This window comes from Pteronotus mesoamericanus, unplaced genomic scaffold, assembly GCF_021234165.1.
Source record: "Pteronotus mesoamericanus isolate MK-2021 breed Mesoamerican mustached bat unplaced genomic scaffold, CSHL_Meso_final scaffold_83, whole genome shotgun sequence".
In the NCBI taxonomy this organism is placed as follows: Eukaryota; Metazoa; Chordata; class Mammalia; order Chiroptera; family Mormoopidae; genus Pteronotus; species Pteronotus mesoamericanus.
In genome coordinates, this window is record NW_026555328.1 from 1,265,168 (window position 1) to 1,337,256 (window position 72,089).

General features: G+C 37.0%; 2 protein-coding genes across 2 annotated transcripts in view; both read right to left on the bottom strand.

The window, feature by feature from the left end:
- Positions 1-33,315: 33,315 nt before the first annotated feature.
- On the bottom strand, positions 33,316-53,077 carry MS4A13 (membrane spanning 4-domains A13). The gene is made up of 6 exons (XM_054563700.1): positions 53,024-53,077; positions 51,036-51,176; positions 47,483-47,539; positions 46,393-46,512; positions 42,203-42,298; positions 33,316-33,375 (listed from the first exon to the last, which is right to left on the bottom strand). The coding sequence occupies exons 1-6, from the start codon at positions 53,075-53,077 to the stop codon at positions 33,316-33,318; spliced, it is 528 nt and encodes a 175-aa protein (XP_054419675.1).
- Positions 53,078-70,809: 17,732 nt separating this feature from the next.
- MS4A1 (membrane spanning 4-domains A1) overlaps positions 70,810-72,089 on the bottom strand; it is a 5,994-nt gene continuing 4,714 nt past the window's right edge. Inside the window, exons 5-6 of the mRNA XM_054563631.1 lie at positions 71,920-72,021; positions 70,810-71,025 (exon numbers count right to left, since the gene is read on the bottom strand). Coding sequence (XP_054419606.1) covers positions 70,810-71,025; positions 71,920-72,021 — 318 coding nt within the window. The remainder of the gene's footprint in view (positions 71,026-71,919; positions 72,022-72,089) is intronic.

The window sequence follows — 72,089 nt, forward strand, 5'->3', positions numbered from 1 at the left end:
AGTTTTTTGTAATTCTCTCTGAGGTCACTGAGCTCATTGAGCTTCCTTAGGACAGTTGTTTTGAACTCAATATCTGATAGTTTATTTGCCTCTATTTAATTTAGTTCTCTTTCTGGTGGTTCCTCTTTTCCCTTTAACTGGGGAGGGCTGTTTCTTTGTCTTCCCATTATTTTTGAGGCTCTTCTTTTCTGCTTTTGCTTCTTAAGTTGATCTGTCTTGATATCCTGACTTTGTGGTGTGAGCTTCTATGGTAGGAGACTGCTATTTTTTCTTTCTGGATCTGCCTCTGATGATGTCAGATGTTGCCCTTGCCTTGCCTTCGGCAGTCTGTTCAACACTTCCAGGAATCTACTGGCTGTGGCTGTCTCCTTCACATGTTAATCTAGTCACTCTGCACTCAGCTGGCCATCTAGACTCCACAGGGTAGGGCAGAGCCCCTCCTGGGGGCAGGGTTATTGGGCCCTCTCATGCTGTTGCTGCTCAGGGGAGTGGTCTGCCTGAGACAGATGGCTGCTGCCATGATGGAGGAATCAGCACTGCAATCCCACCAGCTACTGTCTCCATTCTGTCCCCAAAGCCTCCATCTCCAGTCTCTTCTCAAGCATTTCTAGACTATTATGTGCCCGCTTTAGCCAGGGATCTACTATCTGCAGCTGCCCCTCTGTACTCAGCAGTCAGGGTTTAGCACCACCTGGCCCGGGCAGATTTTCTTCTTGGGTGGGGCTATTGTGTCCTCTCACACTGTTGTTGCTCAGGGGAGTGGTCTGCCTGAGCCAGATGGTTGTTGCTGTATGAGGGAGGAGTCAGCACCGGGATCCTGCCAGATACTCTCTCAGTTCTCTCTGCAAAGCCTCCTTCCTCAGTCTCCCCTTAGGCATCTCTAGTCCACTCTGCCTCTGCCTTTGCCAGAGAACATGGTAAGTGGCTGCAAATAAAAAATGGATGTGTTGGCCCTTTAAAAGACTTTGGGTCTCCAGCCACCTGTCTCTGGCAGAGAGCAACCCTGCTGCTTTTTGCAGCTGGCTGCCATCTGTGTACTTTTTGGGCTCTGGTGCTGTAGGCTGGAGATCCTCGCTTATGGTTTAGACCCTGTTCTTTTCAGGGGAGCCCAACTGGCCATTTCAATATCTTTCTGGTGCTGCCATCCGTGGGTGCCCAGCCCACCTTCGAGAGTCTCTACTGCACTCTTTACCAGTTAGGTTGTGCTAAAGCTGACTCTTCCGTCTGTCCAAGATTATAAGACTCCTCTCTTGTTATTGTTCAGTTATTTGTTTCCAGGTGATTTCTACACAATTTAATTGTAATTCCAGATTGGTCCTGGGAGGAGGTCAGTGTGACTTCCCTTCACTCTTTTTTCATCTTGATTTTCTCCTGAAGGCCTAATTCTCACACTATTTTCTATGTTCTTATAAAGTTTATAGTGGTCCTGTTTTCTTACAAAACCCTGCACTGAAATAAGCCCTTACCACAGGATCCAAAATTTGGCAAGTGGCAAATGTTATTTATTTTTATTTCTGTTATGTCTTCTACTTCCACATATATTGCTAGAGATTCTTCCTAGACTTTTCAAATGGGTGCTTCTTTTGTCTTCCAGCTACTTATCTTATATAGTCTACATATAGCAAGACAAGACTCTGTTCCTCCTTAGCACCCTGGACTTCCTTCTTGAAGTTCTCATTCTAGAAAAGCCTCCCAGAAAATCAAAACATAAAATAAAATCATCAAAAGGAAAACTACCACCAGGACAATGTTATCTCTTATCTCAGGCAAAATCATGATCCTAAGTGAAATTACTGCAGCTGTTTGCAGAAGCCTCTTCACAAAGTGCAGATGCTGAAGCACATGCATCCACTCTCTCTCGTAGTTCTGTGTCTGACTGACAGTCCACTAAAAATGAGAAAGGAGTAGATGAACAACAGTGAATTCCACATGATTCATAGTTAGATCATCAACTGTTTCAAAGATGTTCAGTCCCTATTTGTGTAGGACTCTAAAAGAGAGCTTAGGACATGGAGACCAATTAACTGGATGCAGTACAACAACAGAAAAAACCTTGGTTTTATGGGATATAACTGACTTATTATATTCCCATTTTCTCCATTAGTACATTTAAATTTGTCAGGTGAGGGCTGGTGATGTGTAAGAGAATACCTGGGGGCCATTTTAACTAGGTGATGGATCAAAGGAGACCTCTTGAGACAGTAACATGAATGCTGAGCTCATATGAGTGACCTGGGTCTTGAAGACTGGAAGAGTTTTCCAGAAAAAGAAAATCCAAGCACTTAGAGAGGAGAAAATTCTATTTATGGACCAGTGTGCATGAAATGTAAAAAATGAGTGATCATCAACCCAATATAAGATTGTCCTAGGGTCATTGTCATCCTTTAAAATAGTATGCTGTTTATTTTCTTCATAACCCTTAAAAAAATAGAAATTTTCTTGCTTGTTTACTCATTACATCAACTAAGAAAGTAAGGGTTATGAAAGTAGAGGCATTTTTTTATATTACTTAGACTTAATGTAGGTCTTGTTCGCTGTTTTATTATAATCCCTAGAGCGGTTCTTGTGAATAGTGACTCTCCAATATATTTTTTTACAGAATGAATGAAAATATAATTTAAATAACATAATTGCCATTTGTTAAATAACATAATTCCCATGTGGGAAAAGTCCTTTTAATGGATTCCATGTCTTCTGACTTACTCTTTCAGAGTTCTTCTTCAACTAGGTCCCAGATAAGAGAGACCATAAAAAATACCATTTCATGAAACCCAAATCTAGACCCGTTCAGGTATATTTGATGTGTATATGTAAATTAAATACTTATATGGTAAAGTAATGCAAGAATAGTCAAGATAAAATCGAAGAAGAACAAGATGGCAGACCTCACTATACTAATATTAAAACTTACATAAAACCACAGTAGATAAGACATTGTAATACCAACACAATTATAGAAAAATAGATCAGAAGTAGATTCAAATCTATTTGAAGACTTAATTTGTTGAGATAAAAGCATCTTCCAATATATCATGCTTGTGAAAATTCATATTGTAGACACATGAAATTTGGCCCCTAATTCATATCATAAACAAAAATAAATTCCAGGAACATTGGAAATCTAAATGCAGATGGTAAAAAAACTTAGCTTCTATCATATAAACATATCTTCTCAAACTTGGGGCAGGACAAAATTATTAAATTGAATATAGAAAGTACTATCTATAATGGAAAAAGTTACACTACACTAAAATGAAGAACTAATTTAATCAAAAGACACCCTTAAGGGAGGGAAGAAGCAAGCCACAGAGTAAAACAGATGTTTAGAATGCATACTGACAAAGGGCTTTATCCAAGATATTTAAAGAATTATAGCTAATTAGTACAAAAAAAGAGATGCAACTTAATTAAAAATGTGAAAAGAAATTTGTATAAGTACTTTAAAAAGGATTTCAAAAATAAATAAATGAATGAATGAAAATGTTCTCTACCTCATTAGTCATCAAGGAAGGGAAGGGGACAGTCAAGGAATATATAGCAAGGACTCATGGACAAAACCAAAGGGGAAGAGTTGAGGGAGGGAGGAAGGGAGGGAGGGAGGGAGTGGGCAAGGGAAAGTGGTGGGGGGTAGGCAGAGACAAATGTATTTGAGAAAATGAATTAATTAATTTAAAAAAAGATGATGCAAACTAAAATCACAAATTAAAAACACTAATCAGAATGGCTAAAATTGAGAAAACTGACAATACAAAGTACTGATAAGAATATGGAATAGCAGTAATTCTCATAACCTGGTAATGAGGGTATAAGTTTGTAAAACTACTGGGGAAAGTCTTAGTATTGTATACTAAAGTTGAATATGTCCATAATCTAAGACCTAGCATTTTCATTTTCATATTTATATCTATATCTACACATGTGCAACTAAAGGCATGCACGTAAAAGTACTAGTAGCCAAAACTGGAAGTACTGTAGTACTCCAAACTGGAAGCAACCCAAATGTCCATCTGTTGGGTTAAATGAATAAACTATAGTAGATTAATATAATGGAATATTAATCAGCAATAATAATATATTAATTACAGCTATATCCATAACAAGGATGGATCTCTCAGTCGTAAGTTGAGCAAAGAAACCAAATACAAAATAATTCATACTGTAAAATTCTACTTATAAAGTTTAAAAACATTTAAGAGTTATGTATAATATTAGAAGCCAGGTTAATGGTTAGCATAGGAGGGAAAGGTTGAAAGAGATGTGAGAGGAAATTTCGAGGTGCTAGAAATTTTTTTCAACCTGGGTGTTGCTACACTGATATATTTACTTTGTGATAATTAATTTAGACTTACAACTATTCTTTTTACTTTTGTGCAGGTTTTATTTAACCTTTAAAAATAAAAAAAAACAGGATAACAATAGCACCTAACTCACTAGACAATTCAGATAATTAATATAGAAACTAACATACTAAACTCAATTGATTGTCAGCAATTTTCTTCTGGAATCGTCCTATATTGAGTGACAAAACTTATAATTTTTTTCTCTAATTAAAATTTTGATTCAACATTTTAATAACCATGTGCAACTATTAGTGATTATAATATCTTTCTGTTCATGCTGGAAATAGATACATGGATTATATTGGCAACATAGGGGCCAGAGCTAATATTTCTATGAAGGTCTCATAAAAATAAATGAAAACACAGAAAGTAATATTCTGAAGGGATGAGAAATGAACTCATAATAATGGAAACATTCTTGATTATGAATAACACCCATGTTAGTCCCTCAATCAGAAATATTTTCAAAAGCCCTTTCTCCCCTCTTCCCCACAATCTGTCTGGAACTTAACGAACTATAAAGACTTTTAAAAAAGAATAAAAGAATGTTTATTAGTCTGAAGTGTAAATTTGTTGAGATTAAGTAATACATTATCTATTTTGCTTTTAATTCTCACACCTAGCAAAATGACAACACAAATGAAATGATAAATCAATGTTTCTTGGATAAAACTAAAATATATATTAACAGAAGAAAGAGTAGCCTCCAAAAAATTGTTTGAGTTATACAAAAAAAATCTCAAATAATTTTAAATATGACTTGATCACACCATAAATATAAATATATTTTTACAATGGCAATCTGGTCTTTAACTATCTTTAAGATATTAATACAATTGACTCATCTATTCTCCACTTAGAACTGATATATTTGAATTAAGTCTCTTATTTTCTAGTCTGAAGTGCAGAGGCCCCCCAACTGTCGTGGATCTAATCTACTAAGTGCCCATAAAATGATGGTATTAAAACAGTCTAACCATGGCCCTGTCCTCAGTCAAATACTGCTTTTTATCTAAGGATGTTCGCTAGAAATATAATGCAAGGAATACATGTAATTATAAGCTTTCCAGTACCACATTAAAAAAAGTACAAGAGACCTGGCTGATGTGGCTCAGTGGATTGAGTGCCATCCTGAGACCTGAAACGTTGCCAGTTTGACTCCTAGTCAGGGCACATGCCTGGATTCCAGGCCAGTTCCCCCAACTTGGGGGTGTGTGAGAGGCAACCGATCAATGTATCTCTCACACATCAATGTTTCTCTCCCTCACTTTCTCCCTCCCTTCTCCTCTCTCTAAAAATAAATAAACAAAATTTAAAATAAGAGAAAAGTACAAGAAATATGTGAAATTGATTTTAATGATATACTTTATATAATTCAATAGAGCCAAAATATTATCATTTCAATATAGAATCAATATAAAATTATTTTACATTATTTTTATTCATATTAAGTTTTTGAAATCTGGTATGTATTTCCTACTTACAACATTTCTCAGTGTGGTTTAGCTATATTTTGAATGCTCAATAGTTGGATATGACTAGTGGCTACTGCACTGGACACTGTAGCGCTAGTCCTTGGTCATCTTCTCTTTATTTTCACTTACTTCCTGGGTGATCTCATCCAGTCTCATGGCTTTCAAATATCTCCCTACAGTGCCTCCCAAACTTTTATCTTAAGCCTAATTCTCTTTTGTAACCTCTAGATTCTATATCCAATTGGCTACCTGGCATCTCCAGTTGAATCTTAAATATTTCAAGCTCAACCTGTTCAAAACAAGCTCATTATCTTCCCTGATAATCTACTCACAGTCTTCTCTGTATCCACTGATGACAAGTCATCCCTATTATTAGCTGAAACCAAAACCCTGACATTATCTTTTAACTTCTCTTTCTTACATTCCACACCCAATCTATCAGAATATTGAATTAACTCTACCACAGCATTTCCTAAAATCATGTTACTTATCACCACCTCCACCAACCGTGTTTGATTCTCACTTGGATTTCTCCAGTAGCTTTCTAGAAGGTCTCCTTGGTTCCCTTTATTAACTTTTCAACTCAGCAGCCAAAGCGATCCTTTTAAAACTTAAGTCAGATTATTTAAGTTTGCTCACAAAACAGTATGGTAACTTCAATTTCACTTAAAATAAAAGTCAAAGTTCTTACAATGACTTATGAAGTCCTGTATTATTAAGTCCCCCATTATTTTCTGACCTCTTTTCTTCTACCCTTGCTCTTTCTTACTCTGCTTCAGCAATGCTGGCCATACTTTTCTAGGAATGTTGCAGGCATACCAGACACTGAAGACTGTGTTCTAGTCCTGGCTGGTGTGGCTCAGTGGATTGAGTGCCGGCCTGTGAACCAAAGGATCGCTGGTTTGATTCCCAGTCAGGGCACATGCCTGGGTTGCGGGCTAGGCCACCAGTAGGGGGCGTGTGAGAGGCAACCACACATTGATGTTTCTCTCTCTCCCTCCCTTCCCCTCTGTCTATAAATTAATAAATAAATAAAGTCTTTAAAAAAAAGACTATGTTCTAGCTATGTACTGATCTTAATGTTCTTCCTCCACATTTGGCCAAAACTCTAACTTTTTCCAGTCTTTACTCAGATATTACTGTGGTAGTTTGAATTCCTGGTAACAATTCTTCACTTATAGATAATATTATACTTCCTTGCTCTTGACATAGTCTCATGGTGGTTGGACTATGCTTCTCTGCCCTTCAACTCAGGACTTGGCAATTTTATGTACTTTGGCTGAGATGATAGCAGACATGAGCCAACACAAGGCTTGGAATGTTCTTAGGAGGCCTCTTGTGTTGCAGCCTTTTGTTGTGAGAAGACTATGCTTTCAGTAGTCACTAGTCTAAGGAGGATGTGGAACAAATCTATACCTGACCTGTGGTTTAAAGCCAAGCCTGGCTAGTCCCAGCCTCGGTTAGTTCACTCTCTACCAATTTACAGATGTATGAGTAAGAAATAAATCCTTGAAGAGGCCTACCTCATCCATGAAATTTAAAATGACAACAAATATTACTTTCCCAGAAGGTCCATTCCCCCTTACCCTACTCTACTTTTTCTTTTTTTACTTCTACAGCCTTATCACCTTCTACCTACTACCTACTCTCTGTTAGAATAAAGTTCTGTCAGCGCAGGTGTCTTTGTTTCTTTTGCCAATATATTTCAGGTACCTAGAACAAGCACCTGACACATAGAAGGTACCCAGTAAGTGTTGGTTAAATGAACAAATACCAAACTTTATCATCATCAACATCATCATTAAAAGAGTTTCACTCAGGATTTTGTGGGGACAATGGCACATCGCCCATCATACTTTCAAACACAGTGAAATTTACTTTAGAAACCTCTGTTAAATTCTGCCAAATTAATGCTTTTTTGGACCAATAGAATAAAAATATTTCATTTTTCTTCCCCTGCACAACTTGTATATATTCTACCACTTCCTTAGCCTTTATGCTATCTCATCTGGTTGACTCCACTGGCAAAATAAATGACTTTTGGGTAATAGAATAGTCACCAGCCATTTTCTGTTTTTCCAAAATGCCCTTTAGGCCTCTTCCATTTTTCATCAGAAGCAAAGGTCATGTAAAAAGTGAATTCTTATTATTAAAAAAATCTTATTGATGAGAATCTAGATGTAGATATCAACTGGATATAAGAATGAGTTCCTTGGGGACAGGGACAGTGCATTTTTGGTGTTCTATTCCTGGCACACTGTTTGGCTCAGAAACAGTCATTAAATGTAATGAATAAATTAATGAATAAGAATGGGGGAGTAGATTATTTACTCACAAATACAGATGACCAAATTGGGTATTTTAACACAGCAGCAATAGGAATATACACTCTTCCAAAGGCAGCACCTTGTGAAGAAAACAAGTATTTCCAGAGCCGTCCCAGCCAGGCACAAATCACACCAGTCATTACTTGTATAGCCTGGAAGAAAAGAACACTATTAATTACTTACTACTATTCCAGTTCAACCATTGAAAGAAACACCCATCAAGAAAAAGCCAAGATAGAAAAGAAAGGTGGTGACTCAGCCGAATTTGAGGGTTCTCAACTTTCCGCTCGGATAGGGAGGGGTTGTTATTATTTCAGAGCAGTTTACAGAAACAATGACTATTTACATGTCCAATTAAATTGTGCTGGGAGTTTGTTGTAGATACTCAAGAGGTCATATGACATGAGCTCTGGATCCCTGAAAGAATTGGTCACTCTCAGTACTATGTGGTTAACAACCCTTGCAGGTCAGCTCTTATGTTTTATAGTCCAGAAGACTTAGCATTTCTGATCGTCCCTGCCCTTTTCTCATGCTCTCGAAACTGAAGTTTGGACGGTGATTCCCTTTGTTCTGTCCACCCCCATGCCCATCTGTAACTACAGTTTATTTCAAGAGCCCCAGGCTCTTCATAAGCAAGACTTAAAAGAAAGATGCTTGGAATACTTGGTTTTGTACAGCTTTTCCTAGGGACCATTAGCTGATTTCAGATTGCAGATAATTTCTGCCCACTGAAGCCAGATCACCCAGGATAATTTCTGAGCCAGAAGAGGAGAAAATTCTGAACTTGCTATGTAGAGCCTTTAACATCTCACTGCAGGGTCTTTCAGTTGGTTTTCACATAAGTGTTTCTCAGTCGTGCTTCCTTCTGCCACAGCTGAATCAGCCACCTTCCCTGGTCCCCCAAACCAGGCGTTAAGCCTGAAAAAAACTAAAGGAATGATATTGAAGTTTAGAACCTAGCATCTCTAGCCTTACCTCAGCTCATATTTCCACTTCAACTTGAAGTTTGCATTAGGGTTCTGTTTTGGTATGTGATTATGAGGAGAAACAAGAAGTGGGCAATTGTGTACTTCCCTCACTTAGAGAGTACTCTGACCTCTAGGCAACACAAAACTCTGCACTTAAGGGCACTTCTGATAGGCTATGGCAGAGGGAGGAGGCAAGGGGCATCAGGGGAGTTAACACTTTTCCCATTACTGCAATGGCATGGATTTCAGCTCCTTGTTGGTCTTGGGATACACTGACTTTCTCTGAAGTATGAGTTTAGTGAAGGATGCAGGATTAAAAAAAAAAACTTTTATTTTTAAATAATTACAGATACATAGGTATTTACAAAAATAGTACAGAGAGGTCCTGTGTACCTCAAACCTAGATTCTCCAAATGGTTACATCTTACATAACCTTACTACAATATCAGAATGAGGAAATCAACCATGGTATAATGTATACTTAGAATTCTATGTCATTTTGTCACGTGAGTATATTCGTAAACCCATTATAATAATCAAGACACAGAACTATTCTATCACCACAAAGATAATCCTCATGCTACATCTTTATAGTCACTCTCCCTTCAGCTTCCTTATCTCCTGGCAGTCATTAATTTGTTTTCTATTGCTACACTTTCATTATTTTGAGGCTTCTATATAAATTGTACAAAATTGTAAAAAGTACAAAGTTCAGTATGTACTTTTAGAGCTTGGCTTTTTTGTTTAGCTAATGCCCTTGAGATCCATCAAGTTGTTGCATGTATCGATTCCTTTTCATTTTGGAGTAGTATTCCATGGTATGGATGACCATAGTTTAACTATTCACCTATGGAGGGATATTTTGATAATTTTCAAGTGTTTAAAGATCATTTTAGGGGCTATCACAAAGTTGCTATGAGCTCACATATGTGGGTTGTGCAGACATCAGCTTTCAGTTCTCCAGGATATATCCCGGGAGTAGACTTCCTGGGTTTCATGGTAAGTGTCGGTTTAGTATTTAAAGAAACTGTTAGACTAGTTATCAGAGTCTAATACTGTACCATTTTTATGTTTACATTAGTAATATAAGAGAGATACAGTTTCTTTGTGTCATTGTCAGCAATATTTTTTATTTTAGTTGTTCTAATAGGTGGGTAGTGATTATCTCAGTGTGATCTTAGTTTGCATTTCTCCAAAGGCTAATACTGTTGAATATCTTCACGTATGTTTATTTACTATTTGTATTGTGTCTTCAGTGAAATATCTCTTCATGTCACTTGCCCATGTTAAATTGGATCATTTGTTTTTATTACTGTTGAGCTTTGAGAATTTTAAAAATACATTGTAGATATAAATTCTTTGTCAGATATGTGATTTGCAAGTATTTTCTTCCACTCTGTATCTCATCATTACATATTTTTATTTTTTTTTATTTTTTTATTTTTAATTAATTTATTTACTTTTTAAATACATTTGTCTCTGCCTTCCCCCCACCTCTTTCCCTTGCCCCCTCCCTCCCTCCCTCCCTCAGCTCTTCCCCTTTGGTTTTGTCCATGAGTCCTTGCTATATGTTCCTTGACTTTCCCCTTCCCTTCCCTTTCCCTGCCCCCCGCCTTCCCTCTTGTCTCTGTTGATTTCTTTTCCTTTCAGTGTTGCTGGACATATTTTCCTTGCTTCTTTGCATTGTTGGTTAGGTTCCGCTTACAGGTGAGATCATACGGTATTTGTCTTTCGCCCCCTGGCTTATTTCGCTTAGCATTATGCTCTCCAGTTCCATCCATGCTGTCGCAAAGTTTAGTACTTCTTTTTTTCTTTCTGCTGCGTAGTATTCCATTGTGTATATGTACCATAATTTTTTGATCCAATCATCTACTGATGGGCATTTAGGTTGCTTCCAACACTTGGCTATTGTAAATTGTGCTGCTATGAACATTGGGGTGCATAGGTTCTTTTGTATTGGCGTTTTGGTGTTCTCAGGGTATAGTCCCAGCAGGGGGAATCGCTGGATCAAAAGGCAGTTCCATTTTCAGCTTTCTGAGGAAATTCCACACTGCTTTCCATAGTGGCTGCACCAGTCTGCATTCCCACCAACAGTGGACTAGAGTTCCCTTTTCTCCACAGCCTCGCCAGCACCTGTTGTTTGTGGATCTGTTTATGATGGCCATTCTGACCGGTGTGAGGTGATACCTCATGGTGGTTTTGATCTGCATTTCTCTGATGGCTAGTGATGCTGAGCATCCTTTCAAATGCCTCTGGGCCCTCTGTATCTCATCATTTCATATTTTTAATGGTCTTTCAAAGAAAAATGTTTAAATTTTGATGACCCTAATTTATTAATTTTTTTCCTCTATGAATCCTGCTTTTGGTATCATGTCTAAGAACTCTTCAATGAATCTTAAATGCCAAAGATTTTCTCCTGTACTTTCTTCTGGAAGTGTTATAATTTACATTTTATTTTTAAATCTATGATCTATTTTGAATTAATTTTTTATGAGGTGGCAGAGTTAGGTTGAAGTTCTTTTATTTTTGTTTTGTCTATGGCTATCCCATTGCTCCAGCAATATTTGTTGAGACAACTCTCCCTTCATTGATTTACTTTTATTTTTTATTTTATTTTATTTCTTTTAATTTATTTTTTCAAATACATTTGTCTCTGCCCCCCCCCCCCCAACCACTTTCTCTTGCCCCCTTCTTCCTTCCTTCCTCAGCTCTTCCCCTTTGGTTTTGTCCATGAGTCCTTGCTATATGTTCCTTGACTTTCCCCTTCCCTTCCTTTTCCCTGCCCCCCCTCCCTCCTTTCCTCTTGTCTCTGTTGATTTCTTTTCCTTTCAGTGTTGCTGGTCTTATTTTCCTTGCATCTTTGTATTGTTGGTTAGGTTCCGCTTACAGGTGAGATCATATGGTATTTGTCTTTCGCCCTCTGGCCTTCATTGATTTACGTTTACTTTTATAAAAAAATAAGTCAAATGTACTTGTATAGACCTGTTTCTGGATCCTGTGTTCTGTTTTACCAATCTATGTATCTGTGACTATGCCAATACCACAGTCTTGAGTACTGGAGCTTTATAGAGTCAGGTAGCATTATTCCTCCTACTTTATTCTTTTTTGAAATATTTATCTATTCTAGGTCCTTTGCTTTTCCATATAAATTTTAGAATAATCTTGTGAGAATTGGGGCAATAACTCTGTCTCTTGATTCTATACCTTTATGGCTTTAGGTGTCTCAATAGGGCCCCCTAGTCTTGCATATTGGTCAACAGGTCCTCCTGGCTGAGCATCCCAATGTATTAAAGCCTGCAACAGTACTTTAGTCTATCCAGACAAGGTGGTTTTACTTGGTAGTAAGTAATTTGTTGATTTAGTATTCTATTTTTACTTTTTATTAACATCTCTCTCAAATAAATATATTTCTAGCTATATGACACAGCTCTTGGCAAAATGACTAGATTATGAAGTGGCTCTCCTTCCTTTTAGAAAGCTTGGGGCTACCTTAAAAACTGACCATGAGTGACTCCCTCCTCCCTTTCCATGCCCTAATTCCTGCTTTTATGCTTTAAATTCTCCAATAAAGAGTGAACCCCTGAAACACTAGATACTTTGCCCTTTAGCCCTAACAAAGTCCCAGATCCATGTTCCATCTCCTATTCTACCCACAACCTCACTGTGTGACGCTTCAGCAGGCAACGTATCCTCTAGGACCATGAGTAATAAATCTTGCTCTTAAAAGCTCCTTGATGGTTTCTTGCTGAAGTGTACTTTGAGATCATAATAAGAATCACACAGGCTGGCCCAGCTACAACATGGGCCCTGGTGGTGAAAGGGTAGAGGGGATCTCTGTGGGGCTTGCTATGAGTAAACATGGACCAGGCAAGTGCTTCAGGCATTTCTAACATCACTGTCAGTAGGCTGGGACAAAACAGCAATGTCTTAGTAGAAAATATAAGAAAAAAGTTTCATGATATTGGGTTTGGCAATGAGTTTTTGCTATGAGACTAAAACCACAGACAACAAAAGAAAAAATAGATAAGTTGAACTATGTCAAATTTCAGAACTTCTATGCATCAAAGGACTCAATCAAGAGAGTGAAAAGGTAACCCACAGAATGGTAGAAAGTTTTTCAAATCATATCTGAGAAGGAGTAAACATCCAGAAAATATAATGTCTACTGTTTGACAACAACAAAAAACATACATCCCAACTAAGAAGTGGGCAGAGGACTTGACATTTCTCTAAAGATATACAAATGGCCAAGAAGCACATGAAAAGATGCTGAACATCTCTAATCATTAGAGAAATGCTAATCAAAATCTTAATTAGATTCTACTTTACAATCATTAGGGTGGCTACTATGAAAAAAGCAGAAAACAGACAGTGTTTGAGAGGATGTGGACAAATTTGTAAACTGTTGTAAAATTGCTGTTGCTATGGAAACAAACTGACAGTTGGAACAAAGGTTAAATATGGAACAACCATATGACCTAGCAATTCCATTCCTAGGTATATATATAAAGGAATTAAAAGCAAGGATTTTAACACATATTCATACACTTAAGTTCATAACAACATTATTTTCAATAGCCAAAATGTGGAAGCAACCCAAAGGTCCATAGATGGATGACTGGATTTGGATACATATACAACAGAGTATTATTCAACCTTGAAAAGGAAATTCTGATATATATATATATACACACACACACACACACACACACACACACACAGAATGTGTGTGTATGTATATATGTATGTATATACATACACACACGATGTGTATACATATGGGAGTATATCGTGTATATACACATTATGTGTATATTGTATTGTATATAATGTATATATAGTATATATATGGGTATATATGTATATACACACACACATAATGAGTATATGTGTGTATGTGTGTGTATATATGTGTGTGTATACACACATACACACAAACAATTGAGTACAATTATTTGAGACTCTGCGCTTCCTGGACTTACATGTCTATTTCCTTTAACAAATTAGGGGGGTTTTCTTTCATTATTTTTTCAAGTAGATTTCCAATTTCTTGCTCTTTCTCTTGTCCTTGTGGCATCCTCTATGAGCCTTCTGGCAAATGTTGGAAGGCTTGAAGTTGTCCCAGGCTCCTTACACTATCCTCATTTTGTTGGGGTGAGGGATTCTTTTTTCTTGTTGTCAAGACTGGTTGTTTTTTGCCTCCTGATGTTCCAGATCCTTATTTTGATTCCCAGTTTCATCCACCCAACAGTTGTTTTCCTGTAAATTGTTCTTTATTCCAACTAGTGTATCCTTCATTTATTACTGGATCCTTTTTATGCTGCTGAGGTCCTCACCAAGTTCCTTGAGCATCCCTATAACCAGTGTTATGAACTCTGCATTTGACAGATTGCTTATATTCACTTGTTTAGCTCTTTTTCTGGAGTTATGATCTATTCTTTCATTTGGACCACGTTTCCTTGTCACCTCATTTTGGCAGTCTCCCTGTGTTTGTTTCTATGTATTAGGTAGAGCTGCTATGACTCCCTGTCTTGGTGGTACAGCTTAATGTAGTAGATGTTCTGTAGGTTCCAGTGGCATAGCCTCCACTATCACACAAGCTTACATACTCAAGGTGTGCTCTTTGTGTGGGCTGAGTACACCCTCTTCTTGTAGTTAAGCCTTGATTTCTGTTGGCAGGCCAATGGGAGGGATTTACCAAGGCCAGTCAGCTGCAAGGAATGGCTATGACCCACTGGCCACCAACCTCTTCCCTCTGTGGAGGGTCAGCCATATGGAGGCAGGATGGTGGTGCTGAAATATGGTCTATAGCTAGCAACTGAGTGTGCTGGCTCTGGGGTTTCCTAAGTGGTGCAGGCCAAGGTCAGCCCCCACCTGTGTATGCCCAGGGCCACCCTGCATGAGCTATAACACAGTCTGAGATGACTGCTATTTGTGCTGGGCTTGGAGATTCCCAGGTGGAGCCAAGTTGTGAGCCTAGGCTGGCACTGCTAGAGCCCAGCCTGGGGCCACTTAGCAAGAGGTGCTGGGGCTAGGGATTTACTGAGGCCAGCTGTTGCTTATTTGAGAGGATTAAGTAAATTGTGAAGCATGAGCCAAGACCAAACATTCATATGGAAAAGTCACTTTTAACAGCTTGGGTTGAGGTAAGCTGGGTGGGATGGAGCTTCAGGCGATCTCCAGGGCAAGGCAAACAGTGTTAGTCAGGTTGATGGAGTTTCAGATGTGGCATCCACTTGCCAGTTCTGTGGCTTTCTGGTAGGAGGGTTCAGCAAAGGGACAGTGGCCTCCACTCACCTTTCTATCTGACAAAAAGCTGTACCCCAGGGCCCACCTTGATGCCAGATATTTCAGTTCCTCATTGTATGCCACTGGTGCCTTTCAAGCTGTTATCCCAGTGCTGGAGCTCAGAGGGAATAAATCTGAGTAAGTCCATATATGGGTCTTTAGGGGGAACTTCTTGGGACTCCAGATGTTTCTTCCACCAACTCAGTCCCTGTGGGTTTTTGCAACCAGAGGTTATACTTATCTTCCTGGCACTGGAACCCTGGGATAGGGCACCTGGCATGGGACTCCTCATTCCTGAGATATCCTTCCCAAATTTTTATCCACTACATGTGGATGTGGGACCAGCCTGTTTAGCATCTCCACCACTCCTACCAGTCTGGATAGATGTGGATCTTTAATTCCGTTGTTATCACACTTCCATTCTACTCAGTTTCTGATGGTTCTGAGTGGTGGTGGTTCTATATTTTAGCTGTAATTTTGACGTGGTTGTGTAAGGAGGCAAGCCATGTTTTCCTATGCCAGCACTTTGACCAGAAGTCCCTCTTTTCTTCCTTTCCTCCCTTGCTCCCTCCTTCCTTCCTGCCTCCCCTCCCTTCTTTATTTTTTTGTTTTTTCCTCTCCTTCTCCTCCTTCTTGTCCGTGCTTATTACTGTTTTGTTGTTATAAGCTTCTTGAACACTCAATTTGCATATTTAAAGTGATCCCCCCAAACCCCAAATCAAGTCTCCCCACCAAAATCCAGATTTCCTTGGGTTCCTAAATCCCTAGCTCTTGTGATTCTTTTGTACCTTTCATAGTTTTCTTATATTTGTCCAAAGTTAGCTATAATTAATGGTTGGAATATGGAAAAGTATATCTACTTCATCTTTCCCAGGACTGGAAGTTGGAATGTTTTGCTGAATAAAATGAGACTGAACCCTTAAATAATGATAGATCTCATTAAAGGACAGCAATATGGTCAGTAACAGACCTATTTATTCTCAGGCACACTTTGTTACTTCTCAATACCCAGACCAGACAAGTGGACAAGGAGGTTAGGAATCCATATCTTTAACATCATAACATTGGGAATGAGAGGAGAAAAGTTTGGGTTCCTTGTTTGCTTTATGTAAGGCTCTTAGTACAATTCTGACAGAGGATCATGTGATCTTAAATGAATGAAGTCAATAATAGACTTGAAATTTTGGGAATATTCCTGTACCAAGTTTTAACCCTATTGGTTTGATTCCTAATCTGGCCCCATTGTCCAATATAGATGGATAATGCAAAAGGATAAAACCTATTGGATTTGATGGGAGTTGACTCCCATCAAATGACAATGGCATTTCTGGAGATGATGTCAAGAAGATAATGCTATTACGACCATTGCCCACAAAGCTCTATGGTCTACAACTTCTCCTAAATACGGTTTCCACAATCTGACCATCTCTTTGGTCGTGTCATGATCAGTTTAGCATTAAATAGTTCATAGATGCCAAAAATAACTTCTACCCATTTAGACTCAAGAGTCTATTTTATAGGAGTATGACTAGGTTGTGATGGTTTGAGGTTATTTAAATGTAGTTGATAGATTCATAATTTCTGCTTTATTTAACTTTAGCCTGATATACCATTTACATGTTTAGTCTGCGTGTGAGAAATGCAGATATTACATAGCCATTTCAGGATGCTTTCACTAAGTACTCTTCTCCATTTGGGGAGTTCATAATAGAAGTGGTTAAAGTCTCCTCTTTTTTATATTTAGAAATTGCAGCACCACAGCCATTTATTCACTCAACTAGCATTTAGTTCTTACCCCCAACACTTTTGTTTCCTTTTCTATGCTCAGAAGATTTAATGACATTTTCCCACTAGAATACAATAGAAAAAAAAAAGGGAGATTAAGTGTGTTTCTTTCCTGTAGGAAATATGGAGACAGATTAATATTAATTATTTTCCTGGATAAAATACTTAAAATTGAGGAAGAAATTAAATCTTAGAGCTGTTAACTTTTCACTGCTTTTTAGTCCTTTGAGAGATGTATTTCATCAAACCAACAATATTTTCTTGAAAAAATCCTATATGTTTTCAAATAATTTTGTTCATTTGCCAAACTTAAATTGGACTGTATTACATAGTATGTGGTGTGGGCCCTATCCATTAATCCCGCTAGAAATTACCCATATCCTACCTTCACTGGGTCAGAAAAACTGCACTTTTGCTTGCTATAGTGTATTCTCTTACCCGTTGCTATTTCCTTCCAAATTAAAGTCTGGTGCAGGGGTATCTGACTGGCAGGACCCAAATTACATGCCCACATCAGCTGCACAGGAAGCTGAAAAAATAAAGTGCTATAAATTTTAATTAGAGGAGGTATCAATAGATAAGACAAATGAAACTCACAGGTATCATTAAAATTGTGGATAACCTTTGGGATTTTTGTATAACTCTATCCTAGACTCCATATTTAACATCCATGAGAATTTGCTCTTAAGGTTATCTGATTGGGACAAAGGTGAGCATCTAACTTAAGCTGGGCCCATAATCTACTCTTTCTCAGGTTGTTTGGGCTGGTGTCTTGATAAGAAGATCTAAAACCTTAGAAGCAATGCCACTGCCATGTTCTCCCCTAATGGACAGAGTTGTAGAGGAAGTAAGTTTTGAGAGTGCGGAGAATAGAGAGAACACCTAAGGAAAAGCAGAGGTGAGAAGGAGCAGAACTTCCAGAGTTCCCAATGGTCTTCAATTTTCTAGTTCCAATTTCTTTTGGAAACCTGGCTGATTTCTTGCCCTTACATTATGTAAACATGTCTGTTCATATATTACAGACATGTTTATATGCCTTCATTTTGCTAAAAGTAGTAAGAGATAGACTGTCTTCCTTTTGTAACATCCTGGATGGAACTGGATAATATTATGCTAAGTGAAATAAGCCAGTCAGTGTAAGACGAATACCATGTGATCTCACCTGTAAGTGGACTCTATTCAACAAAATAAACTAACGAACAAAATAAACCACAGGCACGGAAACATGGAGCAGACTGAAAGTGACCAGAAGGGATGGGGAAGGAGGACAATGGTGGAAAAAAGGAGAAGGGACTAAGCAAAGAACATGTATGAATGACCCATGGACATGGACAACAGAGTGGGAATTGACTGTGGGAGAGAGGGCGGGGTCGGATGGGTGGAGGAGGGTAAAAGGGGAAAAATTGAGACAACTGTAATAGAATAAACATGATTTAAAAATAAAATTTTAAAAAAGACCATCTTTTCTCCTCTTCCCCTTCCTCTCCTTCTTCTTCTTCTTCTACTTCTTCTTCTTTTTTTTTTTTGTAAATTGTCTTGTCTCCTAATCATATGGCTTTGGCAAACTACTCTCTGGAATCTACAATGTCTGATCTTTTTTTTTCTTCATCCCCTTGTCTATAGCCATAGCTAAAGTCTGAGAGGTCTTGTCTTCAAATTCTTTAACTTAAAAACTTTTCCTTCCATTTACACAAACCACGGACTCTTATGGTTTGAGCTGCCCCTGAGATGGCTTACTGACACTTGAAAGAGAGAATATGGAAAGACAGAGAGAAAAGAGTCAAACTTCAGTTCAAATCTTCTCCTTAGCAGTTACTAAGTGACTTTGCCCATATCCTTTATTCTTTCAAAGGCTGTATCCTCAGCAACAAAAAACCTGCAGGAGTGTGAGTGCATTGGGGTCAAATAAATGAAACTAGTTCAAAATTTAAACTCAAACAAGAACTAGCGTTGGGAACACCCGGCCCTCAGCATGGAGGGTAGGGACCCTGGATTTCTACATTCATGGGATCATATAGCTGTGGGGGGCACGATCTAGCAGGGGGCGCCCTTACTTCCAGACCTTTCTGCTCCAGGAGTCCAGGCAGCCCTTGTCAGTGGGTGCTGGCTGCTTCCTTGGTGGTGGTGATGATGGTGGTGGCCCTCATCTCTCCTCGCGCTGTTTCAACGCCACGGTTGTGGCCAAGAACACAGCTTCGTGGGGGTGCTGCACGAGGAACCCCGCGCGGACACCTCTGTGCGGGGGGAGGGGGGCGGCTCGAGGCTCTGCCGAGTCTGTAGGCTCCCAGGAAAAGGACAGGGACCGAGGTGTGTGGGAGAGAGCTGACACAGACGAGGGTAGAAATATTTATATCTTTACTGAATAACTTCTGTACCCTCTTTTCTTGGGCTAATGGGAAATTGATGTTTCCACTCTCTAGCTCTAAAATGTCGGATTTTTGAAGACATTCAAAATATCCTGCAAATTTTTGTATACAGCAAATTATAAAATATAGGGACCAAAGATTTCAATGTGCCCTTAACCCTGTACCTGGTGATGACATACCCAATGTCTTTGGTCCCAGGGAATGTATAATACTGAATAAAACATATCTGAGACCGAAAATCATACGTATTTACCTCTATTTTCTTAGGAGGGTGGAGATATAGAAAATGAACTTCAAATTTACGCAGTTTTCTATAGGAGTTTTTTTTAAAAAACAACAACAACGACAACACTCAGTTATAAGTCAAACAAAGGAACAAACAAAAAATGAGAACACTTACCCCAGAATTTTTCAACTTCCCAGGAAAACTGTTTAGGGGACCACTTTCGAGTTTCCAATTATAACAATATATTAGCCCTTCATATGGGTTTATGTCCTGATTTACTAGAAAGAAATAAAATGTTGACTTTAGCAGTAACAGATGATCCAAATGTTGCTTTTTTTTGTCCGGTGAGATTCTGTGTTCACTCCAAAATGCTGAATGTTAACAAAATATTTCCCCACAGACTTAAAATTTATAATACCTATTTATGTTTTTAAATATACAATAATGTGAAATTACAGAAAGTTTATAAAAGAGAAAAAGTACCCATAATGATGATTTTGTGAATTATTATTATCAATATCCTTAGTTAAAACTATGTATGAATAGGGATTACATATCATCTGAGATTTAAATTTAAAAATATATCACAAAGTGTTTAATGTATCAGAACTGAAAATACTTTCAACAGAGCGAACTGTTCGGCATTTTTGTGTAAGTGGTTATAAAACATAATTTTGGTGTGCAATTAGTCTTTTTAGATTCTTCTCTGACCATGTATGTGGAGATACAAATTTAAAAGATTGGCGTCTCATGTACAATGGGGAAAATGTAAAAGAACTTTTTGGGTGGGGAGACTGGTAGGGGCTTGAGAAAGTATGCTTTTTGTAATACTTGTTGGAATGTAGAAGTGATTGCCGAAGATAAGGTGAGAGAATTTGTATAAAAGGCAAGAGACTGAAATGGTGCTACATTCCTTTTGAGATATGGTTATTAGAAGCTCCCTGATGGACTGACCTTGTTCCAAATGAAATGTGCTGTCAGGAAGGGGCATTACAGGGGAGCTCACAGGGTGGGGGAGATCTGGATGGTTGCTGGGCTCAACAGAAACGTATAGGGTTTTTGGAGGCCTCCCCATTGTGCTACGCGGGGAGCTAGCTTTTGATATGCACCAACTGACTCATAGATTAACATTTCCCACCTTCAGTTGAAGAGACTGAAGATAAAATTAACATTAAATGCATATTATTAAAAATTCACAAATATAAATAAATGTAAAAGAAATTGTAATAACTAAGCTATAAAATGATTTGTAGCTTTGTATTTCTTAAGTTATCAAAGCTTAAAACTGCACTAAACCTTTTAGGACATTTGGTATAAGTTGAAATACCTTCTCCTAGTCTGTGGCTTGCCTTTTCCTTTTTAACAAGTGTCCTTTGATGAACAGATATTCCCAAATTTAATGTGGACCACTTTATCAATATTTTTCCAATGGACAGTGTTTTCTGTATCTATTGAAGAAATCTTTACCTGTCCCAAGATCATGAAGATATTCACCTGTGTTAAAAATCTAGAAGTTTATTGTATTATCTTTTATTCTATTCTATTACACTTGTCCCAATTTTCCTCCAATGATCTCCCCTGCCTCGCCCCTGCTCCCACAGTCAATTCCCACCCCATTGTCCATTTAAAAGTTGTCGTAAAAATATACATAACCTAATATTTATCATTTAAACCATTTGTAAGTGTGGACTTCAGCAGTTTTAAGTACATTCACAGTGCTGTGTACCCATCACCATTATCTATAACCAAAATTTTTCATCATCCCCAACATAAACTTTGTACCCATTAAACAATAACTTCCCTCTCCCCTCCTTCTAGCACCTGCTAACCTCTATTCTGCTTCATGTCTTTATGAATTTGATTCCTCTGGGTACTTCTTGTAGGTGGAATTATGCAACATTTGTCCTTCTGTGTCTGGCTTATTTAACAACATATAATGTTCTCCAGGTTCATTCCTGTGGTAGCATCCATCAAAATTTCATTCCTTTGTGAGACTATGTAATATTTCCTTATATGTATATATCACATTTTGATTATCCCTTTATTTGCTTATGGACATTTGGGTTGTTTCCACCTTTTGCCTATTGTGAATAATGTTGCTGTGAATACTAGTATGTAAGCATTTGTTTGAGTCCCTGCTTTCAACTTGGATTATACACCTAGAAGTGGAATTGCTGGAACATATGGTAATGCTTACATTTAACTTTTTAAGGAATGGCTCTACTGTTATCCACAGAAGCTACAACATTTTACATCCTCACCAACAATTTATAAGAGTTCCATTTTCTATGCATCCTCACCAACATATTTGTTATTTTTCATATATATTATGTATAATATATTCACAGTAGCCACACTAAGGGTATGAGGTTTTGATTTGCATTTTTCTAATGATTGGTGATGTTGAGCATATTTCATGTGCTTATTGACCATTTGTACTTCTTTGTAGAAATGTTTATTCAAGTCCTATGCCCACCTTTGAATTTTTCATTGTTGTTATTGTTGAGTTGTAGGAGTTTTATACTTTCTGGATATTAATCCTTGTCATATATATGATTTACAAATATTTTATCCCATTCTGTGAGTTGTCTTTTTGTTTTCTTGACTGTGTCCTTTGATGAACACAGCATCTTTATTTTGATGAAATCCAATTTATCTACTGTTTCTTTTGCTACCTGTGCTTTTAGTGTTATATCCATGAAATTATTGAAAACTCCAGTGTAATGACTATTTCCCCTAATGTTTTCTTCTAAGATTTTTATAGCTTCAGCTCTTAAGATTAGTTGTTTGGTCTCTCTTGAGTTATTTTTGTATATTATGTAAGGTAAAGGTTCAACTTTATTTTTTTGCGTGTGGATATTCAGTGTTCCCAGCACTGTTTGTTGAAAAAAACTGCCATTTCCCAATTGAATGGCCTTGACCCCCTGGTCACAAACCAGCTGACCATTTATTTCTCGTCTTTCTCTTCTATTCCATCAGTCTGCATGTCCATCTTTATGCCAGTACCACACTGTTTTAATTACTGCAGCTTTGCAGTAATTCTCCAAATTAGGAAATGCGAGTCTTCCAATTTTACTTCTTTTTTTCAAGGTGGATTTGATTATTTGGGGCCATATTCCATATGGATTTGAGGATGAATTTCATATTCCATATGAACTTAAAAATCTTTTCCATTTCTGTAAAAAGGGCCATGGGGATTTTGATAGAGGTTGCAGTGAATCTGTAGATTGCTTTGGGACATCTTAATAATGTTAAATCTTCCTGTCCATAGCACAGATGTCTTTATGTTTATTTAGATCTTCTTTAATTTCTTTGGTAATATTTTTTAGTTTTTAGCATTCGAGTCTCTTATCTCCTTTATTAGATTTATTTATAAGTAATTAATTCTTTTTGATGCTAGAGAATTGCTTTTCAAATTTCTTTTTCAAATTTTTCATTGCTGGTATATAGAAATATCATTTATTTTTGCGTGTGTTGATCTTGTACTTTGCAAATTTGCTGAATTCATTTATTAACTTTAGTAGCTTTCCTTTGGTTTCTTTTAAATTTTTCTATTTAGAAGATTATGTTATCTGTGAATAGAGAAACATTACACTTTCTTTCCAATTTGGATGTCATTTCTTTCTTTTTCTTGTCTAATAGCTTGAGGTAGAACTTCCAGTACAGTGTGGAATAGCAGAGGTGGAAGTGGACATCCTTGCCTTCTTCTTAATCTTTGAGGAGAAGTTTTCAATCTTTCACCATTGAGTATGATGTTGTCTGGTTTTTCATAGCTACCCTTTATCATATTAAAGAATTTTTAATATTCTTAGTTTTCTGAAAATTTTCCCACTCAACTTTATTTTGCAATAATTAATAAATATAATTATATACATTTAAAGTATACAATGTGATGATTCAATATACATGCAAATTGTGTATAATTACCAAGATCAGGACAATTAACATATCCATCAACTCTCATAGTTAACTTTGAGTGTGTGTGTGTGTGTGTGTGTGTGTGTGTGGTGAGAATGCTTAAGATTTACTCTCAGCAACTTTCAAATATACAGTACCATTTTTATTAACTATAATCACCATGCTGTACATTAGATCCTCAGATCTTATTTTTATAACTGAAATTGTATACTTTAATCTTCATATTTCCATGTTCTACTTCCCTCCCCCGTTCCTAGTAATCACCATTCCATTCACTGTTTTATGAAATTAACTTTAAAAAATTCCACATATAAGTGAAAACACATAGTATTTGTATTTCTTTGTTTGGCTCATTTTACTTAGCACAGTGCCTTTCAGGTTTATGTATGTTGTCAAAAATAATAGGATTTCTTTTTTTATTGATGAATAATATTCCATTATATATATATATTTTTTATATATATATACCACAATTTTTCATCTATTTACCTGTCAAAGCACATGTAGCTTGTTTCTGTATCTTAGCTATTGTGAATAATACTGCAATGAATATGAGTGTGCAAATATATCTTTGAGGTACTGATTTCATTTCTTTTGGATATATACCCAAGAACGGAATTGCTGGATCATATGGTAGTTCTATTTTAAATTTTTTGAGGAACCACCATATAGTTTTCCACAATGGCTATATCAACTTATATTTCTACCAACCATGTCTTTTTTCTCAACGTCTTAACCAACTTTGTATCTCTTGTCTTTTTTTCTTTTTTTCTTTTTTCTTTTTGTATAATTGTCATTCTAACAGGTATGAGGTGATAAAGTAATTATAGTTTGGATTTGCATTTACTTGATAATTAGCAGTGTTGAGCACCATTTCATATACCTATTGGACATTTGAATGTCTTCTTTGAAAAATGTCTATTCAGGTCTTTTGACCATTTTAAAATCAGCTTATTTGCCTTTTTGCTGTTGAGTTATATGAATTCTTTATATGTTTTGGATATTAACCTCTAACAGATATATAGATTGCAAATATTTCCTCCTATTCTGTAGCTTGACTGTTCATTTTGTTGATGGTTTTCTTTGCTGTACAGAGCTCTTGATGTAGTTCCATTTCTTTATTTTAGCTTTTATTGCCTTACTTAGCTTTTGCAGTCTTATTAAAGAAATCATAGCCCTGACCAGGTAGCTCAGTTGGTTAGAGCATCATCTCGATATGCCAAGGTTGTAGGTTTGATCTCTGGTCAGGGCACATACAAGAATCAAGCAATGGATGTATAAATATGTGGAACAACAAATCAATGTCTCTCCTCCCCCACCTCTCTCTCAAATTAATAAATAAAAAGTTAAAAATAACAAGAAATCATTGAGGAGACCAACATCAAGAATATTTTTTCCTATTTCTTTTTCTAGCTTTGTGGTTTTAGATCTTGAGTCTTTGATCCAGTTTCAAGTTAATTTTGGAGAGAGAGGGGTCCAGTTCAATTTTTTATATGTAAATATACATTTATTCCAACACCATTTATTAAGGAGATTGTCATTTTCTCCTTATATTCTTTTGGTGCCATTTTAAATTAAATTTATTGGTGTGACATTGGTTAATAAAGTTATATATATATATTTCAAGTGTACAGTTTCATAATACATCATTTGTATATTGCCTTGTGTGTTTATCTCCCAAAATCAAATCTCCTCCCATTCTTGGTACCATTTGAAAAATTAGTTGACTGTATATGGGTTATACCTGGGCCCCCTATTCAAATTCACTGGTCTGTATGTCTGTTTTAATGCCAGTAACATATTGTTTTGATGACTGTAGCTTTGTAATATAATTTAAAATCAAGAACTGTGATTTCTACAGCTTTGTCCTTCTTTCTTAAGATTACTTTGACTATTTGGGGTCTTTTGTGGTTCCACAAAAATTTTAGGATAGTTTTTTTCTGTTTCTTAGACAAAAGTGCCATTGGAATCTTGACAGATTGTTTTGAACTGTAGATTGCTTTGGGTGATATGGATATTTTTAACATTACTAATTCTTCCCATCCAAACTCCTGGGGTAGCTTTTCATTATTTGCATCTTTTTCAATTTATTTCATCAATGTGCTAAGTTTTCAGTGCATAGAGTTTTCACCACATTGATTAAATTTATTCCTATGTAGTTTATTGTTTTTGATATTACTATAGATGGATTATTTTATTTTTCTTTCAGGTATTGGTTGCTAATGTATAGAAATGCAGTGATATTTGTATATTGATTTTCTATCCTAAAACTTTACTGAATCCTTTTATTAGTTCTAACAGTTTCTGTGGGGTCTTTTGGGATTTCTTTATATTCTATCATGTCTTGTTCAAGCAGAGGTGATTTTATTACTTCTTTTCTGATTTAGATGTCTTTTATTTCTTTTTCTTATTTAATTGTTCAGAATAAGAATTCTGGCTCTATGTTGAATGTACGTGGCAAGAATGGGCATCCTTTTCTTGTTCCTGAGATTGTTAACATTGAGTATAATGTTAACTGTGGGTTTGTCATACATGACCTTTATTATGTTGAGGTATATTCTTTCCATACCTATTTTTAGTGTTTTTATTATGAAATTATGTTAAATTGTATCAAATGATTTGTCTAAACTTATTGGAATGATCATATGATTTTTATCCTTCATTAAGTTAATGTGGCATATCACATTTACTTATGGGTATGTTGAACCATCCTTGTATCCCAAGGATAATCCCACTTGATCATGGTATATGATTTTTTTTTAATATACTGTTGAATTCAGTTTGCTAATGTTTTGTTGAGTATTTTTGCATCTGTGTCTGTTAGGGATATTAGATTGTAATTTCTCTTCTTGTAGTGTACTTGTATAGTTTTGGTATCAGGGTAATGTTGGTCTTATAAAATGAGTTTGGAAGTGTCCCTTCCTCTCAAATTTTTGGGAGGAGTTTGAGAAGAATTGTTATTAACTCTTCTTTAAATGTTTGTTAGAATTTATCAGGGAAGCCATCTGGTCCTGGGTTTTTATTTATTGGGAGATTTTTTATTACTGACTCAATATTCTTGCTTGTTATTGGTCTCTGCAGATTTTCTTTTTAAAAATTTTTAAAAATCATGGTTATTCTATTACAGTTTTCTCAACTTCCCCCCTTTGCCCTCCTCCACCCCTCCCAGCCTGCCCCCCTCTCCCACAGTCAATTCCCACTCTGTTGTCCATGTCCATGGGTCATTCATACATATTCTTTGTTTAGTCCCTTCTCCCCCTTTCCACCATTGTCCTCTTTCCCCATCCCCTCTGGTCACTTTTAGTCTGCTCCATGTTTCCTTGCCTGTGATTTATTTTCTTCATTAGTTTATTTTGTTGAATAGATTCCACTAATAGGTGAGATCATATGGTATTTGTCTTTCACCGACTGGCTTACTTTACTTAGCATAATATTCTCCAGTTCAATCCATGTTTTCAGAAAAGGTAGGAGGAGTTCCTTCTTTCTTTTGCTCCTTTCAAATTTTCTATTACTTCAAGATTCAGTCTTAGTAATTTATAGTTTTCCAGGATTTTTTCTAAGTTATCTAATTAGTTCAAATAAAATTTTTCACAGTAGGCTCTATGTTTCTTTACTATTTTTTGATATCTTTTGTAATGTCTCCTCTTTCTTTTAAAATTTTCTTAATTTGAGTCATACATTTTTTTCTTATTCCAAAGGATTGTGAATTTTGTTTATCTTTTCAAAAATCCAACTCTCACTGACCTTTTTAAATTGTCTTTCTAGTATCTCTTTTATTGCTCTAATCTTTGCCACATCCTTCCTTCCTTCTACTAACTTTTGGTTTAGTTCATTCTTCTAGCTCTTTGAGGCATAAGGTTAGGTTGTTTGAGATTTTTCTTGTTTCTTAATGTAGGCATTTATTGCTATCAACTTTTCTCTTAGTATTGCTTTTACTGTATTCCATTGCTTTTACTGAAACATATGTATTCCATATGTTTATATTTCTGTTTGCCTCAAGATATTTTTTTATTTCCTTTTTCATTACTTCTTTGAGCTATTGGTTGTTTATAAGTTTGTTATTTATCATTCATATTTTTGGGAAGTTTCTAGCTTTCCTCATGTTATCAATTTGTTGTTTAATACCATTGTTGTTGGGATTGTTTCATTTTTCTTCAATTTTTGAATATTTGTTTTGTGACATACATAATCATGGAAAATATTCGATACACCTTAAGATATTCCATCTGCTGTTGTTGGATGAAATGTTCTGTATATGTTTATTAGAGCCATTCATTTTAAAGTAAAGCTCAAGTCCATTATTTCCTTACTGACTTTCTGTCTGGATAATGTGTCCTTTATTATTATTAATTAATAATGATAATATTGCTGTCTTTTTTGCCTTCAGATCAATTAATCATTTTTTTTTTAGATTTTTTAATTGTGCATCTACAGTTGTTCCCGTTTTCCCCCACCACTCTCCCTAATTGCTTTATTTTGGACCTTCAATGTTACTTTTCAAATGAGTATGCACATGGGATGTGAAAACTTTGTGACCATTTGTATTGTCTATCAGTTATCAAGTCTCTGTACTGTCTTCTTTCTCTTGGCCTATATGCAATCTTAAGTTTCTCCTAAATTCTTGAGAGTATAGACAGTATAAATTAGTTTATACTCTTGTCTACTTTTTCATAGTCTATTAAATAATTTTAATCTCCTGCAATGTGGCCCAAGATATAAATACCAATAATCTATTATTTGCCATTTCCATTACTTATCTCATTTGACACACTTGAATCCCTACCTTGGAACGTACTTCTTTGGCTTTCATGATACTTTAACTCCCTAATTTTCTTTGCTTTCTATGACCATTTCTCAAACTCTGTTGCATCTCCTTTCTTGTCATAAACCTTAAAATTGATTTCGTTAGGGTTCTTCCCTCAGTACTCTTTACTACTCACTCAGTACTTTCACGCTGGATGGTTTCATTCATTCTCATATTTAAAAAAAAATAGGATTGACTATACAGAAGGCTGTACATGTCAAGTATACAACTAGATGAATTAACCAAGGAAAGTGAAAATACACGTATTTAACCTTTACCCAGTTTAAGAAAAAAACATTACCGTCTCTTGAGAAGCTCCCCTCCAGCCCTGGGATACTACAACCTTTATTCTTTCTGTTTCTATCTTTTTATTTTGTATTAATTATAGATTAAGAAAGCTTACACAAATAGTGCAGAGAGGTCCCATGCAGTCTTCACCCAGTATCCTTTATGATTGCATTTTACAGTTATAGTACAGTATCCAAACTAAAAATTTGATGTTAGTACAAAGTGTGTGTATAGTTCTATGTCATTTTATTATATTTGTAGATTTATGTAACTTCCACCAGAATCAAAATGCAGAACTCTTCCATTACCACAAAGATCTCCCTCATGCTACCCCTATGTAGTCACACCCATCCTCCTCCCCCTCACCATCCTTAAATACTAACAATCAGTACTGTTTTTGAAGAACACTTACTACAATTTCATTTCAATGCTGAAAAGTTTTGACTTTGTTTTTCTTAACACATCCCCTGATAATCTTTTTATTGTTCTTCTTTGAAGCTAAAGTGTCTTTTCTCCTTATTTTTTATTGTTGTTCAATTACCGTTGTCCCCATGTTCCCCTCCTTTACTCTCCCCTGTCCTACCCACATCCCATCTCCCACATTCAATCTTCTCCCTTGTTGTCTTTGTCCATGGGTCCTTTATACATGTTTCTTGATGACCCTTCCTCTTTTTTCCTCTGTTACCCTTCTCTCCCCTCCCCTCTGGTCACTGTCAGTTTGTTTTTTATTTCCATGTCTTCGGTTCTATTTTGTTCACTTGTTTGTTTTTTTGATTAGGTTCCACTTATAGGTGAGATCATATGGTGTTTGTCTTTCACTGCCTGGCTTATTTCATTTAGCATAATACTCTCCAGTTCCATCCATGCTGTCGCGAAGGGTAGGAGTTCCTTCTTTCTTTCTACTGTGTACTAGTCATTTGTGTAAACATACAACAGTGTTTTTATCCATTCATATTCTGATGGGCACTTAGGCCATTTCCAGCACTTGGCTATTGTAAATAGCTTTAAAGTCCTAGAGGAGAACATAGGCAGGAAAATCTCAGATATTCCATGCAGCAGTATTTTCACCAATATGTCCATTAAAGCACGGTATATAAAGGAAAGAATAAACAAATGGGACTACATCAAATTCAAAAGCTTCTGCATGGCTAAAGAAAACATCAGCAAAATGAAAAGGAATCTCCTTGTTTATGTTTAAGACTTTGCTCTTATGGCTGGTTTTATGCAGTTTTACTATGATGTACTTACATGTTTATTTCCTTATATTTATATCAAGTTAGGAAAATTCCCAGGTAACATTATTTTAAAATATTACTTAATTGCTTTTTTGTCTCTTCTTCCGAAATCCAAACACGTGGTATTAAAACTTTTCTTTAGCACCATATGTCTCTTACTCTGTCCACCATCTACATTGCATTTCTATCATTTTGTCAATTTTTCAGTGTGATTTTTCTTTCTGCTTTTTCTTCTAGCTCAGATTTTTCTCATCATTTATGCCTAATTGCTGTTACATTCACATAGACCTTAAAATTATCACTGTTATTTCTCATTTCCATTCGACTTTTATAATTTTCACTTTTCTACTAAAATCTTATTTAAGATTTTATAATTATGGTATCTATCATGGGCCTATGTTTTTCTTGGATTTTAATTCTTATTTGACTTTTACTGAATCCCAGACATTATGTATGAAATAGTATAGTGATAACTTGATGCCTGAGATAATGTTACCTTCTTCTTGAAATGATTTATTTTGTTTTGGTAGAATGTTATATTTGGGGAAGCTCCCTTTAATACAATCTGTAACTGAGCTGATTTGGGTCTGAGCATCAGTCTTATGAGAGTAATGGCCCATTTTTGCTTACCTTTGCTAGTAGGATATAGCCCCTCTAGGCATCACAACTGAAAGTCCTGGGTATTTAGAAGTGTCTCATTGTTTGGTGAGCCTGAGCTCCAGCAACTGTCTTCACACTCTGTAAGAATATTAGCAGCTCTTCTCAGCTTTTTAACCTCTCAGCTGTTTGTGGTTCAGAAAATGCTTCTGAGGGAAAAGCTATGTGAAAGGGCTGAATCATCTCTTGGTTTCAACTCGTTCTTGGCTGCTTAAATCCAATCTCCCCTAAATGCTAGATCTCCAACACCTTCAAACAGATGGTGTTTTAAAAATTTGGCTTGCTTTTGTTTTGTTCTTTGTAGTAGACTTGGGCTGCAAGAGCCAAATTCTTAATTGCTGGAAATGGAAATCCTCTCATATTTTTAATTAAAGTCACAATCAATCTCCCTATACATAGCTAAACTTTCTCCAACCCCTAGATGTGTATTTTCAACTGCCTAACAGACGTCTCTACATTAATGTCTCATAGTTACCACAAATTTCACTTATCCAAAACAGAATTTATTATTTCATTGAATCCTGCTGCATCTTCTACATTTTGTATCAATGCAAGTGTCACCCAAACTAGAAACTGAGGAGTTATTTTAGGTTTTTCCCTTATACCTTATGTTTAATAAATCAACACTAAAACTTAGACTTTTTTACTTCTTAGTCTGAATCGTTGTAATAGCTATCCATGACTCTCTTCCACACTCTAGTTTTACTAAATTCACCCTGTCTAATGCATTTCTCCTTGTTCAAAATTTTTCTCAAATGTAAATCCAAACATATTGTTTCCCTACTTAAAAACTCTTCCATCAGTTAACCACTGTCTACAAGATATAGTTCAATAATTTAGTTATCAATATTTGATGATTTGACTTCTTTATCATTTGGCCTCCACCTACCTCTCCAACTTTCACTCTTGACTTACTCCTGTCATTGTTTTAATTATATATATTCATTTTGCCTAATGAGTTATACTATGATTTTCTCACCTTTATGTCTTCGCTGAGTTAATTGTTCTATTTGTAACATCCTCCCACATTTCATTCCACCAGGTAAACAGTGATTAATCCCCAGCTCAGAGGCTGTATCCTTCATAAAGCTGTATTCCTCCTTTTTCCTAACAGAAAGATAATTTTCTTTTCTGTGCTACTTCAAGTTTTTCATTCTTCTTTTAATACAGGTATTGCACTGCATAGTCTTGATTTGTTCCTAGGTTGTTTCTTCCCCTAAAATAAAAACTTTCTGCACTGAGGTACCTTATAAAGTTTTCATACTCCATAATTTAATATAGTCACCGGTGCACAATAGACAATCAACGTAGAGAAATGATAGACATGAGCTAAGAACTGAAATTCTGAGAAGCATGAAATCTTAATTTATAGTATTAAGATAACAAGTGATGAAGCATCTTGAGAGACAAGGCAGAAAACAAACAAACGAAAAACAGCAGCATATTTAAAAGAGAACTGCATGTACTCACTCTCATGATTAACATTGCCGAGCAAGACTTTCTGTAGTTCTTTCTGTTCCATAGAAACAGTTAAAAAAGAGGGTGAATCTGAATTCAGAACTTATGCTTGGGAAATTCTCATTGCGGAAAATCAGCCTGTTTTCTTTGAAAAGCAATTAAACAGATGATCCAAATGACAATAAAAAAATAAGAAGCAAGGGGGAATGAAAGGGAAGGAGGACAGCAGAGATTTGCAGGTGTAGCTCAGGAGCTCCAAACCAGGGAGCTGCTTAAATGTTCATGATATTCAAAAAAAGCCACCCAGAGAACTAGCAGATGCAGACATGCCAGTTATTATTCACATTACAGGGGACAGCACCATTGGTGGTAGGTTGGTGCAAGACAGATGGCACCTCCTCCAGTCTGAGGCTTGTTATTAGGGATCCCAGACAAAGGCAGCACAGGTTCAAGGTTGTACAAACTTACCTGGGGCCCGGAGCTACATTGCTTCAGTGCGTATGTGCAAAAGAAAAAAGTCAAGAGCCACTCACAGGACAAGAAGCGCTCCCAAAAGGAGATAAAAAGGGAGTTACAATCCATTCCCAAAACAATACATATTCCCCTGGCCAGCCCTCTCACAGGTGGTGGGAGAGCCATATATTGACCCCACAGCAGGGCAGGAAGAAACTTTAATAAGTCAGACAAGAACAATGAAGGGATTATGAATTGGATGTCTTTTGATTCATCCTTTATTCAGGTAGAAGCTAGTTTAGGTAGAAGAACCAAAAGTGAAATGTATTCTTTACAAGTAGGGGCATAAATTATTTAAAGTTTTCCTGAGAATCATACAGTATCATGCTGTGAAGTCTTCATAGCCTGACCTCCAGAGAAAATCACAGACCTTGTTTGTGGTGTCTTAGAAAAACTCCATTAGGGAGAGTTGAAAGCTCTTCAGAGTACCTAGAAAAAAAATTCTTCCCTGTAAGAATATCCGATTTAAATAGAAAAAATATTTCCACTTGGGGCGTACAAAATATGTGCAAAGAAATTTCTTGAACACTAAGAAGAAAAAAAAATCCAACTTATATTTCCTTTTGCACAAAATCTGTGGGTTTTGAAGTAACTTTATTATACAGAGATATTTTTAGGGCCAACATCAGGTCTGGGCACCAGGAAAAATCTCACATTTCCAAGGTTTTTAAGAAATCCTCCCAGCTTCCTCTCTAACAGTTGCACGATCATCTTCATTACCACGATTCTGAAAAAAAAAAAATCACTTCTTTTAAATCATATTTCTTAAAATCATACATGTAATAAATACTTAGCTTTTAAAAGATACAAGCAATCCTAATGTTTATAGAATAAAATGTTAAAGTGCCATTTGTCCTTATTCTGTCCAAGCTCTACCACAACCACTCTCTTAATTCCTGTAGGCTACTGGTAACTTTTGGTTTACTTCTAGACTTTTATAATAAAAAATATTCATGGTCTTCCTTAATGTGAACAGTTGCCAGTATCCCAGAAGTCACCTTGTCATGATATTTCACAATTATTACCTATTCCTACCCTTCAAAAATAACTGTCATTTTGACTTTTAGGTAAAGAAGACTTTTTCTTTCTAGAATTGCCAGCTAGCGTGTATCCTTCCCTAAAAATTATAGTTTAGTTTTGCCTGGTTTCAAACTTCATGTGACTAGAATCATAAACTATGCATTCTTTTGTGTCTGACTTCTTATACTCAGCATCATATATATGAGATTTATCTGTGCTGTTAAATATAGGTGTAGTTCATTGTAATTACTATGTGGAATTTTATTAGCATAATATACCTCAATATATTCACCATACATCCATTTACATTGTTTACACTTTGGGGCTACTATAAAGTATATATATAAAATGCATATACAAATTTCCTAGAATATCTTGGTAATATGTGTATATGTGCACACATTTCTATTGGATGTATACTAAGGACTGAAATAACTGGTAAGGTATGTACATCTTAACTTTTAGTAAGTAATGCGCAAAGGGTTTTCAAAATTGTTGCAATAATTTATATTCCAACTGGGAATGTGGGAGACATTTCTTTACCTAGTCATTACCATCACTTAGAACTATATTGTGAAACTTAGTCATTCTGTTAAGTACTTAATATTTTATTGTAGTTTTATTTTAATATTATTATTGAAATGATTAGATTTGTGTCTAATAATGTCTATTTGTTTTCTATATGTCTCATATAATTTATGTTCTTCCTTTCCCTGTTTTTTTAAATTAAATACTTTCTGTGTATCATCTTAAATTCTTTGTTGATTTTTACAATTTTTTTTTTAGTTTTCTTAGTCATTGGTCGAGGGCTTACAGTATGCATCTTAATTTGTCATAATCTGCTACATATGAATGCTAATTAATTCTATTAAAATATAGAAACTTTGTTCTCATGTAGCTCTATTCCTTCCCATTTCTTTTGTGTTATTATTTTCATGTATAGTATACCTACATATGCTAGACACACAAAATATTGTCACAGTTATTACTTTTGTAATCTTAACTCTTTTAAAATTTCATTGAGAAAAAGGAGAAAAAAATACATCTCTAATACAGGGGTTGGAAAACTATGTCATCTGGACCAAATTTGGGCCACCACCTGTTTGGTAAAGTTTTATTGGAACAAAAGCATATCCGTTCATTTATGCATGGTCTATGGCTGCTTTTGTACTACAAGAGCTGAATAGTTGCAATAGATAGAATTAAGGTGGATAATAACATGACCCTAAAATAAAGAGATTATTTAAGATTACCTGGGTGGTCCCAGTGCGATTTATGCAATAGTCATTAAAATCAGTTAAGAAAACACACACACAAAAAATACTTATACTGTTTTTTATAGCCATCTACATAATTACCTTTACTGATGCTCTTTATTTCTTCATGTATATTTTTGTTCCATCTGGTATTGCTTTCTTTCAGTTTAAAGAACTTTTTTTAAAAAAGTTTCTTGAAAAGCAGTTCTGCTAGCCACACAGTCTCTGTCTTTTTTCATCGATGTATATCTTTTTTTCACCTTCATTTCTGAAGGATAGTTTTAATAGATAGAATTTAATATGCCATTCCACTACCTTCAGGCCTCCATTGTGTCTGATGAAAAATCAGCTGTTAATCTTAGTGTGGTTACATTGTACATGAAGAATTATTTTTCTCTTGCTTTAACAATTTTCTCTCTCTCTCTCTTTTTTTTTTTATCAGTTTGGCTCTGAAGTATCTAGGAGTGAATCTCTTTGTGTTTATTTTAATTGGAGATTATTGAGCTTCTTAATGTATAGAATAATATTTTTCATTAAGATTATGGGAAATTTTGCCATTTTTCTCTTCCCTCCTTTTCGGGGATCTCATTATGCATATGTAGGTACACTGGATGGTGTCCCAAAGATCTGTGAGATTTTAAAATTTTTCTTGTTCTTTTCTCCCTTGTTCTTCAGCCTGGAAAATTTATCTTGTCCTATCATGTTTGCTAATTTTATCTTCTGTCAGCTCGAATCTATTCTTGAGCCCCTCTAATAAATTTTTCACTTCAGCAAATCTATTTTTTAACTTCAGCATTTCCATTTGGTTCTTTTTAATAATTTATGTCTCTTTTATTTATATTTTACTTTAAGAATGAAACAGGTCCATTGAGATATAATTGATATACAAAGAACTGCACATATTTAATGTGTATGATTTGATAAATTCAGACACATGCAAACACTGTGATACCATCACCACAATCAAGGTAATAGACATTGATATTCTTATTTAATGAGTAATTATCATCTGTTAATTCTTTAAACATATTTTCCTTTAGTTCTTTGAAGTCTTTCTTTGTGAAGTTCAATATTTGTCTTCCTTCCCCCCTGCAAAGATGGTATTTTTTCAAGTGTATGGGTCATTATTTCCCATCCCTTGCATGTCATATTTCATTGTTGTTTAAAAGTAGATACGTTAGATAATATATTGTAACAACTTTGGATTCTGATTGCTTCATCTTCCCCCAGGAGTTGTTGCTACTGCTGTCTTTTGTGATTTGCCTACACTAACATTGTGGAGTCTGTCCCCTGCAGTGGGGCCCACCTTTTGTCAATGAATAAGTATAGCTTAAGAAATATATTCAAAGTTTAAATCATCTGTAAAACTGGCCCAGTTTTTATTCTGTTTTTGCAAGGCCTCTTATTCAGCCAGGTGTAATTAGCTCACTAGGACCCTCTCCAGTCTCCTTACTGCATGCATAGCCCTCTGTACATCTATAATCTTCCAGACCATGGTGATTAAGTAGGATATCACCAAGGCCCACTTTGGTTCTCTTGTTCTCAAAATCTCCCTTTAAGTTTCTAACTGGTTGCCAGTCAACTTCTTGGCCTAACAAGTATTATGATCTCAATTAGGCTAGGTGTTATATTGGCTTCTTCCAGATTTTTTTGCCACTGTAATCTCTACTGTTATAATAACACACCTGGTCATGGAAATTCCTGTGCTCTGCCACAAATAAAATCAGCCCTTTCCACGAGTGAGACTGCTGGTCTTCACAATCTGACTCACCCAGGTAAACTTCTGCAAAATGGAGCCTTGGGGGAAGGGTGGTTGGGAAAATTCAGAGCAGCACCAAGTTAAAATGTCACAGATACTCACTGTTCTTACTGAGGTTCAGCAAATTTTCTTAAATATTTCTCATTTGTTGTATTCTTTGATAAATGCCCGGAATAGTTAAAAATTGTTTATTGACAATCTTGTCAGTTTTATTATTTCTTTTTAGGGACACTTGCCATATCCTCACTCAGCAATTCTGGAAGCCCCACACAATCCCTATTCTTAGAAGACTGTTTTTCCATGTAGTCTTGTAGTTACTTCTGCACTTCAGTTAGTCTTTGCTTAGAATGCTTTCCCCTTACCATCCTGTGTAAAATATCTTTGCTTTATCTCTTTACTATGTTTTATTTTACTTCATAACACTTTTCCATTTCCTAAAATTACTGTGCATGTGTATGTGTGTGTTTATTGTCTTTCCCCACACTGGAATACAAACTCCCTGAGGATAGGAATGCTGTCTTGTTAATCACTGTATCCTTAGTGCCTGTTACAATGCCTAATATATATAGTAGGCTATCCATAAATATTTGTGAAAGAATAGATATATAGTCTTTTTAAGATATGAGAAAATAAATCATTCACATAAACTCTTGTGGTACTGTGAATTATTACAGCAATTTAGGATGTTATTAAACTTGCAATTACAGTTGACACTTAAACAAAACAGGTTTGAACTGGAGATTCTTTTCAATTAATATATTGGAAAAATTTTAGAGATTCGAGATAATTTGAAAAAACTCACAGATGAACTGTGTAGAGTAGAAACATTGAAAAATTAAGAAAAAGTTAAGTATGTTATTAATGCATAAAACATATGTAGATAATAGTCTATTTTATCATTTACTCCCATAAACTATACACAAGTTATTACAAAACATTTAAGTGTATCATGACTTATGCCTACACTGACTATATGCTAAGCCATTCACAGTTGAAAGAAATGTAAACAAACAAAAAGATGCCATATTAAATCCTAACTGTATAAAATTAACTGTAATACCTACTGCACAATTGTAATAATTTTGTAGCCATCTCCTGGTGTCATCGTGGTGAGCTCAAGTGTTGCCAAGTATCTGCTTGAATGTCATGTGATGCTAATCATCTCCATGTGACCTTTTCTCTCCAGTATATTGAGTATTGCAGTAAAAAGTGATCTCACAGTTGTCACATATTTTTCATTGTATTTAGTGTGATACTGTAAACTATGAATAACATCATGGGACCCATACAATGTTAATGATGTTGGAAGTAGTCCCAAGAAGCAAATTCATGACATTCCAAGAAAAAGTTGAATTGCTTGATATGTACCATACATTCATAGATTGAGGTCTGCAGCTGCGGTTGCCCACCATTTCAAGATAAACAAGTCCAAACATAAAAATAAAAGGAAATTTGTGACACTGCCACTGCAGCTATGACAGTAGGCATGAAAACCTTGAATTTTTTGTGAAATAACTTTTTACCTCATATTGAAAGTGCAGCTTTTGTGTGGGTGCTGTATCGCTTTAAGAAATGCATACGTATAGACTCTACTGTGACTCAAGAAAAAAACAAAGTCATCATATGACAACTTAAAGAAAAAGTAGGTAAAGGAGCTACAGCTAGAGAATTTAATACCAGCAAAGGAAGATTTGATAGTTTTAGAAAGAGGTTTGGCTTACAGAAAAAATGAGATAACAGGAGAAGCAGCTTCTCCTGACCAAGGGGAAGATGAATTCCAAGAAGCCATTAAGAAAGTCATGAAAAGAAAGCATACCTGCCTGAACAGGTTTTTAATGCAGATGAAAGTGTCCTACCTGAGTCACATTAGAGTCTATAGGTCCAGGGCTTTTGTGTGCCAGGAGTTTTTTTTTATTACTGCTTCAATTTCACCAGCTGTTCTCAATCTGTTCAGGCTTTCTGCTTCTTCTTCATTCAGTGTTGGATGGTTATATTTTCTAGAAATTTGTCCATTTAATTGAGGCTTTCAAATTTCTTGGCATGTAATTGTTCATAGTAGTTTATTACAATATTTTGTATTTCTGTGGTATCGTTGTTATTTCTCCTCTTTCATCTCTGATATTATTTATTTGGGTCCTCTCCCTTTTCTTCTTGATGAGTCTGCTTAAAGGATTGTCAATTTTGTTTACCTTTTCAAAGAACCAGCTCCTGGATTTGTTGATCATTTGAATTGTTCTTTTAGTCCCTATGTCATTCAGTTCTGCTCTGATCTTGATTATTTCCTTTCTTCTACTCACTCTGGGCTTTGTTTGTTGGTATTTCACCAGTTCTTGAAGATGTAGGGTTGGGTCGTTTATTTGAAATGTTTCTATCTTTCTTAGGTAGACCTGTATCTTATGAATTTCTCTCTCAGGACTGTCTTCTCTGTTTCCCATAGGTTTTGGACTGTTGTGTGTTCATTTTCACTTGTTTCCAGAAACTTCTTGATTTCTTCTTTGATCTCATTATTGACCCATTCATTGCTTAATAGCATGCTTTTCAGTCTCCATGAGTTTGAATGTTTTTGAATTTTTTCCTTGAGGTTGGTTTTTAGTTTCAAGCCCTGTGGTCTAAGAAAATTAATTTATTTTTTCAAATACATTTGTCTCCTCCTACCCCTTACAACTTTCCCCTCCCCCCCAACCCTATGTCTTTTGATTGTAGCATTTAATCCAATTATATATAAAGTTATTATTGATAGGTGCTTATTCTTTTTTTCCCCTTGTATCTGTGATCATTTCTTTCTCACTCTTTTTCTTCATCTTCTTAAAGCAGTCCCTTTTGCATATCTTGCAGTGCTGGTCTCATGGACGTGTATTCTTTTAGCCTTCTTTTGTCTTGGAAACTCCTTATTTCACATTCTATTTTAATTGAGAGCCTTGCTGGGTAGAGCAGTCTTGGTTGCAGGCCTTTGCTTTTCACAACTGGGAGTATTTCTTGCCATTTCCTTCTGGCTTGTAACGTTTCTGTTGAGAAGTCAGCTGCTAGCCATACCAGGGCTCCCATATATGTTACTATCTCTTTCTCCCTTGTTTCATTTAGGATTCTCTGTTTGTCTTTGATATTTGCCATTTTAATGATGATGTGTCTTAGAGTGGGCCTCACTGGGTTCCTCTTGAATGGAACCCTCTGTGCTTCCTGGACTTGTGTGACTTTTCCAATTAGGGAACTCTTCCATCATTTTTTTTTTAAACAGGTTCTCTGTCCCTTCCTCTTCTTCTTCTCCTTCTGGCATCCCTATTATACAGATATTATTAGTTTTCAGGTTGTCCTGCATTTCCCTAAAAGCCTCTTCATTCCTTTTGAGTCTTTTTTCATTTTCTTGCTCTTTCTGGGAACTTTTTTCTACCTTGTCCTTCAGCTCACTGATTCAATCCTCTGCTTCATTGAGACTGCTTTTGATTCCTTCTACTGTGTTCTTTAATTCAGAAATTGTATTCTTCATTTCCTCTTGTCTCTTATTGATAGTTTCTATGTCCTTTTTCATGGTGATATAGTTTGCAGTAAGTTCCTTGTAGTTTCCCTGTAGTTTTTGGTTATTCTCTTTGAGCTCACTGAGCTTCATTAGAATGATTGTTTTGAACTCAGTATCTGATAGTTTACTTGCCTCTATTTCATGTAGTTCTCTTTCTGTGGATTCCTCCTTTCCTTTTGACTGGGGGGTGTTTCTTTGTCTTCCCATTATTTGTGAGACTCTCCTTTTTTGCTTCTGCTTCTTAAATAGACCTGTCTTGACTTCCTGACTTTGTGGTGTGAACTTCTATGGTAGGAAACTGCTGTTTTGTTTTCTTTTCTTTCTGGATGTGCCTCTGATGAAGTCAGCTATTGACCTTGTCTGACCTTAGGCAGCCTGTTCAAGACTTCCAGGAATCTACTGTCTGTGGCTGTCTCCTTCAGCTCTTAATCTAGTCACTCTGCACTCAGTGCAGTATACATCTCAATATATATTAGATATATATATTAGATATATATAGGCTCTCTATATATCTATATTAAGCCTAGAGTGACCAATCTAGGCTTAGGCACTACAGGGTGGGGCAGTGTCCCTCCTGGGGACAGGGTTATTTGGGTCCTCTTATGCTGCTGCCACTCAGGTGAGCGGTCTGCCTGAGCAAGATGGCTACTGCCATATGGGGGAGGAGTCAGCACCGGGATCCTACCAGTTACTCTCTCAGTTCTTTCCCTAAAGCTTCCTTCCCCAGTCTCTCCTCTGGTGCCTCCAGCCCATTCTGTCCCCGCCTTTGCCAGAGCCCAGGCTGCAAACAAAAATTCATGTGTTTGGCCCTTTGAACAGATCTTTGCATCTCCAGCTGCCCATCTCTGGCAGAGAGCAACCCTGCCAGTTTCTGCAGCAGGCTGTTATCTTTGTACTTTTGTGCCCTGGTGCTGTAGGCTGGAGATCCCTACTTATGGTTTAGACCTCACTCTTCTCAGGGGGATCCAACCAGTCATTTAAATATCCCTCTAGCGCTGCCACCCATAGGCACTCAGCCCACCTTCTTGAGTCTCTTCTGCTCTCCTTACCAGTTAGGTTGTGCTAAAGCCGATTCCGCTGTCTGTCTGAGGTTATGAGGCTTCTCTCTCGTTACTGTTCAGTTGTTTGTTCCAGGTGATTTCTCTACAATTTAGTTATAATTCCAGATTGGTTCTGAGAGAAGGTCACTGTGACTTCCATTCACTCCTCCACCATCTTGAAGTCCGATTTTCTTAATAATATTTTTTCTCTAGCTTACTTTAGTATAATAATACAGTATATAATACATATAACATATAAAATATCTGTTAATTGATTGTTTGTGTATCAGTAAAACTTCTGGTCCACAGTAGGCTCTTAGAAGGGAGTCAAGTTACAGGCAGGTTTTCAACTCATGGTGGGGGGTCAGATCCCTTAATCCCTGAGTTGTTCAAGGTCAATTGTACACTTATAGAAATCAACTACCTACAGAAATACTGGTCTTACATACAAAGTCATATATATTGAGATGTATACTGCATCATGGTTTATAAAAAGCTAAATATGTAGCAATAAAGGAATGTTAAAATAAAATCTAAGGAAAAGGATGATGATATTAAAAGACATTGTTTTGATATGTTTTATAATGAAAAGATTTTTATGACAATTGAGAAAAATGCATGTGACTAAACAGTATGTGTATGATAACACAATTAGTAACAAAGAAAACTCTGCATGTATGTGTGTATCTGTGTTTTTTTGTGCAGATTTGCATGTGTGGGTATTACAAAGATTACATTAAGAAAACAATAACTTTTTACTTTAATTTTTTACTGTTTTATTTGTTTCAAGTATTCCTTTTGTAATTTTATAAACAATAAGGTAAAGAAAAAATTAAAAAGGAAATATCACATATTCCATTTTTAGTAGTTCTAAACATATTGTATCAGTGCACTTCATCTCCTCATAGAATGTGTCTACTAAAATCAACATCTCTTGATATGCCACATAATAGATAAACACTTACCAAATCAACACAGCCAAAGATGGAGTATGTCAATACAAGAACTAATTCCAAGTGGTAAGAGAATAGCAAAATCCGGGAAACTTCCCTCCCAAGTCTCTGAAACCAGAAAATAAGGAGAAATCTTGCATTATTATTTTAGTAAGAGCAACTATGTTCAGGGAAGGAGCTCCTAGTACGAGAGGAAAATAGGAAGAATAAATAAGTCTCTTTCACTATTTGCTTTTCCCAGGAATTTCTACTCCTTTGCCTTCTACTCCACTTTTCCTAGCTTTCATTCCCCTGATTCATTGTCTGCAGCTCCCAATCTTGATCTTCATTGCTCCCCATTCTGTCTCACTTCTTACAATTTTTCATTTTCATTATTCTCTTCACTACAGAGTCCCTAGAACAGCTCGCTATCCAAACTCTTCAGTCAGGAAGATTTGATTTTCCTGTCTCCAATGATAAGATGGCTACCAAGAGATTTTATCAAACAATCCTCAGGTATTACAACAGCTATTATTAATTATAAACTTTCTTAAATTTACACATGTGGTAATAATAAAAATCACAAAAAAAATTCCTGTAATATCCTAGGGGAAGACAAGTCATTTAAGAATTCAAAGAATGACATTTCCCTGGGAAGCACAAGGTGACTGTGATTGCTGGGACAGATAAAGAAGACCCCTTCTGTTGCCATCTGAAAGATACTTTCAACTATTGATATATATCAGGGTAAATGATAATGGTACTAATCCCAAAAATAAATGTAGTTTTTGTACTGGCTATGGAAAGACAAATATTATATTCAGACCTAAAAAGAATAATATCATAACTCTTTGGTTCCTTCTTTTGTCTTTTCTATTGGATTTATTTAATACATTTTATATGGAATAAACTATCAAGTGGTAGGAATTAGAGGGAAAGAATGAAATGACAAAATATTCCTGTTTTCTCAAGGTTTATATCCAAGTAGGAAAGACAAAAAGATAGTATTAGGTAACATAGGATAAAGTTAAATATACCAAAATGGATAGAGACTTGCTCAATAACTATAGGGGACAGGAGATCTACCCTAAGTCATTCATATCTAGGAGGGCTTCATAAGGGGTAGGACCTTTGAAATGAGTAGGAGTGAGAAAAGGGAAGTGGGAAAGCAACAATCTAGGCAGCTTTAATTTACTTGTTTCTTTGTAACCTTTCTTGTTCCAGAAAGAATTTAATAGCATAAATTAGAAGTGTGACAAAATGATTAAGAAATGGAGGCATAAAGAAGGACCAACAATAAAGCTAAAATATATCACATGATCTGTGGTTTGATAATGTTAGCAAAAAACTGAATGCAAGAATGAATATGACATGTTTGAGAAAATGATAAAATAAGTTTAACTCAAGTAATAGTGTTCACTTATGTATAATAAGGCAAGATAAAGTAAAGACTGTAGAGGATTTGAAATGGCCAGGTGAAGAATTCTCATTTAATTTTGTTGGCAGAAACATGATCATAATATTTTTTAGCTCAAAAGTACTTGTGACTAAAGCACTTAGCACTTGTGACTTCTTAGCAGACAAGATTATTAAAAGTCATTCTGCTCATATTCCTTCATTTATATATTAGTGTTATTCTCAAACTCTCTCCCTGAAAGTGGCATGACATTTGCCAAAGAAGTTCAAATAGGAAAACAATAGAGAGAGTGACTGAGTTTTGGACACATAATTTAAGCTTCTAAATCCAGCTTAAGTCAGTAAATAACCCTTTTTTACTTACGTCACTTTGGGTTGTATTCCTGTCACAAGCAAGAGAGTCTTAATTAATAAAAATTTAAGTAAGAAATAAACAATAGTTGCTAATTGGGAAGACAGTGGAAAGAGAAGGGTCAGAGGTTACAGAAAAATTTGAGCCTAGGAGATTGAAATAAGGGAGTTTTGCAGCATAGTACTTTTGAGGAGGTAAATATTTTCCATTTTATATCTGTTGAGTTTGAGATGATGATGCTAGAAACATATCCAAGTAGAAAAGTCAAGCTGGCCATTAGAACAAGAATACTAGAGTTTGGGAGACAGACAAAGCAGTTAGCTAATAGATTGTGTTCATATTTTCTCCATTTACACATAAAGAAACTAAGGAACAAGGAACTTAAGAAACTTGTCCAAGGGGGTCACCTACAGTGAGTACTGAAGATGGTGTTTGAATAAAGGCAATCTGGTTCTAGATTTATACTATTATTTTTCTCTATGAGGAGTATATTTTGAGGCATACACTATTGGGGTTAGCTGAACCTACCTGCGAACACTGATAGTTTGATGAGTTTGTGGATTTAGTCAAGCCACTTGTTTGTTAGAAAGACTGGCATATAGAAAATCTTTTACAATGCTGGCTGCTTTAGTAAATGTAGGTATATAATTCTATAATGACTCTAAAGTAAAAGATGTAAGCCTAACATACAAGTTTATTTTGTGTAACTAATCACAGCAAATAAACCTAAAATGTGTGTTCTGAAACTAATCATTAATACTTAGTTCAAGTCAGGTAAATACAGTCTGCAGGGCTTTGTAATAATATTTGCAAGAGGTAGGTCTTGGCAGTTATGCCACCTTATCTCAAACTGATGATTACAAGCTTATGAATAAAAATGGTAAACTAAAATAACTTGAAATAACTCTATACTTAATTCCCCTCCCTATCTTTGGCCCCAAAATTAGAATTAAAGATTTGTATATTGAATTTCCAGGACAAGGGGGGAATTTTCTTACAATTTATAGGGAAAATCTGATGCATGCTTATTTAAATCAACACGTCATTCATCACATACAATCTATTTTGGGATATTATTGTATCCTCTCTCATCTCCATGCTTGGATTCCTTCCACTGATGCTCCTATGGAGTGGTATATGGAGGGAGCAGGAAGTATATCCCTCATCTGCAATGACTCTTCTACTCATTAGAATTATATTTTTTTCTTTTGTATTTTTTAAATTTTATTTATTTATTTTTTCAAATACATTTGCCTCTGCCTTCCCCCCACCACTTTCCTTTACCCCCTCCCTCCCTCAACTCTTCCTCAACAATGTATCCTCAACATTAGTGAATGTCCATGAGTCCTTGCTCTATGTTCCTTCACTTTCCCCTTCCCTTCCTTTTCCCCCGCTCCCGCTTCCTCCTTCCCTCTTGTCTCTGTTGGTTTCTTTTCCTTTCAGAGTCGCTGGTCTTATTTTCCTTGCATCTTTGTATTGTTGGTTAGGTTCCACTTATATAGGTGAGATCATATGGTATTTGTCTTTTGCCCCCTGGCTTATTTCGCTTAGCATAATGCTCTCTAGTTCCATCCATGCTGTCGTGAAGTTTAGTACTTCTTTTTTTCTTTCTGCTGCGTAGTATTCCATTGTGTAAATGTACCATAATTTTTTGATCCATTCATCTACTGATGGGCATTTAGGTTGCTTCCAACACTTGGCTATTGCCAATTGTGCTGCTATGAACATTGGGGTGCATAGGTTCTTTTGAATTGGCATTTTGGGATCCTTAGAATTATATTTGAATTAAAACTTTCAAATCGTTATTTGTTTTGCTCTGTTGTTCAGTAATAAAGATGAACTCCACTCCAATCTGTTATGATTTTACATGGAAGATTTTATAAGTATTGCGGCACTAATAACCTGTGATTCTAAATTTAAAGCCAACATAATTGGGAAAAAATCTATTATGATATCAGTAAAGATATTCACATTTACACAGCCTTTAAGGACTTAAAGCAAAATTCATGTGAGATATAAAATTAAGTTGTGCATGAAATGCTATATATTAAACCAGAAATTACTAGGCACCTACAATTCCAACTATATGCATCAATAGCAGAATTCTTTTGTCGATTATGGGGATGGTTTTAAGGCCTAAAATTATACTTTAATTTCTTTAAAACAAGCATCAGTGATCCCATGCCAAGTGCAGGTACATTTACCACCCAAGGCCTTCAAATTATTTACTTGCTTTATTTTAATTGGATATGTCAAGAACTCAAATATTCTAGAAATATTTACAAAAAATCATATTAAAATTATTTTTGAGTTAGAATTTTCAACCAAGAGCTTACTATTGAATCAGAGAGTTTTGTGAGGGCCAATAAAATCCTTATTTTACCTCCTAAGCCTTCTAAACCTCTGAAAATAATTATTTTGAAATTGAGATGTTCCTATAGAATTGGTGACTTACCGCTTGTCCATAATTTCTATATGACACAGAACCAAACCTAGACAACTCAAATATAGTCAACGCTATTCCAACAAGTGTAATCATTATGCAGGAGATGGCCAGGACCAAAGCACATGTAACCTAAAAAGAAGATATAGGGTAAATTTATTATAATCAGAATATTATAATCAAAATTATAACTTTGGTTAGACAGTGTGCTAAAAAAATTGTCTAGTTAAAACTTTGATCTAGTTTCTGAGGCTTTAGAAGTGTTGGTATGCTTGTCATTAGAATAAAATATTTTTCTGGTTTATATAGACCCAGTTAATTTGGAGAAAGCACTAAAATATCCTCACACCAATAAGCATAAATCTTTCATTTGGGCTTAAAAAATGTATTTTACAATCTTCTGAGTCAGTTGGAAGAAACTTTATAAGATGAACAAAAGGAGTTCTGCTGCAAAAAGAAAAATAGAAGAAAAAGATGGAAAAGGACTACTTGTAGAAATAAGCCAAATAGGAATCAATGATTTTTAATGCTAGGTTTTAATTCTTTAAGAAAAATCCATCAGTACCTTTGGATATCTTTACAATTATATACAACCTTTTTATCTGTACAATTATGAGATAAGATGAATTAATTTATGAGGTACTGTTTAAGATTTTCTCTTCCCAATAACTTTCCACTGATACTATAGACAGATCTTTATTCTGGACATATCCTCCATTTTATTACAAGATACAATCCTGTTTCCAAACTGGATAGTTAGGAAAATGGTGTTTTATAGCAGTATTATGTTTGTATATAAAGGTATTAGGTCCTATTACATTTTTCAAATAGTAAAAGTTTACACAGTCTTAAAAGGAAGTAGAATACCAAACCAAAAAAACCTCTACATATAAATTTAAAAAATCTTTACATAGCGTGATTCTAACTAATATAGTGTGTTTCTCTACATTTAATTACGTGCTTTTGGATTTTCACTTAATTCTTCATTTATTTTATAGGTAGGATAGGTTCCTTTATTGTTTAGATACTCACTGTCTTTTCATAAAACCTATTTAGCTTTGTGACAAACGATTTCTAGGATATCCTGAACATTTCAACTTACCAGTTGTGGAGTTGGATGCCTTGCTATTTTAATTAAGAAGACTCCTGAAATGATAAACTGGATATAAAAACATTTATTTATAAATATTCATTAATAATGCTCATCAACTTAAATTGTACTTTTAACAACTGCTTCTAAGTCAATTATTTTTATAATACTAAGAGTAGCAAAATATAAAAAAGAGTTTTAGTTGAAGGTATCAAGACATATAGTAATGGACTGAAAGGCAATAGTAGGGTCACTAATAACAGAAATATATAAGGGACAGTGCGCAGAATTCAGGTTGTTATATATAACAAAGATAACTTTGTCCTGAATAAGTGGTCCTGAATAAGGGACCAAATCTGCGCATGCTTTCTGAACTCATCCAATTACTACTTCTAATGCCGTCCTTCCTTGTGAAATGGTGCCACTCATTATAATTGCTGTATACATATCCAGATGTGAAAAAGGTGGCCCATGAGTCTATTTCAAATTGTGTTTGTACAAAATATATCTCTATGATACTAGATACTATGATACTAGGAAGGTAATGGCTGCTATTCATATTTTTGTCCTTGTTTTCAAAAACAGTTCCATTATTTCACAACAGGCTACTTTGTCTGTTTCCTTGAAGTATAAAGTGATGCCACATTTTCTGAAGGTGGGAAGACCAAATATTCTTTTTGTCTTATTTGTTTTGTTTTAATTTGTGGAAAAATAGGATTCATACTATACACCATACATAGAAAGGCCAACTCTGAAGCTTACAAACCCCTCAAGGATAACTTAAATCTACACACTCAGCACTTCATTCTGTAACAAAAGTTGAGATTTCCAAGGACATACATAGTGAGGGTAAGGGCTAATTCAGAGTAGAAACTGAAAATATCTTTTGAATTTTAAACTGAAGTGCTCTCTAATTTAAATTACCAAACGATGTGCTTTGCAAAATACCTTTCAAAGTTTATGACCTAAGAAGTTTTGCATTGGATTAAATTGCATAGAATTTTTAGATAATTTATTCCAGGAACTGAATATGCTATTTTTAATATATGAATGATTAAACGCTGAGGGATATGAATCCTTTGTCTGGATTTCACTACTTTTTTCCTATTGTTTTCCAGTGCAGTACTCTGACACCTGTGAGTGTGGAAAGGCAACGCATCCTTTAGAGGCCACTGCTTTGGATAACGCCCTGTCAGGTAGTGGCCATCTTATCTCCAACAGCCCTTCCAGGGGTGTCTGACCTGTGGCCCATGGGCCGCGTATGGCTCAGGGCGGCTATGAATCTGGCCCAACACAAAATCATAAATTTACTGAAAACCTTTTTATTGCTCATCAGTTCTCGTTAGTGTTTGTGTATTTAATGTGTGGCCCAAGACAACTCTTCTTCTTCCAGTGGGGCCCAAAGATGCCAAAAGGTCGGACACCCCTGTGGCAAGGTTTAGACCATTGGTTGTAAGCATGGAGTAAGTGGTCTCCTTGCCTCTTATTGCTATTTCCAACCATTCTCTGTCCTCTAGCTTTGAATCAAATGTCATCAATTCTATCACCCACCATCCCTCCTCATTAAAGTCATGTGTTGACTCCTTGGTCACTCTCTTCTTTGTAGGTAATTTTAATCTTGCCTTTAACTCTAACATATCGTAATCCTTGCTATTTTTAACATATACATATATAATCCTTCTAATACTCTGGGCTTGTGGTTCCTTGAATTTATGTCCCTCAGTCCTTTAACTCCATCCTATTTCAGTCACTCATTCTCCTATGCATTCTCTTGTCCTTGTTTCTACCAATAAGTGATCTTACAAATCTCAGTTTCAAGTATCCCACTCTGACCACCAACTTCTATCATTTTAGCTCATGCCCTGTAGTTCTGCAGCTCTAACGATCCTTTCACCCCATCTAGATCTATAATTTGAGCCCTTCACTCACCTCCCTGTTACATTCCCTCTGTCACTCTCTTAAATTCCAAGGTCAACCTCTGCAAACATTCACTTATATACACTCTCAACTCCTCTGTACCTTTCTTGTTTAATCAGAGCTGCATACTTAGACCAAAATCCTGATTAAATGCAGTTCCTCTTACTGCATGCCTGTACCCATGCAACCAGTCATGGCCTGAGAAAGAAATACAACCTTCTTGGCCGATCTTATCATAAGCTTAAGTGAGCCCCTTACTGCTGCATGGAAGTCAAACCAATTTTCCACAATACATACACTCTCTCACTTTTCCTGCATGACTAATTCATGTCCTCTCCTCCCTTCTCTACCAACCAATCCACTCTCCCATTTGCACTCTCAGCTCATGGCCTTGCTTTCTAATTCACCAAGATATTTGAGGCCATTGGAAGAAAAGTTCCACAAACCTCCTAACAACCCATCTACATACTTACCAAAATTTTTCTCCTCTCTCTCTCTTCCTCTACCTTTTCCTCCTGTTACCTACCTTGACACTATTTACATTAAAGATGGATAATTCTTTGTTGTGGGAACTGTCCTAAGCATTGTAGGAAATTTATTGACATCCATGGTCTCTGCCTACTAGATGCACATCCCCAGCTGTGAAAACCAAAATTGTCTCCAGACATTACCATATGTCCTCCGAGGGGCAAAATCAAGTCTAGTTGAGAACCACTGCTAAAGATGAGCTGCCTGTGCTCTGAGCTATTCATGTATTAAAATTCATCATCTCTTGCCTACACAAGTACATAATTCTAATGATTCTTCTCTCCCATCATTTATCTCATATCATCAATTTTCTCTTCTGATTCAGTTTCCTCAATAAAAGACATAATACTTACAACTTACTGAAACAAATAAGCAAACCCTCTCTTGACCCAAAACTTCCCCAGCTACCACCTCATTTCACTATACCACATTACACCAAAGTCCTTAAAGGAGTTGTCTCTGTTTATTGTCAATAATTCCTTTTTCCCACTATTATTTAAATCAACTCCAGGGAAGCTTGTGCCCCACTATTCCACTGAAACTACTTACGAAGTTTACTATGGGCCTTCATATTGCTAAGTCCAATGATTAGCCCTTGTCTTATCTGATAACATAATAGAATTTAATATAGTTTATCTTTCCTTATTGTTTTTTTGTTTACTTGGTTTCTAGGATGCCAGGCTCTCCAGATTTTTCTACTGCATTATGACTATGCAAAATCCACAGAAGAATGCAGATAATGGCAAATTTAGACAATGTATGAGTATAGACTTACTCTGTGAGGAAGCTAATGTAATGACCTTAAATATGAAAATTAACCATGCTGATGGATATCACAGTTGAAATTCTTTGTTTTTCATGTATCTAAGGACACTCTAACCTATGGTTGTCATTGTGTATTGACTCCTGTATCCACATCTCTTGTAACACCACTGGAAAATTAATAGTGCTCAAAAAATATTTGTTGAAAAACAGAATTTGATTTTGAATGAATCATCATCCTGGGGTGTCGTTAAATAATTCTTCTGTAACCTCTGTTTAGAAACTGCTCCCTATCTTCGATTAGAGACATGCATATTCTTTATTGAATGATTAAATCATATAAATGTATTCTACTCACAAAAATTCCCCATAAAGCAGATCCTGTTTTGTAAGTTATAGGTTCATATGTCCCAAAGACTCCTTTAATCTGCCCCATATACAAAACCCGTAGGAAATACCACATGAAAATATGAAAGGTGCCAATCAAAATCTGGATAGCCTGTGAGAAGAGAATGCTATTAGTACTGAAATCATGTAATTTATAACACAGTTCCAATAACTGTTAACTATAAGAAACATTTAACACTTTTATAAAAGATGAAAGTAAAATAGTAATACACTTGACCATGTATTTCTTGGATTGGTTCACACAAGAAGAAGATCCTCACCAAGAAGTACTGAGGCTTACCAAATAGGAACCCCCATACTTGGAGAACCTAATTGTTGTTCCTTAATAATTTTGGCCAATTCTTTCATAAGAAAGACAACCTGCCTCTATTACTGGCTATTCTCCTTTTCTACCAAGTAATAACATGTGACAAAATGTGATTACTAATCTATTTGGAGTCAGGTAGTGATTCACCAATGAATCACTTTTTGGATCTTATAAAGGTTGATCTCTTTTCTTTCAAGAAATACTTGATATGGATCTTTTGCACAAGCATGCTGGGATTAGGTACACAGAGATACAAAGAATACACAAAGTAGACTTGCTTATACAAGGTCTTCCTATTGAATGGGGATGAGTTAGGGTTAGGGTTAGAGAATTATTACTCAACTTTAATTTGTAAGAATATAATTATAATCTCAGTAAATATACCCCAGTAAGTTTATTTCTGAATGTATATATAAACTGATATTTCATTTTCTGAATCACATTTTAAATTACCCTTTAAAAATTTCAGAGAGATTTTCATTTTCATATAAACTTTAATAAAAAAGCTATATGTTTTAACTTTAATAGTTTTAGTTCTATGTAAAGCAATTTGTTTATGAAACATGTAAATGCAATTGGCTGATATTAAAAATATATTTTAGAGAAGTGGGGTTTTTTAGTATAGAAAGACCACTGTTGGGGGTAATAATCAAGCATTTCTATAGATTTAGAATGTAAGATTTCTTCTGCACCAAATTTGGAAGAATGGTACTATTCTTTGGAGTTTCTTTGGATTTGATGGGGAGAAAATCCTCTACTAAATCACAAAATTCTCCAGGGCCTGGACTTTCGTTGCCTTGCTGTTGTCATCAGCCTCTGATGTGGTGCCCAGTGCAGAGCAGACACCCATGAAACTCCTCATATGGAAGCGCCTCAGTATCAAGAACATAGATTCTACAAGACTTTACAATTATTAAAAGGAGTGACTGGGCTTGAAAAATAGTGTCTCCTTTTATATGATTGGTAATTGTTCTATATGAAACTATGAAATATCCATTTGGCCAAAGGGTTATGATATGTATGTGAGTCTGAGAAGATTCAGAGCTTCTCTTCCTATGTCTAAGGGGCCTGTGACTCCAAAGAGGTTAAAAACCCCTGCTGAATGGCCAGGTGGAAGACTTAAACAATTGGTCTACACAGTAGCCAAATTCAAAAAAAGTTCACATTCAGTGGGAAAGTTTTTCCCCCTTCATATGTGAAAGAGCATGATCTCCACAGTTCCTTGGTATTTTTGTATGAGAGCTAGAAAAACTCTCTGTGTACAGATTAAGAAACAGATTAATAATCATTGTACTGCATAGACATCAATACAGTACTTAAAAGAGATCAGCAATAGATCTCTTTTACAGTTAAAAAAAACCCCACTGTTTTTTAAATTCCTACTTTGGATTTTGTCTATTGCTCTGTGTATGTGAGTTTGGTCAGTGTGCTTATACCTAACAGGTACTAGTTTATGAAGGGGCATGAGAGCATTCAAAATTTGTAGAAGAAAGTCAACATTTAAAAAAAAAAAACACACAACAAGTTTTACCCAGTTGACGTAACCAAATCTTATCCTTTCCAGACCCAAGAATATTCCTAATTAAATTGAAGTAGTACATGACCCTGAATTTAGTTCAAGTTGTACTTACCCCAAACACAAGTGTATCTGCTGTAGAGATTCTTGGACATTCACATTGAGCCATACTACTCGCATTTCCTCTAGATGATTATATTTCTAATCTTTGGTGATATCTTTATTAGCAAACTTCTACAAAACAATACAAAACACATATACACACTTTGCTCAAAAGAAAATACTTAAGCTTGATTCTTTCCTTATTATTTCACAACCACCTCCCCAAACTCAGAGGTAGTCACTCTCTCCTTCCCATGCCTTCACTTTTGGAAGTATCAGCTTGCATCCACCTGTTCTGAGTAACCATCTCCAGAAGTGAAAAGCCTATGGCTAAAAAATATTGGTATATTACAGATATTTTCTGAGTAGTAAACAGCATCTCCGGACGGTAAGGTAGAAGGAATACTAGGGAACAGTGTTAGAAAATTCTCAATAAAGCTTTTAACAATTGATTTGCAATTCATAATCAATTCAGTGCAATTCCTAATGCTGTTTGCATTTTCAAAATCAAGGTCTTGTGCTTAGTTCATCATGGGCTTGTGTTTTTTTTCCTTACACATGCCTGCTACCTTGTTCCTCTGTCTAGGCGCAAGAACTTTTTCTTCCATCATTCTACACTGTTAAAGGCTTCTACTGTTCCCCCCCAACCCCCATGCCTGCATTTCTCCTTGGTGTTTAGATCATCTTCTTATTTACTTTAAGATAAAAACCTGGATAAGAATCGCATCCCCTTAAGGGATTTTATCCTCTTGTGGGTCAGGAATTAAACTGTTCTACATCTTCTAACTTATACTTACTTACTTAGGCCAATAATATGAGTGATGCCACTTAGCCAGGTAATCATCTGATGGATGATCTTAAAACTTGAGATCATTCATTTTTTCAGAAAGCAGGGAGAATGGATTAAAGGGCTTTTAATCCCCTGCACCCTTAAAATGACTTGATTTTTGATGAGTCTTCAGTTTCTAAAACTGATTTTCTGAATGTCTAAAGTAAAGAGACAGAAAAAAACCAGGTAAGGCTACAAGGACTAGTTATAGAAAATAGAAAAAACAGTATGTTAATCATTGATGTATAAATAGCAAGCTTTCTATATTCAAACACTGCCTCTGAGAAATACTGAAGGAAGAGTATAGGCCTATGGGCAACCAAGATTAAACATACTGTCATGCTTACGTAAAAAGAGATAGAAGTGCAGAATTTATAAAGAGAGAGAAATGAGGAAGAGCCATATCTTTATTGCTATTATTTTACTTTTCAGATAATAGTTAAATAATAAAAATAAGAAGTCCTCCTGTGTATATACAAAAATTCTTTTCACGTTCATAGTTGGTGGTGAAAGCAGCAGGGGTGACTTGGAGAGCAGAGTATTTAGCTTTTCTACGATCTGTATCAGGCTCCTGCCAGCACGGCCCAAAATGAGATGCTTATTAAAAGACTAATGAAAATAAGTGTGGGTGTGTGTGTGTGCGCGCGCGCGCGCACGCACATTGAAAATCCTCAGCTTCATCACGGAAAGGAAGACACTAAGAAATGTTACAATATATTCCTGGAGTAAGGGATGGTTAGAATTTTAAAAACAACAACAAAAAACGACCTTCTACAGGCAGTTACTGCACAACTCGGTTAAATATCCCGTTTTTGCAAAATAAATAAATAAATAATGGAATGAGTCACTTATCCTTTGGTATTTTCTGCTGATTCCATTACTAATACAAAAAGTAGCTGCCCGACAAGCCCAGAGCCATTACTGCCAATTCCCTAAACTTGCCTTGCAAATTCTGGAATAGCCCCAGAGAGCTCATATCTAGAAACCACTTCATCTCTAGCATCTTAAGTAGCGATGCAACCAGCCCCTCACTGTCTTCCAATTCTTTAGCGGGGCACACAGAGCCCTTTGTTAACTGCTCCCTGCACACCTTCTCAGCCTCATCCCGGCCACTCCATTGGTTTCAGCCCTAACATGTTCAGAAACATGAGGAAGCCTTTGGGAGGCTTCCTCGCCTGGTCCCCTAACGTGCTGAACGTGCATGCCTCGGATCACCGTGCAATCTTTTGATTCTCAGCACTGGCTCCCAAGTCAGTGTGAGCTCCCAGAAGTCAAGGAACTCATTTCTGGACGTTCACGGCCAGTCCTGCGCTGCGACTGAGAGACTCAGATTGGGTGAGCCCAGCCTCTGGGTGGGCGCATCCTGTCTCCATGCCCCCTTATGGCTGGTAACACTTCAAGAAAGCCCATAAGCAAAAGGACATCATTACCCCTAATTTCACTTGCTTGAGGTCTCAAGGATTGATCAAGTGTCGCCTTTAAGGTCCAGGCCCAGGCTTAGGGGTGTCTCCGCGCAGGCTTGGCTGAAGAGGCAGATCTCAGCTGGTGGCGCCCTCAGAGTTGCGTCCCCAGGTCCTGCCCAGAGGTCATTACTTAGGTAACAAGGCGCCCAGGACCCGGCTGGCCCTCAGGCTCCTCCCTTAGGCCGCTGAGGCCTCCAACGGTGGTCCTTGTGCGCCTTCGTGCACACTCCAGGTGGGCGGGGCAGAAGCGCTTGCGCAGACTCGCTAGGGCCCGATAGGCCACGTGGTCTGATCCATGCCAACTGCCACTGAGGGTATCTTCAGAAGTGGTTTCTTTGAACTTCATGTCTGATAGTGTCCCTTCTCGTGCATTTCTTATATATACATGTGCTACAATGCAACCAGCGGCACTGATGAGAAGCCAGCCCTTCACTTTTTCTGACCACAAATTTTGGCCACAAATGCACTTTAGAAGATGTAAATGACAAGGCAAGTAGCTGAGTCAGAGTCACTTTTTTTTTTTTTTTTTAAACAAAGGCAGCCAAATAAGGAAATTAATGAAGGGACTGTTTAGCAAGACACCAGAATGACTGTTTCATCCACCCGCTGAGGTGAGTTTACCTTTCAGGTTATACACAGTTTAAAGTGTTCCGTTTGATGTGGACAGTGGTTCAAACAATGTTTATGAAGAGATGTGTAAAGAAGCAGAAAGAGCAGCTAAAAGACGTGCAAGAATCAGATCTGGGGTGGCTGAGGAAGCGGAAGAAACAGAAAAACTCAAGCAGACAGCATTTTTAATTCCCTCCTTATCTAGTTTAATTCCGCAGTCCATCATTTTAGTAATACTTTAATAGTAGCCTAAGCTTTTTATCTTTCTGCTATTTTGTCATCCCCTTTAGCAAAACCCATAACTGTAGATGAAATCACATAGGTGCTTTATCTCGAGACACAGCTGAGCAGCCAAAGCGAGCTGAAGCAGTTTGTATATAAATTTGTGATCACCCCCTCAGCTGCGCCCTCAGTATACCATGGCAGCCCTCGCCATCCGTTTATTCCCTATTTCCATAATTTTTCCAACATTGCCCTCTCTGCTGAGTATTCTGACTCCACCCATCCCCCCTCCTTGGACATGATCTCACTTCTACTCTGACAGGGAGGGCACCAACCACCATATGGGAGCCTCTTATGATGCTTATTACCATCACTGCACACCTGTTGGTATCTGCAACAATGACATCTTCCTTTCTGTTTCGTAGATAAACCACCCTTCCTCATGACTTTGGTCATGCCCTTCATATACACATTCAATTTTTTTTGAAACTTCCACCGCTATTCATCCCTTATCTCTAATATACTCAACATGGATACTCAACTCTTACCTGGATCTTCCCCATTGGCTTTTAAACATGCCCACATATCTCCATTTCAGAAACAAAGAAGCCAAAACCCCAGTAAAACCCCCGTGATATATCATCCTCGTCCTGCTGTTACCCCAATTGCAAATGAATTTAATGTACATGAAAATACTCTGTAAATAGCTAAGCTCTGTAGATATCCAAAAGGCAAGATGTTTGATGATATTAATGCACAAAACAGTATGACCTCCAACAAGGCAATTGGGCATTCAGTTTCTGAACAGAAAGGGAATGAACAAGGGAACTCTAGTGAGTTGGGCATTCTGATGATTTGAAACCATCATCAAAGAAATTGTGTGAGTCTGCTTTGCAGTGTTTTGTCAGAACTATTGCTCTATGATGATATCAAACCCAAAACAAATTTTAAAAATATACCAGAAAAGGCTTCTGTTCCTAGTAATATTTTATTGAGGAAAGGGTAACATTAACAGGAACTTTTTAAACTTTAAGGTTGTTAGGGTTATTTTCAGTCCTCTGGTCCTTCACCCATGCCAATGAGCGGTAGTGGTGTGTAGGAAGCAACAGTGGCAGGGAGACCCACACAGTTATCATTAGTGGCAAACCAAGGACAAATCTCAAACATAGTATTTACTTTTTTATTTTTATTTTTAGGATAAGAAAATAAGTCTTATTTACAAATGTATATGCTGATAGCCAACAATAAATAACCTAGGCAAGATAAAGACAAGGAACATACTGTATCTTGTAACATCGAAGCAGCCTATTTGGGTTCCTTTCCAGTTGGACAAAAGGTGGGAGAGGCTGCAGTAGAGTCAAGCACTGACATCTAGATAAACAACTGGAAAAGGCCCTACTCCCCCGTTCTAAATGTTCATAGTGACTCAGGAGCAATTTGCTTTTAGACAGACTCAGATTCTTTAGGGTGCTTTTTAGACTTTGGTGCTTGTGACTGTGTTGACTTTTATCAATTATCTGTTATAAGTGGAGAATTTTTCACCTTCCCTTGCACCAGCTGTACAATGAATTTAGAGGGCCAAGGAGCCAATGATTTCTTTCCTGTGGGACAGTCTTAAACAGCCACTTCTTTGTGCTTCCATGCCAGTTACTTTGTAACAGAAAGTACTTGGAGGGCTCACTGTGGAGGGAGAGATGTACCTTGGATTCACATGTTGCTCCGTGGTTGCCAGAAGGGTGCCAGCTGAAGTCTGAATGGATTCCAGAGGGTCATTCCTCATACTTTCATAACATGAAAGTATTTCATAACAGCTGCACATCATCCTCATGTAAGTAGTTCAGGTTTATCTTCTCAATGATTAATGGTATGAAATTGACTGCAGCTGCCCGTAAGAAGGGCTGAGAACTCTGCAGGAACTCAAAGCTCTGGAACAGTAAACCCCACAAGAACTGCTTTTTGCATGTGTTCACCAGGTACCTCCATGTTTCTTCCAACACATGCATGTGATCGCTGAGGTGGGTATCCTGAAACATGTGTGTGAGTGATGGTCAGCCTGTCACTTTGGTCCATTCAGTCAGGGCCCTTCCACAGACCTTGACTACATCATTATTGTTGTCCTGTAAGCTGAGCAACAGCGGGACTAAAAAGCTACAGACCACTTTTTGGAGGGCAGATCCAGGCTTGAATTTTTTAACTTGACGTAGCGTGTGCCCTAGGGCAGAGGTTGCTGAGATCCTCACCTCGCCAGTCTCTTATCCTGGGTGCAGTGACAGGTTACTGATTCCACAGAGCCTAATTTCCTTCATGATGAGGTCAGGCTCCTTCATCCACTTGGTTAGATTGTCCATTAAGTCTTTCCCCAGAGTCTCAGCCACTGGTTGTTGCCAGAGGAACTCTGCATAGAAGCTCCTGGCCAGGGTCTTCTGATGATTAGCCAGGCTATAGAGCAGGTTCCTGACAAGGTTCAGAATGTGCTGCAGAATGCCTAGTTCACAGTTCTTCACAATGCCACTTGTCAGTTCCTTGATCCCTAAGCAGTAAAATTTGGGGCAGTGTAGAAGTCTCCAGCACTTATGCTGACCTGCATAGACCAACACTCATGCAGCTGTCAACAGCAACCTCACCACCTCCAGGGCATAACCAGGGTCAAAGACCTCACTCTTGTTGCCTGGGCTCCCATTCTTCCTGTAGATAAACCCCAAGATAGTTTATTGCCCAGTCACCCAGTAGAGATGACACAGCACAACCAGCAAGAGCCGTGGGAAGAGTTTATGAATGGAGTCCTGGCACAGGAACACAGATAGCTCCTCATACAAGGCACACACTGCCGCCACATGCCAGAGGGCTATTTCCGCAGTTTCCCCTGTGCAGTGCTTTTCCAGAATGCTTATGAGCTGCCACAGGGTGTGCATCAAAGTCTCTTGCCAGGTACCAATCATCTTCCACAGCGCCAGAATGGCTCTGTCCCCAGGGAGGCGCTTGTTGAGCAGCAGGGGCACCACAGTGTGGATGTGGTTACCCGCCAGCAAGCACATGGCCCAAAGGGTTTCCTCCTTTGTACTGGGCTCCAGGGGCAATTTGATCTGATCCAGGATGGGCTCCACAATCTCCTCAACCTTCCCCATGTATGTGTCTCGCTCTTTGATGACAACGCTCATCAATTGGGCTGGAGCCAGAGACAGCTTGGGCCTTCTGTTAGTCAGTTCCTCCTCAGTTGTCAGTACCAGGTAGGTGAGCTGAGTCTGGGTGAACAACTGTGCGAATGCCTTGCCAATCTCAAAGGGGTTTTTGTGGAACAATTTGTCACTACATGATTCACTCTTGCTCTCTTCTTGCCCCAAGCTCTGTTTTTGCTTTTTCATCTGCTCGTTCCTTGAGAGGATACAGTAGAGGTTGTAGGCAGCCTTGGATGACAGAGAACAGATGTGGTGCACTGGGTGCTGGCAGCGCATGGCCAGCAGCTTTACCCTGCAAACCAGCTGGCTGAACTCAATCTCCATCTCAAAGTTATCCATCACTGGGGCAAATCCAAGAACACAGGCAGCACACCACATGGCCCATTCCCACTCATTGTCTTTCTGTGAATTAAGCCATGGGTCCAAAAGCTTTAGTATATTATGGGCCCCAAAATATTACTGATTCAAAGATGAACTGATACTTAATCTACAGTCATCAATCTGACGATGATGCATCTTAATTTTGGACTTCTATCCTTTACTACAGTGAGGGAATATGTGGAGCCACTCAGTTGTGGTACTTCATTACGGCAGCCCTAGGAAACAAATATGTTGACTTCCAGGGGCTTCTTCCCACTGACCTCCAAGTAGTTCTGGATCTGTGGGCATCTCAACAGTAAGTGCCTCCATTAGCCTTTGGAGAGATCCCATGGTCTCATTAAATAGATTCACATTTGCCTGGGCCTCCTCAGGACTAGATGCCTCCTTCTGCAAAATTTCTATGGGAGGCAGGTAGAGCTACTCTTGAAGCACATTGCGAGTAGCTCTACTCATTATTCTATCTCTAAGAGAGGCCTGAACATTCTGAAGTTAGCGATGATGTTCATTGCCTTCTGCCTAATGGGGCTGGAGACAGAGTTCAATGGCTTCTCCCTGATCAGCTCCACCATGAAGTTTATAAATGAGAGTTTTGGGGGGACACTGAATTCAAAGACCATATGCTGCTGGCTGTTCAGGATATTTGTCGTGATGGTCAGGGCATCCAGGTAATCCACCTTCAGGTTCTTGTCCTTTTCCACAATGCAGCTGTGGTAGTGTTGCAGGACCAAGACCAGGATGTCATCCAAATGCATGAAGGTGGCTCTCTTGCTCTGGAAAATAATTTTGCTGTAGACTAAGTAGATGAACTAAGTACATCATAGACCATTGCCCATTCCCTTCACTGATGTTTTTTCATCAGTTGGAGGACGGGCAATGAATCCTTGTCAGTGAGCATACTACTATACACTTTGAGTTGTTCCAGGACTATCTTCAGATGCTTCATGGATACGATGCTGAGTGCCACAGCAATGCCCTTCTCATCTCCATCACCCCTGAAGTAATCGTTTTCTTCAAGACATTCTGATGAGCTACTCCACCCAGTTGTTATCATCAATGGTCACTACTGACTGACTTAAAAACTGGAACAGCCTGTCCTGCCATGCCTTCTGAGTCAGTCATCATGGCTCCATGTTTGCCAAACAGGCTCCAAGCTAGAGGCCTAGAGAGTCACATACTGTGCTCTAGGAAGGGGGCGGGCAAGGGATAGGTTATTTAGGCTATTTAGGTTATTTAGTCATATAAATTGGGTCAGAATGAAGACAGGAAGAGGAGAGCCAAAAGGGATAGGGTTCCTAGAATGTCTGTGGACATAAACTCTAAACCTTAATCACTGGTAGTCAAAGGGTGGTAGTATATGCCATGTTGGGTTAGAATTGGTTAAGAAATAAAATTATGTGCCATTTGTGGGACACTATATAACTTTACATTAATTTCTTTTATTTCATTCTTTCAAAAATCCTGTAATAAATTTCATTGCCTTCTTATATGTGGGGAAACTGAATCCTAGCATGGTGAGCAATATGATGGAGATCACACGGAAGTGGCAGAAGGTCTCTGTGCAGGTGCATCTGAATTCAAACCGTGCACTGAAGCGGGGTGCCTGCAGGGAGCTGGGTCAGATGTGGTCATGATAAGCCAACCAGCCAGAGTCAAACAAAGCCTTGGAAATTCTGTGTGGTATCTGAGCTTGAGTAGCGGCCTCTGGTGGCAAGTGTGGTCCAGAGAAGCAATTGTGACATGAAGGTGACAGATTTTACCACCAGATGTCCTTCATGCTTAACCTTTGCCTTTTTTTCTTTAATTTCATGCATGTTTGGGACAATTACATTTTTATTCTCTCTCTCTGAAATAGCAAGGAGTTACCCTGGAAACTTGGAGAAGCAAGAAAATGTGTCCCTCTGCTTCTCCCCGAAGCTGTGCAACCCTAGACAGTGACAAATGGTTGGGAATCTTACAACAGTACTTTTACAGTATGTCTATTTGGGTTGAATTATAGATTTCATAGGAAATGGTGTAACTTTTAATGGAGACAGAGATTTTCTCTTCTTAGTCTTTAAGAGGCAGTCAGAGAAAGGATGAGCAATTTGTGCTTAGGCTGAAGTTTGAATGCCAGCTCCCACTTATTAGTTGTGTGACCTTGGGAAGTGGCATTTCTTTAAACTCCATTTCTTCATCTGTAAAGTGGAATCACATCAACCTCCATTGGGTTGAGGTGAGGAATAACTTCCATGCTTAATGCCTGTCGCATTAATGCCTATACACATTGTGTATAATTAACGAAACGTAGTTTCTCTCCCTCCAATTTGCACCAGTGTATTTCTTGTATTAATGTAAATCAGTTCCCTCTTGTTTTCGTCCTCTAACATGTGGGCACATTCTACACTGAGATGCCTTATGAAGAGGGGGTCTCAGTTGCAGACGAGCATTACTCTTTCTTGCCATTGCTGTCTCCTCCTCCTTAGTCCTTGTTCCTGCCCTGCTGGTTGAAACATACACTTCAGAGAATCATCACCTGGAGTGCTCTGCACCTAGGTGTAAGCAAGGTAGGGTCATTTGCCTCTGGATGTCTCATCTATCCTTGGCATTACCTCCTTTTGCTAAAAGAATGACCTTTTTGTTTTCATCTAACCTCTGAATGCCTGTAAAATCTCTTGGAGGCCACCTCATTCTCTGCTTGTTGAATAGCCAAAAAAAGCAATTCTCATTTCTCCTATTATGGAAAGTAGCTTAGCCTGGCAAACTTATATCCTATATGCAGTGTCTTTCTCTTAGAGAGGGAGGGAGGGAAGGAAGGAAGGAGGGAAGGAAGGAAGGAAAGTAGGAAGGAAGGAAGGAAGGAAGGAAGGAAAGAAGGAAGGAAGGGAGGGAGGGAGGGAGGGAGGGAGGGGGGGGAGGGAGGGAGGGGAGGGAAAAAAAGGCACACAGCTTTATTCCACACTGGGTCTTGTGGTTTGCTATGTCTTATGTTTCCAATGTGTTTTGAATGCTTGATATTACTAATTTCATAAAAATAAAAACAAAGGTAAAATGCATTTTAGTGGATAGAAAATAGGAACAAAAATTAAAATAAGATATTAATTTATTAGAATGCTATTTCATTTCACAATAGCAATAGGAAATTATCAAAATTACATATAATTTTCTGCTTAATGAATTAAGGAGGATGTGTAAGAGAGAGTGGTAATCTATTAAAATTACTATAAATTTAGTGGCCAAGGTACGCTTATGTTTTGTCGAGCCTGAGCATCTTAACTACAAACTATATAGGAAACAATTAACACAGAGAAAAAATTAGAAATCCCTTTGATCTGATATTTCACTGACAATGCATACTTGTCCAATAAACAGATAAAAGAAAAATAAAACTGAATGCTCATATTTTAATAGGCAAAACATATACATAGAGGTAGGTAGGTAGGTAGGTAGATATACAGTCAGAGTCAGCTTTAGTGTTTACCCACAGGGTAAATGGGTAAAATAATTTTGGCATTTCTAGCAATGGACTATTATGCAACCATTAAAATAAGATAAAATATGCACAAAACCCTATAAATGTTATGTAGAGAAAAGAACGTGCTTATCAATTAATAGAAATACAAGTAACATAAACAGAACTGATTTTCACCATCATTATTCAATAAATATTGGTTGAGGACCTACTATGTGTCACACTCTTTTAGGTGAAGGAGCTTCAATGATATACAAGAAATAATAGACAAGTCCCAGCACTCAGGAACTTGTATTCTAGGAGAGGAAAGCAAACAAACATTAGCAACATCAGATTGTCCCAAGTGACTGCGAGGCAGAGAGAGAAAACGAAGAGGGAGGGCGTGTCTAGCGAGCGAGGTGAAGCGGGACCATCAGGAAAGGCCTGTGTTATGTGGTTGGTTTTTCTTGTCATGTTTTCCAAATTTTGAAATATTGTCTTTACAATCGAAAAGTATATCTCAGAAGCTATTTAAAATAATAACTAGTTGCCTAAATAACTTTTCTTAACTATTTGGATTTCATAGAAAGAATTTAGATAGCAATTCTCAAACTGATGCACATTAGAATCACTATGAGAGGGTATTTTTTAATTTTTAAAAGATTTTTTATTTATGTTTTTGTAGAGAGGGAGGAAAACATTGACCGGCTGCTGTTGCCTCTTGCATGCTCCTCATTAGGGACCTGGCCCACAACCCAGCCATGTGCCCTGCCTGAGAATTGAACCTGCAACCCTTTGATTCACAGGCCGGCGCTCGATCAACTGGCCCACACCAGCCAGGGCAGAGTTTTCTTTTTTTTTAATCCTTTGCCAGGCTGACCCCAGGACAATTGGGCTGCCACTCAGGCATCAGAAGTCCTAACTGCCCAAGCCCCCGCCAGGTGATTCCAGGATACAGCTATAGCCGAAAGACAGCGGTTTAAAAAATGTCATACATCCTAGCTCCTTTTAATGCTAAAATGCCTGCACAAAACTAATTCAGCTTAAATCTATTCCAATTGTTTCCCGTTCAATGATACCCTTTCCAAATTTGTGTATCTCAGAAATTTCCTACTGATAAAATTTGGGGGGGGGGGGTTTAGGAAAGAGAAAGTGTTTAAAAGAAGCTGTTGCCATTCCATATTGGTAAACAAAAGATCTGCAAATGATACATCCTGGATGCAGTTCAGCACATCATTATGCAGCACGTGATTCATGTTAACCTGAAGAAAATGGAAGCATTATATAAGAAGTTTTAATAAAGGTTTTTACCATCTTGTGACTTGCATTGTTCCTGTCATAAACTTAGACTCACTGCAGCTGCTTCCTGCAAAACGCAAAAGCGTAACTTTTACAAGTTTCATTTCCCGTGAAGATAAAAGCTCAGAAGGTTGTGACTAGGTCTCTGGGCAGCTCTTTCACTGCAGAAGCTGATGGAAAATGGTGTCAAAGTTATTGACGCTGAGAGGTTTTCCCCATTTTAGGACCAGCCCTTTCTCTCTTGCTTGATCTCATCTGGTCCGTAGAATAATATTGCTCTTCTTATTGATGCTGCAGCCCACAAATTTATTTCTGTTGTATTGGCTGTAGTGATTGTTCTTGTCAAAGCTGGAAAAATACTGGTTTGATGATAAAGAACATTGTAAAAGTCACACACAGTTGTCAGGAAGTTGTTAGAATGTCAATAAGTTGGAAGCGATACAACAACAGCCCTTAAGAGAAGGAAAGTGGCCAAACTTTGCAACATCCTCTTGACTTGTGACAGGAGACCAATGCATCAGAATGACGTAAATTTCACAAAGGCAGACATTTTTGTCTTTGTTGTTTGCTGCTTATACAGGGTGGGGCAAAAGTAAGTTCACAGTTGTTCATATGAAAAATAATACAATAATTAATAAATAATAATATAAGAATAAACTGTGTTTCGTGTACTCACGACTGTAGATCTACTTTCCCCACCTTGTATACTCCTCACTTGCAACAGTGCCAAGCCATGGAAGGTGCTCAATAAATATTTGGATTTCTTAAATGAATGTAGCCTTGTGCCTGTCTGCGCCTGCTCGTTTCATACCATCAACCGTGACGGATAATTCCTTGCCTGTTCCTTATTCAAACCGCTGAATCATCTCTCTCCTTCCTTTTATGACCAAATCATCTAATTGTGACTTTTTTGTATCTGGTTTCTTTTACTTAACAGGATGTTTTCAAGGTTCATCCATGTTGTGACATTTACCAGTTCTTCATTCCTTTTGATGGTTGAATACTCTTTCATCATATGGATAGATGTCTTTTTCTATTCATCAATTGATACACTGTGGGGTTGTTTCCACTTTTGACTATTATGGATAGCTCTGCTTTGAACATTTGTATAAAAGAGTCTGTGTGATCGCATGTTTTCAATCCTCTTAAGTATATATACCTACTAGTGGGCTACTGGGTCTTATAGTAATTTATGGTTAGATGATTGAGGAACTGTCAATTTTTCACAGCAGCTACATCAACATACAGTACCAGTAGCTGTTTATGAGGATGCCAGTTTCTCCAAATCCTCACCAACAATCATAATTTTATCTTTTGTTTCATTTTTTTACATTTATTAATAATTTGGTGTTTAACTCTTTAAAAATATATATTTTATTGATTATGCTATTACTGTTATTCCAATTCTTCCCCATTTGCCACCCCCCCCAACCTGGTACTCCCCTTCCCTCCAGCAATCTTCTCACTTTATTTCATGTCTGTGGGTTGTGCATATAAGTTCTTTGGATTCTCCATTTCCTATACTATTCTTAACATCCCCATGTCTGTTTTGTACCTACCAATTATGTTTCTTAATCCCTGTACCTTTTCCCCCATTCTCCCACTTCCCCCTCACAGCTGATAACTCTCCAGATGATCTCCATATCTATGATTCTATTTCTGTTCTAATTGTTTGCTTAGTTGGTTTTTTTTTAGATTCAGTTTTTGATAGTTGTGAATTTGTTGCCATTTTAATATTCATAGTTTTGATGTTCTTGTTCTTACATAAGTTCCTTTAACATTTCATATAATAATGGCTTTGTTATGGTGAACTCCTTTAGCTTTACCTTGTCGGTGAAGCACTTTATCTGTCTTTCCATTCAAAATGATAGCTTTGCTGGATAGGATAATCTAGGTTTTAGATCCCTGCTTTTCATGACTTTGAAAACTTCTTGCCAGTCCCTTCTTGCCTGCAAAGTTTCTTCTGAGAAATCAGCTGACAGTCAATGGGAACTCCTTTGTAGGTAACTCTCTGCTTTTCTCTTGATGTTTTTAGATTCTCTCTTTATCTTTAACCTTTGGCATTTTAATTATGATGTATCTTGGTGTGTTCCTCTTTAGGTCCATCATGTTTTGGACTCTGTGCTTCCTGGACTTGTATGTCTATTTCCTTCATAGCAAGAAAGAAAAATTAGGGAAATTTTCTTTCATTATTTTTTCAAATAAATTTTCAATTTCTTGCTCTTCCTCTTCTCCTTCTGGCATCCTTATGATTTGGATGTTGGTACCTTTGGAGATGTCCCTGGGGGTCCTTATACTATCCTCGTTTTTTTGAATTTTTGTTTCTTTTTTCTGTTCAGGTTGAGTGCTTATTTCTTCCTTATGTTCCAAATCATTGATTTGAATCCTGACTTCCTCCCCTCCACTGATGGTTCCCTGTAGATTTTTCTTTATTTCACTAACTGTAACCTTCATTTCTTCCTTTATGTTGCCATACTCAGTGAGTTCTTTGAGCATTCTGATCACCAGTGTTTTGAACTCTGCATCTGATAGGTTGGTTATCTCCATTTTGTTTAGTCCTTTTTCTGGGGTTTTGTTCTGTTCTTTCATTTGGGCCAAAGATATTTCTTTGTCTCCATAATTTGGCAGCCTCCCTGTGTTTGTTTCTGTATATTAGGGAGAGCTGTTTTGACTCCCTGTCTTAGTAACATGGCCTTTTGTAAAAAAGGCACTTGTAAATTGTGTATGGTAGAGCCTTAGAACAAGGATGGGGCAACTTGCTTCACTGCTTTGTGGCTCTGTGTGGGGGGACGGCTTGGTTGGGGGGACAATGCTGCTGCCTGGGTTCCGTAGGTTTCCCCCGGCACTCACTCCATTCCTAGTCATTTTACCTACTTCCTATACATAACTGGCATCCTTCCAGATGTTGCCCTGGTGCTGAGTCCTATAGTGTGTGGGTTTGTGTATGTTCTAAATCCATGTGGGCCCTTTAAGCTGAGTCTCCTGAAAATATAGCAGTTTCTTCTGCCACCCCAATCCCCACTGGTTTTTACAGCCAAAAGTTTGGGGATTTATATTCCCAGTGCTGGAACCCTGGGCGGTAGAGTCTGGCCTGGGGCTGAGATCACATGCTCCCAATGTATCCCTCCCGATTTTTATCCACCATATGTTTATCCACCATATCGATTCCACTGCCACTGCTGCCTTTCTGCTCTACTCTGCATCTCTGCACCTCTGTCTGTGTCCATGACTCTACCCTTCCTACCCGTCTGGATGAATATGACCTCTTTAAATCCTTGGTTGTCAGACTTCCATAAAGCTTTATTTTCTGATGGTTCTGGGTTTTTGATGGTTACTTGTTTTGAGGCCAAGTTGTAATTTGTTCTACTGTTGCAAAAGGAGGTGAAGCGTGTCTACCTATGCCTCCCTCTTGACCGGGAGTTCCATTACTTTCTTTTTCATTACAGCCATCCCCATGAATGTGAAGTGGTACTCATCGTGGTTTTTATTTACATTTCCCTAGTGACTAATGACATTGAGCATCTTTTCATGTGCCCATTGACCATTTGTCTATGTGGAGAAATATATATTCAGATTTTTTGCCAATTTTTAAAATTGGCTTATTTGTCTTTTTATTGTTGATTTGTAAGCCTTCTTTATACATTCTGGATACTAGACCCTTATTAGTTATATAATTTGCAAATATTTTCTCCCCTTCTATGGGTTATATCTTTGCTTTCATTACAGTGTCATTTGAAGCAAAATAGTTTTTGATTTTGATGATATTTAATTTTTTTCTTTGTTTCCTTAAGCTTTAGGTGTCATCCCTAAAACACAATTGTCTAATCCAAGGTCTCGAAGTTTACACCTATATTTTCTTCTAAGAGTTTTGTAGTGTTAGCTCTTGTGTTTAGGGCTCTGACAGACTTTGACTAGACTTGAAGTGTGAAGCCACATTTTGAATAATGAGAAGAGGAAATATGTATGTTTCTCAAGGTTTCTGCAGCTCCAAAAGTGATTTGCAAAAAAAACAGAAAACAAAACCGAAAAACAAAATTTGGAAATACCCGAAGTACCCAATTATAAAGGAATAATAAATTCCATATTGACTGAATGAGGTGCTAAGCTGCAACTAAAATAATACTTATGAAAATTATGTACAAATAAGGAAAAATACTTATGAAAAATGTTTAGTATTAAAAGCAAATTCTATTATACAGTGATTACAGATGGGTAAAATTGTTAATTACTGTGAATAAGAGCAATCAACCCTCCCGGTTTGCCCTGGACTATCTGGGTCTTAGCACCAAAGGTTCTGCATCCCAGGAAACCTCTCAGTCCTGGACAGAGTGGGGTGGTCAGTCTCCCTGCTGTGAACAAACTGCAAGGGATGATTGGAAGAAGGTCATAGCAAGGATTTTTATTCTCTTTTAACAATAGACATTAACAGTGTCTCAGATTATAAGGAATTATCTGAGATTAGATAAAACCAATGAGACCTTAAAAATGAATAAAATAAAATTCTTCTCTTTCCTCTTGTTCAAAGCAGCAGTGCCTGCCATATATTTGAGTCATGCTTTGGAATGCTGAGAGTGAGGAATGCATTGTTAATGACCTGTTCCATGAAATTTTTCTTGGGAAAATGTGTGCTTAAGAATATAATGACATGAATGGTCAATACCCTGACACCTCACAGTTCATACCCAAATTGGGGTTGTGTGAATATGAATCTAAGAGCCTCAAATGGTCTGACGTTACAAGAACAAAGGAGACTGGAGAAACACCATGTTGGAATTGTGTTGCAACTAAGAACACAAATATCATTTTATTTATTTAAGTCTAATTCCAAGGACTTTACATAAACAGAAGAATGTTCTACCTTCCTTTTTTCTAATTAGAGGAAATAGCTTTCATGAGTGACCCCTAACAAAATGGAAATATCACAAAGAATGGAAATTATATTTTCTACATACCTATCAAAATCTGACTGCACTCAACATGTAGCAAATGCTCAAATGTAGTTGATAGATTCTAGTGACATCTTCCAAGGTTAACATTCCCTCTTCATAGACTACTAGCATCTCTGAATATGAACAACCATCGAGAAGTAGGGTAGCGATTGCCTGAGGTTTGGCATTGTAACTATTTATATTATTTTCAAGCATGATCTTTCTCAGAATGTCTGTAGCACTTAGTGTCTGCATTATGTGATCTGACAACTAATTTTATATTTATGGTGTAAGTAGTTTTTCAAAGATTATGAATGTCTAAGTCTTTTTATCTGCAAATAGGAAAGATTTCTGATTGTTTTGTATCTCTCTCAAAAAAATTTTTGGTGCTGCTCAGAGAGTAAGTGCTTGATAAAACCTGTTGACTTAGCTCTAATAGTTTATGTGGGGATTGGACAGGCAATTTGATTATTTCAAATATTGCAGGATTTGAATAAGAAGATCTAGGTATGAAAAAAAGGCTCTCAAAATTGCTACCTGTAATCATTGAGAAATTACTTTTACTCATTTACAAATTACTTAGCCTCTCTGAATCATTTGTAAAATAGGGATTTTTTTCCTTAATCATGGACAATCAAATGCAATTATTTGATAAAATACTTTGTTGACTGAAAAATATTCTACAAATGCAAGTGTTGATTATCATTTGAGATGTGGGTACTCATGGTATTTTTTTTTCATTCTTTCTTCTATTGCCTAAAGGTAGACAATGCAACTAAGGGCCTAGAGCAGGAGATAGGGAGAGTGAAGACAGATAGAGATGTGGCCATGTATAAGCTGTGCTGTTTATACAAAAAAAAGGATTGGGTGTTGGCCAACTTAGAGCCTCCCTGATGGGGAGGGGGAGTTGGGGTGGGGCCTCTAAGAATGTGCCACAGTGTCAACCCCATAGAAAGATAGATGAAATAGGCTCCTTATTGCCGCTCATTATTATTATCTTCACTTTCCTTAGAACAGTGATGCAAAGGGAACTCCACCATAAATGTAGATGTGGAAGGAATGAGAGAGAGTTTAGGGATGGCATGGAGCAGTTATTTTTCTTTTTCATAAGGTGTAGAATCTCCCTACTGAGAAGGGAAGAAATGAAAAAAACAAAAACAAAAACAAACCCCTACTGCTGCTACTACAGCTTAGCCAAGGCAAAGGCTGGTGAGAAATCACAATCAGCCTTTTTTTTAAATATAAGAGAACTGCCCCAAACAAGAAACACTACGTCACAATCTGCTGCAAGAGCTATACTCTCCGAATGAGAGAAACAGAGATGGAGCTGTGGTAACTCTATGCAAAGACCAGAGAGAGATGTGGAGGATGCATGCAGAATGCCTCAAGAAATGAGGGGAACTATGTCTCTGGAAAGCTATGAACCCCAATGCTTAGCAAAGGGATACAGAAAACAAAAAACAGCTTAAGAGGCATTATCATTTTCTATTGGTGAGGATTCCTGATCTTGAGGAGGTTCTGGAAAGTTTGTTTCTGTTTCTTCTTCTTCTTCTTGCACTGGAATAATTTCAATGTCTTCTTCATTCTTTGACTGGACAGCTATTTCAGTCAACTCTACCATTTCTTCTTTCCTTTCAACTGCTTGTTCTTTTTTGTCTTCTGCCGACAGGAGAACTACATCCTAGAATACACAAAATTAAACAAATTTTTCTTGATCTTTACCATTGACACATTTCTCAACAATCTCTACAAATATTTATCAAATACCTCCTTTTTTATGTTATTTATTTTATTTCCTATGTGCTTCCAAGTGCCATTTTCTAAGTGCTCACATTCTTATCAAATCATTTATCAAGACTCATCTTCAAGGCCAGCAGATTTGCCACTTTGCCTGGAATGATCACAGAATATTTGGGAAAGAATACTGCAATAATAGAGGCACTTAGAGTTTCATTTTGATTTGCCTCTATTGGAGATAATTTGGGGGAAATCATTTTCTATCTTTAATGCTACATTTCTCATCTGCAAAATGAAAGAGTTAGTGATGATTCCTAAATTCTGTTCTAAATCTGACATTCTATAGTTCTGAAGTAGTTGATAATAGGTATTACTATTTCTGAATTGTGGAGCTTCTCTGAACCTATTGTTCTGGAAGAGGGATTAGATAAAAAGGTGGTATATATGGAAAGTAGGTGGAAGCACGGAACACCGAAAAATAAAATGGAAGAACTAGTGGCTTCCTTTAGCCTTCAACCTTCAGCTACTGGCTTTTTTTTTTTTTCTTTTTTTTTTTTCTTTTTTTTTACACATTACATATGCAGTCAAGTTGGATGCCTGAAGTCAAGCAAAAGTCAAGGTTAGTAAGAGGGTAACACATTATAGAATTGTACTCTGTCTAATCTATAGACTTATTTCAAATTTCCAGACACTTTCCTTCACAATGAAGCCATTTTTTCATGAAATTCCCAGGCTCAAAGTCTCATTGCATTACATTCTCCTATAAAGAATCCTTTTTTTTTTTTGTAAGACATTATTTTCCTAGAGGAAAGCTGTAGGCAGAAGGGCTCCTACTTACAGCTTTGGTTCTCGAGCACAGCTTTTTCCAGTCATTCTCAATAGTGCCGGCTGACACAAGTTTCTGGAAGATGGCAAAGATCAGCATCACTGCAAAAAGGCTCTGAAGAACAACAGAAAAGTGAGGGTGAAAATGTAGTAATAAAAAAAGAAGAATATGGGTGCTGCTCA

What these genes read in the sequence shown, in the direction of transcription:
- MS4A13 (XM_054563700.1), bottom strand. Translation starts at nt 53,077, where the DNA reads ATGGCTCAATGTGAATGTCCAAGAATCTCTACAGCAGATACACTTGTG. An exon ending in CAGATACACTTGTGTTTGGG is followed by an intron (nt 51,177 to 53,023) that starts GTAAGTACAACT and finishes CTCTTCTCACAG; the next exon opens with GCTATCCAGATTTTGATTGG. An exon ending in CTGCTTTATGGGGAATTTTT is followed by an intron (nt 47,540 to 51,035) that starts GTGAGTAGAATA and finishes TTTTATATCCAG; the next exon opens with TTTATCATTTCAGGAGTCTT.